Source organism: Gastrolobium bilobum, unplaced genomic scaffold, assembly GCF_033153095.1.
Source record: "Gastrolobium bilobum isolate Gb01-03AN ecotype WA unplaced genomic scaffold, APGP_CSIRO_Gbil_v1 utg1863, whole genome shotgun sequence".
NCBI lineage: Eukaryota > Viridiplantae > Streptophyta > Magnoliopsida > Fabales > Fabaceae > Gastrolobium > Gastrolobium bilobum.
Genome location: NW_026898976.1, coordinates 11,200 through 83,288, shown reverse-complemented (window position 1 = coordinate 83,288; position 72,089 = coordinate 11,200). Strand labels below are relative to the sequence as shown.

Genomic DNA, 72,089 nt, shown 5'->3' with positions numbered 1-72,089 from the left:
GAAGAATCCATTCAAAATTTCCATCAACATTCAAACTAGTAAAGAAAATGTTAAAGTTGACGAGTCTAAAATTCAATTGAGAAATATGATACTGCTTGGTGACCTAATTCACTGTAACGCAGAGATGCAAACTTCAGGCCTAGAAAGCTAGTCGACTTCCTATCTAGGAATTATAGAGCTTCTGTGAACTAGTTTTCCACGCTGAATTGTATTAACCCCCATATAATTCCCTCTTTATCAAATTGAGCTGAACCACATGACAAAAAATTAATATAATGAAAGAGACCAAAAAAAAAAAAAGATGAATTATCATTGGAGACCACCAAACAATTCGTAAAACCGTTTTATTTTGTATATTCCCCACTACAATATTAGAGGGAGAGAAAACACAGTTAGGCCCAGTTGTTAATATCTATGACTCTATAACTACAGAGAGTACTCCCAGTTCATCCACAATAGTATACGGACTCCAATCCTGAACCAGGAACAAAAAAAAGTTACCATATCTAGAGGAAAGGCATACATTTCATGACAAGAATTATAAACAAAGACTAACATATTCAAGATTCACCTTAATTCTTTAAATATGTAAATAAAAAAGTTTAATAAATAATGCTTCCGCTACCTCCGTATAACTCCGAAAACATGGAATTCATCTTCAAGATCTCTCTCAGAAACTCGAGAATCCAGGTTACCAACATAAACGCGAGACATCGTTTCAGCCTTTCACAAGAAGTCAAGAACCTACACGGTCACAAACAACACAAATTAAATAACTCGAATTTAAATTCGTACAAAATGGCATGTGCTAAAAAAACGATGCAATTGATTCGTATATCCGTGAAAATCTTGCAGGAGAGGGGGGGGGGGGGGGGGGGGGGGTTGATCAGAAACGCAAGGGGGAAAAAACCCAAACCCGAGAATTTCAATGAAGAAAACAAATTGCAGGTGAAAAAAAAAAAAACAAATCTTCGAATAAATTAAAAAAAAAACATATTAATAGTTTGAATGACTTACGGTTAGGGAAAAGAATACTAAATTAGAATAGAAGAGAAATCTGAACCTGAAGCGATGTGGTAAAGAAAAAACGATAAACCCTAGCAGCCTCGACCACTTTACAGAATGCTACGAACTCTTAACGAACAAACCAAATGTAATATAGCGAGTCTATAGACTATAATAAAGGTCTCTCTGTCATTTAAGATTTTGTAATGCCCAAAATAACCTCTACGCTTTTTTTTTTATCTTTCGTTACAAACTCCGTTACATTTTAAACTCATGTTCCGAAATGTAAAGAGAAGCTTTACACTTAGAGGGGGGCAAACGCCACGCCTTCACATCAACTCACTAAAAAATAAATTAGTCCGTCCTACCTCAAGAGTGAGCTAAAAATTTCAGATTATCTTGTTAGTCCAAACTTATTTTATACTGACATGTCTCGATTCATTTCTTCTTGTCAAAAAAGAATTCACCTCTCACAAGACGTGATCATGTTAATTAACACATGAAATGACGTTCCACTCCCCCAACCAAGGTCATTGATTGCAGCAAAAAAAAAATGGAGAAAAAGAAAAAGGTGGGAAGTTAACTTCATAGAAAAATCTTGTCCCCAAATTCATTCTTCTGAGTTCTGACCATGAAAAGTGAGAAATTGGCTATATACATGGCACTGGATCCAATGTGAAGAGCTATCTCTGTTGTGGGTTGAAGAAGCATACAATTCATACACAAGCAGAGACAGGTTTAGGTTGGAGAAAGGAGACAAGTGCCCACCCTTAAAATATGATGCAAAAATACTCTTTTCTTAAAATTCAAGTTTTTTCAATTTAATTTTGGGATAAGATATTGTAACAACTAATTAGGGTTACTACCAATATTACTACCAATCAATTTCATCGTTAGATCGATTATATTGATCCAACGGTTATATTTATTTTTATCTTTGTATGGTTATAATTCCTCATATTTAATACTTTATATTTATTTTCACCTTTTTATGGTTATGATTTTTCATATATGGGGATCATAATCATACAAATATAGAAATAAATATAATCGTTGGATCAACATAATCGATCTAACGGTGAAATTGATTTGTAGTAACCCTAGTTGGTTGTTACGATATCTTACCCCCTTTAATTTCCCTCCTTCTATTTTATTTTCCTGTGAGTTTTTTTTTTCTCCTCCATCTTCATTATCCAAACCTTACAGCAAAGAGCTATATTCCAGACTCATCGTTTGCATCTACATACTCAGTTATTGGAAGTTGGAACATTTGCTTCTTCGTCCATCATGGGTCTAGTTGAGTTGCAATTCGTCCAGATCTAGATCTCAACCAGACTCAGCCAGCCAACCGCTGCTCGCAAGTCGCATTTCAGACCAGACCCAAATCTATATATACTTAACTTATTGAATGCTCACTCTTCATTAATTTCCTGGATCCGCCACGGTAGACAAGTGATTGGCCATGTCTACAATATTGGCACTAAGAAGGAAATGGGCGTGTTAGATTTGACACAGAACATCTGCAGGGTCTTTAATTTGAATTCTAAAAGAAGTTATTGGGTTTGTTCAAGACATACCTTCAAACGCCTAGAGATATTTCTTAGATGATTGAAAGCTCTGGCTGCTTGTTTGGGAGGAAGGACTTAAAATGACAATGTACTAATAGACCCTGATTGGTGGGATGATGTGTCTTCTCCATTGGACAAGGCTACTCTTAGTAACCTAACGAAATTTAAGAGTGCACATAACTTGCTCACTTTTAAGACAAATTCACCTTACGGCAAGATTAATCTGTCCTTCCACTTATATCGTTATCACTTAATACATTTCTAATTAATGTAGAACTTCATTCCTCACACTTGGAGAGCCACAATGAGATATTGGAATTGGACAATAATTACATTGATCCACAATTTGAATGGGAGAATTTTTTTTTTTTTTTTTTTTTTGATAACAATGGGAGAATTTTAATTACGAAGGTCATAGTTGCTCCCAGGTTTAACAGTGAAATAGACGCATCCAAACTCAAAATGGAGTTCCCGGACTTGTGGTCCATCGAAGATTCCATAAATCAAGTGTGTCTTTGAGCCCAACAAGAAAACTTGAAGATCTTTACACCTTTTGAACTTTTCATTTGACCTTTGTATCTAAATTTTTATTTCTATTGAAAGACTATAACTCAGATATTAATATTTTCACTGTTATTTTTGCAATTTGCGTAGTCATTCTTTTGTAATTTTGTGAACTTGTAAACATTCTGTAATTTAATTTAAAGGTAAGAAAAATCTTTGAAATTTTAATACCTTTTACTGATGATAAACAGTTCATTGAAGAAAGCCTCTTTAAATATAATTGTTGAGAGATACCATCATACTCAGACAGAATCACGGAACGGATCTGGGTGTACTTATGATGAAGGTTGAAGTAACTACTCTAGAGTAGGTATATATTTTTTTTTATTTTTTTTTGTATAAGTAGAGGAGGTATATATTGTAACGCAGAGAAAGCTTCATATTCTATTCTATTGTTAAAATAAGACATATTTCTTTATATATTATCCATCAATTAATGGATTACTCAATTAGTTTGATTTGAACTGAATAGAACCACATAGACAACAAAAATTCTCTCTATCAAATTTTAATACAGCTGCTTGCGTTCTCAGGGATTCGAACACAAGATCACTAGTTAAATTGAAACAATCACTCACTAGTTGATCCACGTACTTGGTGATATATATATCTCCGATGAATTGTCAATGTTCGCTAATCTTACCTGAGTGCATTAGTTTTCAAGTTTAGATAACAATAATGTTATCCATACACTTCTGTTTTTTTTTAGTTAAAGGAAAATGTGTTAAAAAATGTACATGAGTAAGAATATTGTTTAAATAATTAGTCTACAGGGAAGTACATATTGTAACAGAGAAAAGAATCACCGTACTCGTATTCCTTTGTACTAGTGGGGTAGACATTAAAAGTTAAATCAGTAGCCACATGTTTGAATTCCTTTGGGGAAACTACCACCTCATGTCTGAAACCAACCAGCAAAGTGTTTTGGCCATTAAGATGAGGCTGAAAGTGACGATGCATGCTATAGATAGAAGCTGTCACAACTGTGGTCCTTTCGCTTCTTTCTACATTTTCAAGGACGTTGGCTGAATCTGAATGTCGTGAAAATCCTTCCATGCATGCACTTCTCCATCTTGACATCTCATTGTTCTGCTGTCCTATGCAGCCAAGACCTCTATTTGTTTTTTTCTAGTGACAGATAACACAGAGCAATGCGAATGAATAAAATACAACAATAAGCTATTGATTTTGTGGTAGTATTAGCCAATTAGGAATGAGGATAAAGATAACTGCTACTGTCTTAGTTGTTTATCTACTAATATTCGTCTATATATAATATAGACGTTATTCCATTAATGAAAATAACTTTAATTTTATAAAATTTCTAATATGGTATCAGATTGATTTCATTCTCCGTGACATTTTCGTCGCTTTTCTAATGCGAAATTCTCTAAAGTTGGTGAGTTATATATTTTCGCAACTTCTAATGTCACATTTGTTTTCCAGCAAACCTCAATTTATTTTTTTAGGCAACTTTTATTTCTTTGAGGTCTCTTAACATCCCTAAGTTGCCTTTTTAACAATATTTTGTGGACATTTTTAGTAAAACATTGGGGTAATAAGAATTAAACTTACGAGCACCTCAACCTAAAAGCTTAAATCATAAATATACATTAATAATTATATATTTTATAGCATATTAATTTCTCTTATAAGTGACTATTGATAAACACCTTTCCGATAATAAAAATACCTTTCATTTCATAAAAATTTCAATATATGATAACTAAGTATGTACAAAAATAAAAACTACCCAACAAGTGTATCTCAGCTAGCAACACAGACTGAGTAGGTAAAAAGATAATTTTAGTTTGATTTCCACAAATATGTTTTTGTAAAGTGGTGAAGAACTTCAATTAACATGGACTAAATCTCTACTCGAGATTAATTTTATGGCCGAATAAAAAAATTGAAGGTTGTGAAAATGTCCAAAAGCTAACTTGTCTCAAAAAAGAAATTAAGGTCTATGTAAAAAAAAAACTAATTAACATCTAGAAACTTAACATTAAGACGATTCAGTTTCAGCCAAGGTGACAACCTGTTAAATATCAAACTGGTGATAACTGAAAAGTGTAATGTAACATATAGGCAAAACGACCGTACTACGGTCAATTTTTAAAAGTATCTCTAGTTGATAATACATTTGAAAAGTATGACTATTGTAGAGCAGTCAACCGCGTCAGGTTGACTGACGGATTCAGTCCCGCCATGAACACTGGCGGCACACCATGCCACCTAAGCCGCGTGCTTGGAACTGGTGAAGAAATCAGACGACAACAGACCCGTCAATCCTAATGATGTGAATGAACGCGTTAAGCAACCCAACGTGACCAAAACTACTGACTATTCAATTATTTAATTTATAACTAAAAATTAATAATTTAACTTATAATATCAAATTGTTAGGGTTTGAATTACTAAACTTACATATGTAACTACATAATACTTAAAACAATTGTTATGAGTTTAATCATTACTAATTAATGTTATTATAAATATAATAAATCAAAATTACGATTAAAGATTAATGTTTACAATTTTCAATATTTATTACTTATTTTTCTTACAGTTAAGTTTTATGACATTGTAAATTACAATACGATTACTATTAATTAAAACACTATTTTAAATTACTACATCATAATTACATTGTATATTGTTTACCAAAAGACAAATTAAATTGATTATTAATTAATTGAGGCAAAATTATTCTATGCGTAGGCTTGTCCAAAAATATTTTCATTATTGGGTTCGCTTTTTCTGCTATTACTGCAGATAACTTATCTGCATTAAGCTCAATACGACGTCGTTTTGGGGTGGAAATCATGGTATTTTTGTATTTTAATTTATTTCAAGGTTATTATAGTCTTTATAATTATAAGTTTTTAATATTTTAATCCCAAAACGACGTCGTTTTGGGAGTAAATGCAGATAACTTATATGCAGTAACTGCAAAAAAAAAATCTGTTCATTATTTAATTAAATTTGAAAAGTTATTCAATAACATGATTAATGATGAATTATGACACTATTGATTACTATATAAATCTTACTAGGTGTTTTCTTACTGTGTTATTTATTATGATTAAATCACTAATTGCAACATAATTAAATTAGTTATTACCATTTTAATTGTTACCACTCATGAAAACGTAAATTACTAACTTAGTAAATATTTACATATAAGCCTAATATTTATTACTATTTAATTTTTTAATTAACAATTAATGATTATTTATTTAGCTCAATAGGTTTTTCTTAGGTTGTTATGTATTATTATCAGCAGTCATTAATTACAGAATAATTAAAACAGTGTTTAGCATATTAAAATTTGCCACTTGATTCGTAAATATATCAAAACAAGGGAGAATGAGCAACGAACACAACGGAGGACAAGGGGCGAAGATGCAACGCGTAGCACAAATGGACAAAACTCAAAAATGGAGAACGAAGAAAGGAAAGAACGAAGACGCGAAGGAGATAGAGAGATAACTCAGAAGTGAAGAAAGAAGAAAGGAAGAAGGAGTCGTTCTGACACAAGACAGTCCCGTCAATATAGACGACGGGAGTATGGTGACTGGCCTGACCCAGCAGAGTCACACGTCTGGAACGCGTTAGCTTGACTGACGGGTTTGCAATGCGTCAGATTTCATGGCGAGAGCAGGAGCGTTCGAAGCGCGTAGCTTGAGTGGCATAGTGTGCCGCCAGTGTTCATGGCGGGACTGAATCCGTCAGTCAACTTACACGGTTGACTGCTCTACAATGGTCATATTTTTCAAATGTATTATCAACTGGAGATACTTTTGAAAATTGACCGTAGTACGGTCGTTTTGCCGTAACATATACCTTAAATCTAACGCATCCCGCGGGGCCAATTAAGTAAAAACAAACACAGGCTACAACACGTCACCAGAGAATACTCTATAACCTCTGACACTAATGTTAATTGAGGATGGCAAAATAGCTTATCAACCGCAAGTTGACAGGTGACCCAACATATCAAAATATGTGTCGTGACGATAAATGGATTCAAACAGATTGTGTATGGATTTGAGTTTTTGACATTAATTAATAGTGTGTGTAACCACGAGTTGATCTATATGACCCGCATGTTAACTTATATTGGAGATATTTTTTATAATTCACATTATAAAATTCTATTTATGTTTTGTTATGTTGTATCAACGTGTGTCATGTCATGTTAATTCGTAGATAGACATATCAAATTCAGTTTTTTTTGGTATTTTATTTCAAAAGTATAAATTCTTAATTTTTTTGTCATGTCATGTCATGTCGCGTAGACCCAACACCCGTGGCGGGTTGTGTCCGGTTCGAGTTTTGATCATCAATGAAAATATGTCATGTACGGGTTGAGCGATTTCGTGTTCGTGTCGTGTCGAGTCGACTTATTTTGCCACCTATGTAATAACTAATACAAACCTCCACCTAACAAATAAAAGGAATTTAAATTATGGGAAAAGTATTTCTCCAGTCACTGGACATAAAGTTATCTCCAGAAAGCTCAAAACGTAGTTGTTTTGTGATTACAAGATTAAAAAATTATAATGATAAAGACTAATATAACCCTGTAATATATTATAATTACAAAAATACATTGATTTTCGCCTCAAAACAACGTCGATTTAAGTTCACCGGAGATAATTTATCTGCATTTATTGAAGAAATCCTTTACCCTTAAATTATATATATATATATATGTGTGTGTGTGTGTGTGTGTGTTTAATGTATTTTCAGTCAATGTAAATAACTTATTTCCAGTAAACCCAAAACAACATCATTTTGAGGTTGAAAGATTGAAAAAATATAATAATAAAGACTAATTATATAAAAATAAATTAAAATTATAAAAATACTTTTTTTTTCAACTACAAAAGAACGTCATTTTGGGCTCATTGAAGATAAATTTATCTCCAATCACCGTGGAAACATTAAACCTTATTTCTCATATTATAGGAGATAAATTTACCTCCTATACACATATAAAAAGTGTATGGAGCCCATGTGGCCCATATAAGGAGAGGAATGAGAAAAAGAAAATATAAGTCTCATATACTTTTATATTTGTGTAGAAGATAAAGTTATCTCCTACAACATAAAACAATAAATGTGTGTGTGTGTATATATATATATACATATATATATATATATTGAGTCAAGTTATATTTGCAAATTTTTTGTTTACAAACTCAACTATATACCCGGGGAGTACACACTTAAATCTAGTATTTTTTATTTAAATTTAAATTAAAAAATATCATTCACTTTCTTTCCCATAATTTTTATTACTTGTATTTTTTTCTCACTTAAAATTATATAATTCTATACACTTTAAAATCACAAACACTATATACATATCCTAAACTACGTATCTAATTTCAGTTCGAGCACTTTCTAATCCATTATAACTTACAAGGGTGGGTTCTCCATTTATTTATTTACTTAAAGTTATTTGATTCCAACCTAATTCAAAAAGTTGAGCACTTGAAACGTTTATTATTTGATCGTAAGAGAGACCATCAACGCTCGAAATAGAGACAATATTAAGAGCTCCCAGTCTTTGTGGGCCGTGCAGAAAGAGGAGAGAGGAGAGAAGAAGAAAAATGGGAGAGGGACCGAGGAATAAATTTCCCTCAAAATAAACTTGACATGTCTACGTGGATCCAACGTAGTGTCTTATGAAAGAAATATTTTCCATACACATCCCTACACGCCATATTCTCTCTCTTTTTTTATTGGTAAATTTGTAAAGAATTTTGGGATATACTACCCAAAAGTCACTTCAAGGTCTTATAAAGGTCACATTAGTTACTTATAGTTAGGGGTGTAAATGGGCCAGGCTGGCCCAGCCCAGCCTACGACCCGGCCTACATTGAGTCCAGCCCAGGCCCGACCTTTCAGAAAAGTAGAGTAGGCTTAGGCTTATAAAAAAGTTTTTTTAATAAATAGGCCATATGCCAATTTTGTCAAGCCCGGCCTACAGCCTTGTAGGCTGGCCTATTTAATTTATTAAAATAAAATAATAAAATAATATTTATTTTATGTGGCAAAGACACAAAGTACCAAATATCAATATCTATTACTTTTTGTGCTATTTTATTTTATGAAAGAAAAACTTGTCTAATGTCTCCAAATTTTACATGTTGTTGCAGGTTAATACCATGGAGCAATGGGTACCTATGATGTTACTGATGAAGATTTTTCAATAATACTCTTCTTTCCCTTGTATTGATGGTGGTTTAAAGATTTTTAGATGAATGACATTCTATTGTAGACTTTATTTCAGCATCCAGTAATTGTATTTTTCTTATTTTTCTCATTTGTTTGACTCTTTCTTGTTTGTCATTTTTTTCTTATGGGAAGTATTAGTGCATGCATGAATGGAACTTTCTTTGCTCTATACAATTATTTTTTTTGCTTAGTATATATAGTAGGAGGCCTACAAGGCCTGTAAGCCATGTCAGGCTTTCTTATTTTTGAAAATGGGTCGGGCTTGGCCTACAAATAAAGTCTTTAATAGGTCAGTAAGCCAAATAGGCTGAAGTTTTTTTGACGTAGGCTTGGGCCAGGATGGCCAAAGCCCAGCCTATTTACACCCCTACGTATAGTCACTCAAGCACTGATACCGTGTAAAGAATACATCACCCCAAAAGCTAGCTCAAAGGATGGGAGTGCTCAAAACCTTATAAACTCCACATTAGTTATACATACAACCAATGTGAAACTATATATCTCAAGATGTCATATTCTCTTAACAGCTAATTTTATGCTCTCAGTCGCAATATATTTTTTTTATTCATATTTTTACCTTCACACACTACCCAAAATTTGGTGGTCCGGTATATTAAAAATGCGCTCGGAAGCGAAAAAGGCATTAGGAGTACGAAACTGCTTGGTCTCAAATGTTTGTATCATTATTGAAGATGACCCAGAAGAAAAATATTGGTACCATTAAACATGGATTATGAAAAATAATATTGTTTCTCACTTTAATTAATTATATTTTAATAAAATAGTTAAAATAAACACATTCAGGAATACAAAGTAAAAAAAAAATAAACACATAATTTCTAATTACTCGAAACCTATAAAATTTTCTTAAAAATACTGTGTGTAAGTGGCATAAAAATATAATTTTCTAAAAAATTATAATAATTTAACCTTTATGTCAAAGATTATTTTGTTTTATTTCTTTGTCTATTTTTTCTTCATATTCTACTATAAATCTCAAAAATATATTTAATAAAGAGAAAAATAATTAAATTATATAAATGAGTTAGACAATTTAAGTTGAAATTTTATTTTTTTAAACAAATTAAGTCCAAACTTTAAATTTGGCTCATTTAATTAAATAAATTAGTCAAGTTTCAACATCATTTTTTTTTTCGCAAGCTAAGAATGAGTTTTAAGTGTAATGCCACTAGTGATGGATTTCTCTACCACTTAGCATTGACATGATTTTCATTTTTATTTTTTAATATATAAGGAGTTTGGAACAAATAAAAGTTATTATATTTTAAAGTAAAGCTATAAGTTTCGATCAATAAAAATAGCTAAAAATGACTTGTGATCAATAAAATATTATAAAAGAGTCAAATATTTTATGATAGCTATTCAATCCTTTTAATTCAGATCTAGACCCACACAATTTGTTAAGGCATATTCTCTTATCTCGATCGTTGCCAACACTTGAATAAGAACTTAAATTACTTTAACATCAGCCATCAGCCATCAGCCATCAGTTTCGACAAACATACCTAATGATGACGTATTAATAAAATATTATAGAAAAAATCATACATTTGCTATGATATGTTCTCTCATATTAATGCCACCACGTGAATATTGTTGAATTCTTCCATATTCTCCCCCAGTTAGATGGAATTCTTGATCATTATTAATAAACGGAGTAATCATTTCTAGCTTTATTTAAAATATATATATAACTTGGGGTTATATTTATCTCATTTTACATGAGAGAAAAAATATTTCTAAACACACAAAAGAAGGGTGGATCTCACCACTCTTTTTTCTCTCTCTCCTCTTATTTGTGAATCCCACTTATAATTTTATTTCTATAATATAAGATAACTATTTTCCTATAAAAAGTATTTCCGTATAATTTATACATCTTCTTTAACTAATATTAGATATACAAGTAAGATTGGACTGTATAAAATTCTGTTTTGAGTCATAACCTTTTTTTGGGGCAACCTTCTATCTATATAATTCTACGGAGTTGTATTTATCATGCAATATGACACAAAAAAGTTTTCTACACACACAATATTTTATGGGGTCAGCACTTTTTGAAACAAAAAAAAATTAGGGCACGCAAAACGAATCTTTATAATATTACACAATTACTTTTCCTACAACATAACTCTTATAAAATGCTAATTCTATACTATCAAACAATGTTATTAAATATAGATTGTTCATCGATTTGGTCGGAATATTAGATTAATAAGTTATTGGTTTATTAATCAATCACCGATTGAATCGGTCAAATTGAATTTAGGTAAAGATTCATAATAAATATAAATAATTTAACAATCAAAAAGGTATACTTAATGGTTAATGTTTCACTTATTTGTTAGTTCGTAATTTGATAACAACGTATAATAAATTTCTGATGTGGTTTTTTGAAAACAAATAATTACACCATAACTGTAATGACTAAAAAATGGAGAAAGGAGTATAATTTTATCAAACTGACTTATATAATACATTATTTAAATATGAGATAGGATATTCATACTACCAAATTTTTTTACTAACACTTTACTACCACTCTAATCACCATTGGATTAGAGGAAAAGTTGAATTAAGAGAGATAAAAGAAAAATAACTTTTAAATCCAATGGTGATTAGAGTGGTCGTAGAAAAATTTGGTAGTATGAATATCCTACCTCTTTAAATATTATATTTATCAATATTTGTGTTTTTCTATCTGAGATTTTTTATATTTTTTAAGTCACTTTAGAATAATGTTATTAAATTTGGATTGACGATTAAACTGATTGGTGCTATTCAACGGATGATTGATTTAGTTGGTGGATCGATCATTCAACCACATAAATTAAATTTATATAAAAGTATAAATAAATATAATAAGGGGAAGGATATTGTAACAACCAAGTTGTGTTACTACCATATTACTACCAATCAATCTCACCGTTAGATCGCTTATGTTGATCCAACGGTTATATTTATTTTCATCTTTGTATAGTTATGATTTCCCATATTTAAAGTGAAAGCATTGAATATGGGAAATCATAACCATACAAAGGTGAAAATAAATATTAAGTATTAAATTTAGGAAATCATGACCATACAAAAATGAAAATAAATATAACCGTTGGATCAACATAATTGATTGAACGGTGAGATTGATTGGTAGTAACATGGTAGTAACACAACTTAGTTGTTACAATATCTTTCCCCATATAATAATAGCAAAATGACAACATACACACATGGCTTATAAGTTGTTGTCATGTACATTTAATAATAGGGTGCTAAACGAACCAGAGATTTTTGGCTCGACTCGTGAAAATCTGAGCTTACATGTCTAAATTTGATTGTTATAATTAGACTTGAACTTGTATAAAAATTCGTTTATTAGGAAGGTTCCAGGCTCCAATTCAAAAGTTTGGCCTTAGAGCTTCTCAAGCTGGCCTATAGAACAAATTTTTTATTTTTTATTTTATTTTTTATACTATTCATAATAGTCCTCTCTCTCTCCTCAACTCATTTCATCTCATTTTATTGGTTAAATAGATTTTTTTGAATGTTTTTGTTTTATATTATGCTTTTTGGATATAGATTGAATTTATGAATCTTTGTGAAATTATTAGTGTTGTGGATCATATATTTTGTTTGAATCAATTTTTGTTGTCTTTTTTTTAAAACAGGCCAACCAGACTTATTAATTTTTATAAATAAGACAGGCCACAGACCGATAATTATATTCATAAAAAGTAACAGGCTAGGTCAGGCTGACATATTTAAATACAAACTTAACCTTTTAAGACCAAAGCTTGAATACGAGACCTTAACGAAGAAAAAATACACTTTTTCTGTAAATGGATAATATAATATAAAACAATATACATGTTTTTACCTAATTTTTTAAGTTTTAAGATGAATTAATTTTTTATATGGTATTTGTTTTGAACCCATTTTATGGGCTTATAACAAGCGGTGATAGACTAAAGAGTTAAAGATAATCTTATCATCCTATCTCCAACATCCAGACTCCTATGAAGACTTTACACCTACAGGTAATTTCTTCTCTAAATAAAAGGTTAAGCCTTTCAGATACACACTAATCACTATGAATTCCCTGTCTATTACTGTGCACACATCCTACGCCTTTGGTTATATGCCAATATTATTATTGTACACAGTGATCCGTTATTCCTTACAATGTCTCTTTCATGGACTCGTGTGAACGTACTGATTCAAGATACAAATATCAACCTTATATTGGATATATAGATCCTCTGGGGTCAAACAATATTAGATTTTTTATGAATCAATAAAGGATTTATAGTTTAATTCTTGCCACCATAATTTTTTTTATTAAAAAATATGTTTCAAATCATAAATAGAGCTCTTTGTGCGATGGGCTTGTATAAATTATTTATGTTTCAAACCTTAAAAAAAAAAAAAAGAGAGAGTTCTTGATATAAGTGGTGGTCAATGAACATGTATAAATTGTTAAATTTTCAAATCCTATTTTTTTTTTTTTTTTTTAAAAACTCTTGATGTAGTAAGTTTATAAATTATCGTTTGAGTAACTTTTTAAATTTATTATCGAATTTGTGATTATACAAAACAACTACAGAACCCGGGCTTAAAAGGTTGGTATTTTTTTTTTTTTAAGCATATTCCCGTCGAAGAATGAAGAATTGAAGATCCGTTATCACAAAAATTAAAAGATACAACGTGATAAGCATGTTAATCATCATCCGACAGATTAACGATCATCATTCAACACCACCATTATAGTGGCGGCCTGGCGGGGACTGAACTTTTTTATTTTTAAAAAAACTAAATAGATTACATTATCCTTTACTCCTTGATGTTATAATTTTTATTACCTTTATATGACTGTATTCATATTAACGGGGGGAAATTAAGCGGTTTGAAAGACTAATTTAATTTACGAATAGACTCAATTCAAAATCAAATTAATCCGATTTGTTAGAGTTTTGGATACCAATTAATATCTAAAAAATATTAAGGATTATGATATGATCTTTTTAAAAAATAATAATATGTGCGACACATTGTTAGTCGAAACAGTAACCATTTTGCCACGCTTAAATAAAAAATTTACCAGACTGCCACGCCAACAGTAAAATTTTCCAGAATGTCACGCAGCATAATTCGCTATCATGTGTAGCGAATTATTCTTGCTGATATGGCAAGTCACAATTGGTTGGAATAATTCCCTACATAGAGTAGCGAATTACATGGTCAAGATTCAGCCTACACAGTCAGCAACATGACACATGTTAAGCAGGCAATAATTTGTTATACTGTGTAGCGAATTATGCAAGATGATGTGGCGAAGTTTTGTTAGATGAGTAATTCGCTGCATAGTATAACGAATTATTGCCTGCTTGACACGTGTCCTATTACTGACTGTGCACTCTGATATTTTGACCACGTATTTCGCTACAGAGTATAACAAATTATGCCGCGTGACATTTCGAGAAATTTTACTGTTGGCGTGATAGTGTAATAAATAATTTGATGAAGTGTGACAAAATAGTCACTGTTCTTTGTTATTCAAGGATAAATGTGAGGGTATATTGAAAATAATTTTTAAATACATTTATATAATGTTTTTTAGCGAGTATTATTTCTACACTTGAAATGAGAGAGAAATAATCCTTAATATTTAGATGACAGAAACTTTCTGTTAGAGACACAATAAGAGATGAAAGAAAATACTATGATGGAATGAAAAAAATTATTTTGATGAAAGAGAATGTCTTTTTGTGTCTGTATCACTATCAGAAATATTAATTACAAATGTTTCTTTTAAATTATGAGCTGGCTCGGCAGGAAAGTTGTTTGTTTTTTCCTGTGTCGTAATGATACAATAGCGCGGGCGAAAAGACAGCACAAAGCCAGTTGGTGGCATACTTCCAAACTAAAAAATAAAATATAGTGAAATCATGACTCATAGAACCGGTAAATGGATCTGCGCCGAATCAATGTGTAAATAACGAGGGAAATGTGTTCTTTCTGTTACACAATTTATTTCATGTAACACAAAAAATAATGTGATTTATTTTTTTTCTCTTCTTTTTTCAAAGTGAATTTTATCTATTTTTTATGTGTTGTATGAGACAAATTATCTCATGCATCATGAAAAAAATCAAACCCCAATAATAAAGACATTTACATATTTATATATAGAATAATATTGAAAATTTCTAAGCAATCATTTTAATACTTTAATTATCAATAAAAAGTATAAATGTATTTAAAGTATTAAAATACTAAATATATTTTTTAACAAAAATTTATTAAACACCGTAAGCTATTATTAGAATGTTGTTCAAAAAATATTGTACAACTCGCATTCATATGTTTACCGATTCTCAATCATATTTAATATTATATCTATTTTTTTCATATATATTCTACTCATTTTTTTCAGTATTATTATATCAGGATTTCTAATTGCTCTTTATCTTTCTTTTTCTTTTTTTGAAATTATGATCTTACGATGTTGAAGAGGAATATGTGATAGGTATAGAAAATAGGGAGAGATTATTGTTAGAATTTCTTTTCTTTTTTAGTAAAGTATATTTTGAGTCCTCAACAAAAATTACGGGGCTCAATTTAATCTCTTAGAAAAAAAAATCGATTTATGATTCCACTGAAATTCAATATAGACCCATGTTAATCGTTTTGAGGTATTAATGTGAGTCTTCTTTGAGGTTGAATTTTTTTCTAAGGAATTATATTGGGTCATGTGACTGTGAGGATCCAAAAAAAACTTTACTCTTTCTTTTATAATCTCTTACAATGCTATTATGATTATTAGATTAAAATTAAATTAATAATTATAAAATAATATTAAATAATAGTGGTTAATAAGAATGATGAGATTGTAAGTTTAACTTTCGTTTATAATATATAAGAGAAATGAGTTTCTTATGTTGCATGAGATAATTTGTCTCATGCAACACACAAAACAATGGGTGAGATCCATCTTTTTTCTTTTTCTCTCTTCTTCAAAGTGGGTTTTATTCATTTTTTTTGTGTTGCATGAGAAAAATTATCTCATGCAACATGAGAAAAAACAAACTCAATATATAATAATGAGGAACAATGACAATTTTGCCACGCTTCAACAAAAAATTTATCAGACTACCACGCCAACAGTAAAATTTCTCATAATGCCACGTGGCATAATTCGTTATCTTGTGTAGCGAATTATTCTTGCTGATGTGGTAAATCATAATTAGTTTGAATAATTCGCTACAAGAGTAGCGAATTACGTGATCAAGATTCAGCCTGCACAGTCAGCATCATGACACGTGTCAAGCAGGCAGTAATTCGCTACACTGTATAGCGAATTATGCAAGATGATGTGGCAAAGTTCAGATGGATGAGTAATTCGCTACACAGTGTAGCGAATTACTGCCTGCTTGACACGTGTCATGTTGCTGATTGTGCACTCTGACATTTTGACCGCGTATTTCGCTACATAGTATAGCGAATTATGCCGCGTGGCATTCTGAGAATTTTTACTGTTAGCGTGGCAGTTAGGGGTGGCAATTCGTGTCAACATGACCCCACCCGAATTTCACACGACACGAAAAACCTCAACCCGAACACGACCCGCTTATTTTAAGGGTTGACATGACACGACACGAATAACCTTATAATGTAACCATGACCCATTATTACACATGTTAACTCGACTCGACTCGACCCGACCCGACCCGACCCGACATGAGTTTTAGAATGCTCACATTCAAAACCTGTATTTAGGCACTGATTGTACATCCAATAAAAGCCACTGCTAAGTGTATGTTATTTCTTTTAAACCACTCATTAAAATGACTATAATAACCTTATACAAAAACTATTTGTGAGTCAGAGCGGGTTAACGGGTTGACCCGAACCCGACACGAAATTTTTCGTGTCATTTTTCTTCAACCTGAACATTTAACAGGTTGACCCAAACACGAAAATTTCATATCGGGTCCGAGTCGGGTTAGCGAGTAGTGTCAGAAATTTTCACCCCCAGTGGCAGTGTGGTAAATAATAATAATTTGATAAAGTGTAGCAAAATAGTCACTATTCCTAATAATGATTATAAGCACGGTTCTCAAACCCGGAACCCGGTGAACCGGTCATCAGACCGGTTCGGGTTAAGCATTGAACCGGTCATGCATCGACCCGGTCAAACCCAGTCAAAACCCAGACAAACCCGGCCAAACCCGGTGACCCGTCGACCCGGTCGGGTTATGCATTTAAAAAAAAAATCAAAATTGTTTCATCTTATGAAAAAAATGTAAAACTCATTTTTATAATTTTATTTGCTAGTATACTCTTCTACAATGACCTCTTAGTTTCCAATACTAAAGTAATTTGTGGAATAATAAATTAGAGAATGTAACATATGTCATTTTAATGTAGTTGAATTTGAAAAATATGAGTTCAATGTCATTGAGAGGTATGTTTATGGAGATTCTGAGTTGCCATTTAAATTGACATAGTAATAGCATGCACTTTTATTTATTTATGCTTCATTTTTTAAACTTATTTAGTGAACTTTGTTTAATTTATTTTAGATATGGAAGATATAATTGAATTTATATGTTTATATTTATATATATTTTTATATATCTATATATATCCGGGTCAACCGATCCGACCAGTGACCCAGTATCCCGACCGGGTCAATGCGCGGGTCAGGTTTAACAACACTGATTATAAGCATGAAAAACTGCGAGTGTAATGTCGCATCACGAGCAAGAATGGTAAGATTCCCGGAAGTACATGTACAAAAGATTCTATGCCTATATATTAAGATATTAAACAATGCCAATCCACCTCATTGTCACGTTTTTCGGTTGTTGTGTTTGTGAGTGTGAGGAAGAGAGAGTGAGAGATGGAGAATTCCCAGTTCGACGTGATAATAGTGGGAGGTGGCGTCATGGGTAGCTCCACAGCTTACCACGCCGCCAAAAGGGGTCTTCGTATCCTTTTGCTCGAACAGTTCGATTTCCTTCACCACCGTGGCTCCTCTCATGGTGAGTCACGCACCATTCGAGTAACCTATCTCCAAGACTACTACACCCCTTTAGTAATCGAGTCCTATAAGCTCTGGCAAGAAGCTCAGGCCCAAGTTGGCTACAAGGTCTACTTCAAGGCCCATCATTTTGATATGGGCCGTTCCGACGAGCCCACTTTACGCACCATCATCGACAACTGCCGGAAACTCTCCATCCCCCACCAAATCCTCCGCCGCGACCAGGTCGCCGATAAATTCTCCGGCTGCATCGACATACCGGATAATTGGGTAGGGCTGTCCAACGAGTACGGCGGCGTGATAAAGCCCACAAAGGCAGTGGCTATGTTCCAAACACTAGCGTACAACCATGGTGCTGTCTTAAAGGACAACGCCGAGGTAACAGACATCAAGAAAGACACAGAGGGTGTCGTGGTTTTCACCGCGAACGGTGAAATGTTTCGCGGTAAAAAATGTGTGGTAACTGTGGGAGCTTGGGTGAACAAGTTAGTTAAAACGGTTAGTGGGGTTGAACTGCCAATACAACCTTTGGAGACAACGATTTTATACTGGAGGATAAAGGAAGGGTATGAAGGGAAATTCACCATCGGTGGCGATTTCCCGACATTTGCCAGCTATGGGAAGTTTTATGTATACGGAACACCAATGTTGGAGTACCCGGGTTTGATTAAGGTTGCGGTGCATGGAGGTAACCCTTGTGACCCGGATAAGAGGGTGTGGGGCCCCGGAATTATGATGGGTGTGTTGAAACAGTGGGTGGAAGAGAGGTTCATGGGGATGGTTGATTCCTGTGAGCCTGTGATGAAACAATCTTGCATGTACTCCATGACACCCGATGAGGATTTTGTGATTGATTTCTTGGGTGGGGAGTTTGGGAAAGATGTGGTTGTCGGTGGCGGGTTTTCGGGTCATGGATTCAAGATGGCTCCAGTGATTGGGAGAATATTGACTGAACTTGTGGTTGATGGGGAAGCAAATGGAGTTGACATGAAACACTTCAGGATTGGAAGGTTCAAGATAGCCCCTAAGCTTTAATAAGTATCTTCCATGTCTATCCCTTGCTCATCTCGCTTTGTCCTCTTGTGTTAATTAGTTTCTACTTTCTAGTGTCGTGTGAGTTTGTGTAGTAGTCATGATCGTTCCCAGGAAATTCTAAATAACTTCTTTGGTTTACATGATAAACCCCCACCTTCTTGTAATAAAATAAATTCATGTCAAGGTCGATTGAATCACCATGTAATAATGCAATTTTAGTCTTGCTATTGTTTTTGGCATTGATAATATATATGCTTGATGACGTGCAAAAAATTCATAATAATTCTATGACTGATGTTAGGATAAAAAAAAAAAGAATTGCAACTGTGAAATGGGTTGTGACTAAGCAGATAACATAAACTTAATTAAATATAACTAATTACATTTATTTTTCTAAACCAATACGGTCATTTTTCCTGATCTTGAGAATATGTACCAAGTTTTTGAGGTACAAGGAATATGTTCGCATCCTATGCACATCAGACAAGAAAACTCCCTTAAAATAACCATTCACTAAACATCAAATAGAAAAGCTAAGAATACAACTCTGCCGCGCGACCTACGTACCCCATAACATGGATAAGCACAAAGACACTCTTGAAAATACATGCATGGATACAACGGTAAACGACAATAATCATCATTGAAAAATATTCCAAATCATGTGTTGTTACCTTTCATACAAGACCACGATCACCCTCGGATTTTGAAAATACTGAAAAAAGCACTAGCCAACAATTTCTCAACCTCAAAGATGCCTTTGCATACACCTTAATTTCACAAAGTGACGATGCATGCTATAGAGGCGGGTTATACAGCAGCTGTCATGACAGCGGTCCTTCCACTTCTTTCTACTTTCAACATCTTGACATCTCATTGTTCTGCTGTCCTATGCAGCCAAGACCTCTATTTGTTTTTTTCTAGTGACAGATAACACAGAGCAAAGCGAATGAACACAAAAACAGCAATAAGTGATTTTGTGATACTAAGTAGGGGAAAAAAAAACTAATTAATGCAATATTAAAGGATTATTTAAAAAAAAAAATTAAACTATTATATATTATAAGGTTTTATACTTGTTACATGAGAAGTAAATTTTTTTTACACATCATTCGATTTCTAATTTTTACATGATAAATATAAAACTCTATATTATATATATGTCTAACTAACCGAAAGAAAGATCATCAAGCCTCGAAATAAAAACTTGACATGTCTACATGGATTCAACGCGGGTCTTATCTCAAAAATATTGTTCATACAGATCCGAACCCGCCATTGGAAGAAAATAATTAAGAGTCTCTCAAATATTTGTATCATCATTAAAGTTGATACAGAAGAGAAATATTGCAACAATATTTGTATCATCATTAAAGTTGATACAGAAGAGAAACATTGCAACCATTAAATGTGGATTATATTTTTAAAAATAGTTGTAGCATTAAACTTGGATTATAAAAAGCATATTGTTTCTCACTTTAATTAATTATATTTTTAATATAATAATTAAAATAATACACATTCAGTAATACAAAGTAAAAAAACAATTAATTGCTAATTACTCGGAAATACCTAGAAAGTTTTCTTAAAAATACTGTGTGTAAGTGGCAAAAAAATATAAGGGAAAAAAGTATCTAATGTTACTTTAGATAACTTTGTCTAATGTTCATCAAAACGACGTCGTTTTGTGGTTGAAAAATTAAAAAATTAAAATGATAAAGACTATTATAACCTTGAAATAAATTAAAATTATGAAAACACCATGATTTCCGTCCCAAAACGACGTCGTTTCAATGAACATTAGATAAAGTTATCTAAAGTAACTTTAGAAAACACAAGCCCAAAATATAATTATCTAAAACATTATTATAATTATTTAACTTTTATATTCAAAGATTATTTTGTGTTATTTCTTTGTTTATTTTTACTTCATATTATAGTATAAAAGTATACGCTAAATACTAAAATAATAAACTAAAAAAGATATTTAATAAAGATAAAAATAATTAAATTATAAATGAGTCAAGTTTTAGCATTTTTTTTTCGCTAGCTAAGCATGAATTTTAAGTGTAATGCCACTAGTGATGGATTGCTCTCCCACGTAGTATTATCATAATTTTCATTTCTATATTTTAATAACTAAGAAATTTAGAAAAATAAAAGTTATTCTTTTTTAAAATTGGGTTTGTGGAGTAACAAGAAACGAAAGGAACATTGAATGAATACGTATATTGAATTGATACAGGAGAGTACAATATATAGAAACATTAATGGGCTTAACTAGACTTAACCTAAATCCTAATGAAATAAGAAAATTGATATTTATAAATAATACAGTTATTCTTTCCAACACTCCCCCTTAAGCTGGAGCATATAAATCATAAGCACCAAGCTTGTTACATATATACTCTATTCAAGGACCCCTGAAAGACCTGGTAAGTACATATGCTAATTGATCATTGGAGGGTGCAAAACTGGTCATAATTTCACCAACGAGGACCTTCTCTCAAACAACATGACATTATATCTCAATATGCTTGGTTCTTTCATGAAACACTAGATTGGAAGAAATTTGCAGTGCTCCTTGGTTATCACAAATGAGAGTTGCTGGTCCAGTGTCTTAAAACTTGAGCTCCCCAAGAAGTTGCTTAAGTCAAATGAGCTTGCAAGTAGTAGTAGTCATGGAGTAATATTCTGCTTCAGCACTTGATCTGGCAACTAACTTTGCTTCTTCCTTTTCAGGAAACCAAGTTGCCTTCAACGAAAACATAGTATCTAGTAATATATCTCCTATCAGTAGGACAACTGGCCCAATCAGCATCAGAGTATCCAACAACTTTAACATAACCTTTATCTTCATATTCAAGGCCTTTTCCTGAAGATACCTTGATATACTTGATAATACGAACGATGGCATTCCAGTGTTCTTCACATGGAGAATTAAGAAATTGACTTACCACAGTGACTACAAATGAAATGTCAGGTTGAGTGACTATGAGGTAATTCAGTTTTTCATCCAATCTTCTATACCTTTCAAAATCTGAAAATGGCTCCTCTTTATTTGGTAGAAGCTTGACACTTGGATCTATAAAGGTATCAACAGACTTGGAATTTAACAAAGCAGTCACTTCAAGAATATCTAGAGCCTATTTTCTCTGAGATATTGCAACACCATCTTTAGATTGAGCCACCTCAATTCCCAAAAAATATCAAAGTTTCCTTAAATCTTTAGTCTGAAACTTATGACAAAAATGTTGTTTCAACTGAGTAATCTCATGATTATCACTACCTGTGATGACAATATCATCCACATACACCAACAAGTAGATAGACCCGAAAGTTAAATGATGATAAAAGAAAGAATGATCAACCTCACTCCGAGTCATACCAAATTATTGAATAACACTGCTAAATTTGCTAAACCAAGCTCGTGGAGATTGCTTGAGGCTATATAGAAACTTGCGGAGATGACAAATAAGATATGACTCCCCCTGAGTAACAAATCTAGGAGGTTGTTCCATATAAACTTCCTCCACAATATCACCACGAAGAAAAGCATTCTTAATATCAAGTTGATAAAGAGGCTAGTGGCGGATAGCAGCCATGGTAATAAACAGACGGACATAAGACATCTTCGCCACTGAGAAAAAAGTGTCACCATAATCCAGTCCAAATACCTGAGTGAAACCCTTTACCATCAAGCAAGATTTAAGGCAATCCATTTAACCATCGGGATCAACCTTAAAAGCATAAATCCAATGGCAGCCAACAACAAATTTCACAGACAAAAGATGAACCAGATCTCAGGTGCCATTGTGATGAAGAGCAGTCATTTCATAATCATAGCCTATCTCCATCAGGAATGTAAAAGTGCTTCACATGTAGTCTTAAGAATAGACACAGAAGAGAAAGAGGAAAGACATGTATAATATGATGGAGAAAGACGATGGTAACTAATATTAACTGTTCTATGTCAAAGGTAATAGCTCTAAGGTTTGCAAGAATAGGGTTTTTTTACCATTGTGCCCCTAATTAAATAAAAAATAACCATTATGCCTCGAAATCAAAACATATCACCTGTCTGTCCCTGTTTGACCGTTGACCGAGTTATGTACTTAAGTACAGTGGTTGACACTCGAGTATTTTTCACAAAACAGTTTATACTCAGGTACACTGGTTGAGTACTCGACTATTGTTTTCCATATGCTTTTTCCAACATTATGTATTAGAGTACATGCGGGTGGGGTACTCGAGTATTCTTCATAAGCTGGGTTTTTTTTTATTAAATCCTTGTATCACACATTCCTGATCGTTGACTAGACCAAATAAATTATTATAATATCCACGTAATCGATTACACCAGCATACTTTAATCAATTACTTCAATGAAATGAGCCATATAAATTTTTTCCACGATATTTTTTGGATCAAACAAGTTTCAATGGTCATATACTCATAATATTGAACTTGACTCGGGTGATCTGTGGAGCGGCTTTGTGGTACACAAGACCTATTTGCATTATTACAAAATTTTGGTTATTTTACTGTAAAACTTCAGAAGGTCGTAACTTTTAACTCAGATGTACAAATTAGGTATTTTTTTAATCCAGGTAACTTTTTGAGAGTTAACAAATAATTTGTGTGGCGTATTTTATTTTTGTGAATGATGTTATTTAAATATTTACTTTCCAATACTTGCAAATAATCCTCCGAGAATTTTTACTATATAGATCTAAAAATGTTATGTGAAATAAAAAAAAAATCACTTGATTCGTACCATTTAGCTAAAAATTATTGTTTTCTGAAATTTTATAATAAAAACTCCTTATATTTGATTACATGACCCTCATACTAAGTACGAGAATCCTATACTCGAATATAAACTCATAACACGTGATTTACTCAAATATGTTGGTTACGTACTTGAATACAAGGATCAGTCAACAGTCAAATAAAAACAAATTGATATTATGTTTAGAAAAAATATAATATTTTTTAAATAATTTAAAAACAAAGACATAATAATTATTTTTTATTTAATTAGGTGTACAATAGTCAAAAAGTAATCGGCACTCTCCTTTCAGTCTCCTCCATATCAACATTTAGCGATCCATATTTTTAATCTTCGGCTGCAAAGAATCTATATGATGATTAGCCTTCAACTTCCTTCCCACTCAATCCTATCCTCTGTTTCCGTGGACTGCAATTTGTGAAAGCACATCAATCATATCCACAAGCTATTCCCATATATGAATAAGGTAAGCCGAATCAATCTAATCAACCAATTTATACAAATTCTTAATTTATCCCCTATTTTAAATAGAACATAAGATACTTTTATTCCATTTTTTTAAAAGAAAAATACCATATGCCTTATTGATTATCTTCATAATCTTAATAATTCACCTTAAATATTTATATTTTCGCATTATTATATTAAATATTTGTCTTCTTACTTACGTAAATAAAGAAATTATGAGCATTTAGTATTTTTAAAATTAAGAAAACATTAAATACAAGATTATGATAAAATAAAAACAAAAAATGGGCGAGTGTCAATGTGTCATGCCATAACATTGGCGAGCCCTACGTGGAAGAAGATTCTATATCTACATATTAACATATTCAACAATATTCACTACACCTCCCTGTCAGATTCTTCTAGAGTGAGAGAGAGAGAGAGAGAGAGAGAGAGAGATGCAGAGTTCTCAATTCGACGTTATAATCGTGGGAGGTGGCGTTATGGGCAGCTCCACAGCCTACCAAGCTGCCAAAAGGGGTCTAAGGACCCTTTTGCTCGAACAGTTCGATTTCCTTCACCAACGCGGTTCCTCTCACGGTGAGTCTCGCACTATTCGAGCGACCTATCCACAAGATTATTACTACCCTTTGGTCATCGAGTCCTACAAGTTATGGCAAGAGGCTGAGGCCCAAGTTGGCTACAAGGTCTACTTCAAGGCCCATAACTTTGATATGGGCTCACCCGATGATCCCACCTTCTGCGCCATCATCGACAACTGCCGCAAACTAGCATTCCCCCACCAAATCCTCCGCCGCGACCAGGTCGCCGAGAAATTCTCCGGCCGCATCGACATTCCGGTGAATTGGGTTGGGCTGTCCAACGAGTACGGTGGCGTGATAAAGCCCACAAAGGCGGTGGCCATGTTCCAGAAACTAGCCTCCGACCACGGTGCTGTGTTAAAGGACAACGCCGAGGTAACAGACATCAAGAGAGACACAGAGGGTGTCGTGGTTTTCACCGCGAGCGGTGAAATGTTTCGCGGTAAAAAATGCGTGGTGACTGTGGGGGCTTGGGTGAGCAAGTTAGTTAAAACGGTTAGTGGGGTTGAACTGCCGATACAACCTTTGGAGACTACCCTTTGTTACTGGAGGGTGAAAGAGGGGCATGAAGGGAAATTCACCATCGGCAGCGATTTTCCAACATTTGCGAGCTGGGGGAAGGTAATTATGTACGGAACACCAACGTTTGAGTACCCGGGTTTGATTAAGGTGGCGGTGAATGGGGGTGGCCCGTGTGACCCGGATAAGAGGATGTGGGGCCCCGCGGTGATGATAGACGTGTTGAAAGAATGGGTGGAAGAGAGGTTCATGGGGATGGTTGATTCCAGTGAGCCTGTGATGAAACAATCTTGCATGTACTCCATGACGCCCGATGAGGATTTTGTGATTGATTTCTTGGGTGGGGAGTTTGGGAAAGATGTGGTTGTTGGTGGCGGGTTTTCGGGTCACGGGTTCAAGATGGCTCCAGTGATTGGGAGGATATTGACTGAACTTGCGGTTGACGGGGAGGCAGACGGAGTTGACTTGAAGCCCTTTAGGATTGGAAGGTTCAAGACAACACGCCTCTAAGCTTTAAGGACCTTTGTCACCTTGTGTTTGTTTCTGCTTTCTTTTTTAGTACATGTTTGTTTCTACTTTCTAGTGTCGTGTCAGTGCAGTCTTGGTTCTTCCTAGGGAATCTAAATCAAGAGAACACTTCTTTGGTTTAGAATGAACCCCCTCCACCCAACTTGTACTCAAATAATTTTCATGTTAAGGTCGATTTGGATCATCATGTAATGCCATGTCAACCAAAAAAATAAACTCTTTCATTTGTTCACATCACCACTCGTAGACATGGGTTACTGATTTGTTTTTTTACAAAGCAAATATTAAAAATCATTTGAGGAACAAAACTATTTGTTGAGGTGGGTGCCAAAATTTTATCCTCGAGTACAATGTGCAATCTTTTAATTAAGCCCCTCAAATAGATGAAACCTACACCCTTTTCTAAAGTTTTAGTGCATGTGAGTGAGTGTATATTTAGCAGTTTACAACCTCACCTAGAATTTTCTGGTTCCACCCCTCATTATCATAATCAATCATTGGGAAAAGATGAGGTGTCCGAGGTGAAAGGTACACATCTTATCCTAGAGAACTACACCGTAAAACCTAAATTTTCAAACTGCTAACATATATTTGCGTGAATTCAAATATAATGAGAAAGTTGGTGGTCATGACTAGTTCCAATCATGCCTAGAAAGAATTTTAATTCAGTTACCAGATTCACTCATTATATAAGTGTTGAACCTAGACAGTTACACATCAACACACGTTTCTTACAATAAGTATAAATTTCATGTTTCATTATATTGAAAATCTAGTTGACAGAAGATTTATTTGAACTGGATTTAATACAAATTCCAGTACTAGTATGATTTACTCTGTATTGCAGAGTCTAGGATGATGGACTCAATGTAGATATTGGCCTATGCCAATCAGCACTCCCATTCATATACCCTCTTCTATCTCTATATTCTATAATTAAAGAAAAAACAATTTATTCATGTGTGTTGGGACTGTAGACAAGTAAACACGCAGTGTACCTAAATCAATAATAGTTCTTAATATCCAAACTCCAAAGTCCTTTTTCTCAAGCAAAACTATAAATAAAAAGACCACTGGTTCTACCTCCGAAATTTCCGAGCTTGTGCTAGCTCCCGTTCTAGTCTCTTCCACTTCAAGCAAATTCAGTTGTGATTCCTTCTCATGCAATGTCATATCAAGAATTTCTCCTCTGCGGGTCAACTCATCAACCTTACTTCTTTCTACTTGCAACATCGCATCTCAATAACATAATGTAAGCACTTTTTGACTAAAGAACTCAAAATTTGATGCATAGTTCTTCTAGACATTGTCCATGAAATGCTATATAAACAAAAGCATGTTTCCCCATTCTTCATGTCTAACGAATCATCATCATATTTTTCTTTTTCTTTTTCTATTTTTACCAACACTCCCCTATGTGAAGAATGTGAATAGATATTATCCTTATACAAGTTTCCTAATTGTAGTTTGCGCTCTGCACGTACGACATGTAAAATGTCAGCAAGTAATTAGGAATTTGTGCCATGAAATCGCGTTCTCTAACCCCTTCTCCATACTTCCTACACCATAGAGTACTCTCCTTTTTTTTTTTTGATACAATATGAATAGAGTACTCTCCTTTACCAAAGGATAATCAAACTCCTTGTCACTCGAACTAATCATATATTAGTATTGAAATATTGCATTTTCAATATTTTTTAATTTGAATATTATATTCTATAAAAACTATAATCTTGTTTATATTTTATCTAACTTTTATATTAAATAATCTATGGTATTTTCAAGTTTTAAAATATTCCTAAGAATTCTAAGCACGTTTAACGAGCCAAGGCAAAAAAGGTGAAAAAGCACAAGAGAATAAATGTTTACATCTCTTTATTCTACCCAGACGCACAATGTAACAAATCAGTTTTAGCCCAAGATCATATAACGAGCTTTAAAAAGCAACCTAAAGTTGTGTTTTTTTAATTGTTTTGGGCCTTATTGTGTAGAATTGATGGGCTTTGGATTTGAGCGAGTCGTAAATGGGTTGGGCCGCTACCGATCCACAAAAAACAAAGTAGGGCGAGTTGGCCAGCCTCTTGAATACTCTTTGACCCACCCTTATGCTATACGGTTTGAAATGGATTAACGAGTTGAAAATCTCATCTCAACCCGTCCTGTTTTGACGGGTTGATAGGTTAACCCATTGGTTCAATCCGTTTTACCACATCTAAAACTATGTTATCGTCAACGATCCACAAGCCTTACCATGTCGTTTGGACATTAACAGAGTCAGATGTCAGGAAGGTATAACATCTAGGCCCAACACCCAAGTCATATAATAGTATAAAATAATTTCACACTAACAGTATATTAAAATTGAGTTCTTAAATAATTTCGCACTAACAGAAATTGAGTTCAGTAGTGTAAATCATCCGGTATTCGATTATTAATGGCGCTGACTATTCTAAATTTCAACTGAAGACGACCATGCAAAGATAACAAATTCTCTCTGTACCAAAATTTCAACTCATATTTACGTGCTTTTACTCATATCAAGATTATAATTATGCTCAGTCAGACGTAATGAATTTGAGTTATTTTTTATCTATTAATTTATTAATTATGGGATCAATCCGGCTCGAACTGATCTCTTATCAAGTTATTAATATAACTACTCACAACCTGAATTTAAAATTACTAATTAAATTGAAAAATTCAGTTTATCAGTGATCACTTTGAATTTTTTTTAATGTATTATATATTAAGATTTACGATGTAGCCGCCAGTAGAAATGACCAAGTTGAACAATCTCCGTCATTTTCTGTTAGAAATTCTCTAGTATGTTTTTTAATCATTTAGTGCACGATGACGAAAATTCATTATATGACTCCAAAACTGTTATCGCACAAATTCTTGCTCAAACACTGATAAAAAAATTGCCATCGCCAATTCAGCTGATTCCTACCAGCCAAACATTAACACCGCAAAAAGAGGATTACAACCCCCCAAGCTTAAAACAAAGGAACACTCAACGCATCTAGTGAGAAATGACCTACCACAATCAATTGGGTATTCATAATTAAAATTGTTAAAAGGACAAAACATTACTAAACAAATTAATTTATTAATTTTATTGGCCAAATTGACAGCTGACTTACACAGGCCCCTTGAGTGGCGATTCAAGTCATTAGCAATCATAAACATAAATAATAAATTACTATTAAACAACTTCCATTTTTTAACCTTAAAGCTCTATATTCATACAATAGTTCACCAATTTGATTATATATATTATAGAGTTCTATTAATTTTCTGTTGCTGCATAAAAGTTATCTGCAACTAACACATGCTTTTTAGGATATAGTTTCATATCCTAAAAAACACGTATCTCCTGCAGATAATTTCTCTTTCCTGCCGTCTGAGAGACATATTTTCCTATATTATAAACAGTTAATGTGAGAATCTTCATTATATATAATTGCAACTTTGCGGAAGGTCCAATAATTTTTTCCTTAGTGCACTACAGACAGTGTTCCCCTCTTATTTAAGAATCATTTAGGTCAAGGTCTTAGAATAATCTCAAATATATTCATTAGATATGCTTTTATGTTGACGGTGGACAAACGACTTTTACACAATGGGATGCCATATTGATTAATATAATAAATGAATAAATCGCAACTATATGAGTTAGACTTTGTGCTTGAGATTCTGATGAGTTTTTTAATATTATTGAAAACGTCATAGGATAGCCAAGAAATGGAATTAAAATATAAGGGGTCCTCTCAAACAGTACTAGAGAAAATGTGATAATTGTTTTTATTGGCGACATTATATGTAACTAGGAATCAAATCCTCAACCATATCCTTTTAGAATGTTTTTTAATGTCGTGCAATAACCGAATAACTTATAAACGTTATAGTCAGTCATTTTCATTATTTACAACAGAGGTTGAGCGATTGGTATTTTTTTATTCTTTCAATATGTATTGTAAAAAAAAAATTGAACTGTTTTGATGTGAAAGATGAAAATCTTCCATAGGTTATAGTTTAGTCATAATTATCATATTAGATTTTCAGTTTCTCTTAAATTGTAAATTTTCAGATCAAGGATTTCACTGTACCAAAAAATAATCAAAGTTTTCAGAATATTTTATATGATATTGGGGCTTTTTTTGGAAGAATAAAAAAACACGAAGAATAAGTATGTGGGGGAAGAAGGTTGATTCATTGCAGGGAACCACGTAATCACTAGCAGACAAACTATTGTTGACATTTATTGTTTTTCAAACCACTTGATTCATTTTAACATGCATCTGATCAAAATAAAATGGGATTTTAAGGCTCTGTTTGTTTATTGTTTTCAAAAACAATTTTTTAGTTTTCAGAACAAAAAAAATTCGTTTGGTAAGGCTTGTTTTGTAAAAACTGTTTTGAAAACTATAACTGTTTTTTTGTTTTTAGAATCAAATTTAGAGAACATGTCTGAGTTGTTTTTGTTTTCTGTTTTGGTTTTTAACTTTCAAAGAAAAATAAATATAGAAAACAACTGTTTTCATAACTATTTTACAGAACAGTTTTAAGAATAAAAAAACCAAAACACAATCAAACAGGCCTTAAGTTTCTCCTGATACTCGGAAACACTCCAATTTTTTTGTACAGAGAAAAATTGTGGGATCTATGTGCATTATTTTTTTTATTAAAAAAAATAAAAATCATATTTTCGTGTGACTGTGAGTGGACAGTAATTACTTCCAGCAACATAAGAAAACATTCTCCCAAATAAAATATGAAAAAAATATTTTTTCAGTCATTCGAAATAAAATTATCTCAAGTGAATTCAAAACGACATCATTTTGAGTTTATAAGATTAAAAAATTATAATGATAAAAAGTAATATAATCCTGCAATATATTAAAATTGTAATACGTTGATTTTCGTCCCAAAACGATATCATTTTGGACTCATCGAAAATAATTTATCTCCATTAACTAAAGAAATCCTTTACCCATAAATTATACATAAATAAAGCATAAACCTTACTATAAGGTTAGTTTATTTTATTTTATTTGGCGAAAACGCATGGCGGATTTGAAACCAATTAAAATGGTAGAGTTCAACATAGAGATAAATCATGTCGACTAATAAATTTAGATTTGAAATAAGTGGCATAAATAAAAAGGGGTTTGATTTTCTCATGTTAAATGATAATTCAATTTTCATGTTGTAGAGATAAAAAGTATGTGGGACCCATGTGTTAGAAAAAATTATATGTAAGATCTATGTCAGTACAAAAATCGAAGGGTGTATAGGAAAATTTGAATTCTCATATTAAATGAGAATTATAAAACCCAAATAAAAATATATATCATATAGAGATCATAAAGGTTTGTTGTAGAGATTTGCAAGATCTTTTCTCCTGCCTAGATAGTTCGCAGGCTTAAAGTCAAATTGTATGGGGCTAATATAATATATCACTTCCTGTATGTCTGCTCCCACTTTGAACCCACAAAGGTAGAGTTGAAATGCCTCAAACTCTAAAATATTATAATCATTAATTTTTATAATCTCAAGGTTATTTAAGCAAACTTTAGGAAAGTATTTTTGATAGAGTAGAGTACTCAGTACTATTTTTATTAAATATAGTAAAAAATAACATTTTTATACTCTCTTTTTCTTTATATTTATTTTCACTTATATCACAATATTTTTTATTTTTGTACAAAATGTATGTGCTTCTTGAGTAGAGATATAAATAGGCTAGACTAGATTAGGTTTTAGTTTAATTAGGTCAGACTTGTGCAAAAAATATTTTATCGGACCTTACTTGTTAGCCTGTCCATGCCCCAAATTACAAGAGTGACATGACTTATATTTAAAAAATAAAAGCCTTGTTATCAAAAAAAAAAAAAAAAAAAAAAAGCCTTGATCTAGGCGTGTTAGCCTGTTTGAGCCTATTAAACATTCAACAATTAAAAGAATACTAAAATACCATTATTTTAGTATTCAAAATTATTAAAATCATAATTTTATTTTTTTATTTAAAATAAATAATATGATATAGGCCGGCATGTAAGTTTATAGGCCTTATTTTCTAAATAGATTCTTTTAAAAGTCTACGCCTATTCTATTTTATTATTTATAATAGATTAAGCTTGGCCTAATATAAGTTAGGCCGTAAGCCCCTATACATCTCTATACTCAAGGGTGTTCGCGGTCTGGATTGGATCGATTTTGGAAGCAAAAATCATCTGATCCAATCCTTTCGGTTTGATCATATAATCATTCATTCGGTTTTGATTTTTTTTCAAATCCGATCCGATTCAATCCAATTTTTTTTCGGTTTGGATTGGATCGGTTTTCAGTTTTTGGAAAATCTTAAAATTTATTTCATGATTATTGTGCAAATAATATCTTTTGTATATATTGGCTTCGTAAATGTATTTTTTTTTGAAATACAAAACATTAATAAACTATAATATAGTTTTTTTTTTTGGGCAATGAGATAAGAAGCTCTATAAAGATAAAATTTTGTTGATAAGATGTGACTAGATTTTTTCTTGGGTTTAGTTGATGGGTTAATAGGTCTTGGGTTTAGAAATTTTTAGGCTATGATTAGGGAAAGACCCAAGTAGGTAGAGGAAAATCATTATATTGGATCGATTTGGATTGGATCGGTTATCATCAACTCATACAAAAACCGATCCAATCCAATTAAAATTTATGGATTTTAATCGGCTTTCGGTTTTTGGTTTTCGGTTTATTCGGTTATCAGTTTTTTGGTTCGGTCACCGCGATTTGAATCGGTTTGGATCGGTTGACGAATACCCCTACCTATACTAGAGCATAGAAAATAAACTCCAAACTCAAGAGTATGGGAAGAGTAAAAAAATATTTTTCTAGAAATCTTGACCGACTTATTATTCAAATATTATCAATTGCTATTCAAAACTAGCAAATTCCTCCCCACCCCCTACCCCTAATACAATTTCAACTTTTTTTTTTAATAAATCGGTATTAAGGATAGGGTATTATAATATATCGGCAAATATTCATAAATTGTTCTTCAAGTAAAATATTAAAATAAAAATGTAAAAAAAATTACTTAAAAAAATAAATTGAAAAAAAAATCACTTAAAATTATTTTAAAAAATATATGCATAATTACTTTTATGCAATTTTTATAGCACAAATATATATATTATATATATATAGGAGGCTTATATTTACAAACTTTTTGTTTACAAACTATTACAAATTACACTATGTTCTTCCGAGAGAACACTAGCTTTACTATGTTCTCCCGGGAGTACATAGTGTAATTTGCAAAAATTTATAAAAAAAGTTTGTAAACGGATCCTTCCATATATATATATAAGAGTTTGCATTTGTCATTTAACATGACACAACAAAGTTTTCTACACGCACAATATTTTGTGAGACCCACACTTTTTGAAGAAAAAAAAACTACGGCACGCAAAACGAATCTCTATAACATTACACAATCACTTTTCCTTCAACATAACTCTTATAAAATCTATATATATATATAGGGGTTTGATTTTCTCATGTTAAATGAGAATTCAATTCTCATGTTGTAGAGATAAAAAGCATGTGGGACCCATGTGTTAGAAAAAATTATATGTGGGACCCATGTGTTAGAAAAAATTATATGTAGGACCCATGTCAGCACGGAAATCGAAGGGTGTGTAGGAAAATTTGAATTCTCATGTTAAATGAGAATTATAAAACCCATATATATATATATATATATATATATGAGTTTGGTGTTTGTCATTTTTAATAACATAAGTTATGTCATTTTAGGAGAGAGATAGACACAGAAAAACGAAAATCATGAGAGAGAGAAAGTAGTGGGTTTTTTTAATTTAAAATTCAAATTTTCTGTGTCTGTATCTCTTTTAAAATGATATAATTTTCTGTCATTTAAAATGACAAACACTTTTCTATATATATATATATATATATATATATATATATATATATATATATATATATATATATGAGAGAATTATATTTACAACATCTTACAACCACTTAATTATTATAAGAAGACTCGTAATTTTCTCATATGTCATTTTAGTCTTTAATTTCACTCCCTCTCTCTTTTCATTCTTCTCTTCCATCTGCTAACTAGTGGCGTAGCCACATTGACACTATCTTTGTTTCAAAAAAATATAATTATATAGCTAATTATAATTTGATTATGGCTAAAATTACAATTTGTCACTACCTAAATAAATATAATAAAATTGTAATAATTTTATCTTCAATTTTTAATTTTTATTTTCTTTTCTCTCATTTTTTTTAACCACTCACTTGTCATTTTTTTTTTAAAAACATTTTTTTTTTAATCCACATCTTCTTTTACACAATTCTCTTCCCCCCTTTTCTCTTTTTTTCCTCTTCTCAAATCAATATCCCAAAATACCCTCACTCCCTGTTGCCCGAAGTCTTGTTGTTCTTCTCAAAACCAACACCAGCCCGTGTGGGCATCTGTTGTTGATTCTTGTTCCTTGTCAGGTTATTTAATTATTTGACATGTTTGGTTATGTTTTGCTGGGTATTATGATTTTAGTGGACTAGTGTAATAATCTCAAAGAATGCATTTAAGAATACATTTAAAAAAAATAAAAAAATCACCAATATACATTTATTAACTCTTTTATGATTAATATTACATGAGTTCTACTCATTCTTATTTTTCGTAAAAGAGTGCCCAAAATGCTAAATAAATAGATTAAATCCGGATGTAGCATGGAATGTGTTTTCAAATAAAACATGAAATTTAAGTTGTTACCAAAAAAAAAACTGAAATTTAAGTTGAATGAATATGTAATACTTATTGCCTCAACTGATAAGATTGAATTACATTGATTTTAATTAAAAATTATAGATTTTTTTTCCTGGGTGTTCTTCATTCGCGTCTCATTTGTAAATATTATCATAAGCATTCATTAAGAAAACTTTATTTTGCTAAAGAATATTCTGATTTTGTAGGATGGCGTTGTTATATTAACGAATGTGTTAATTATTCAATGATTTACGGACAATTTGTACACCTTTTTAATGCCGTTTTGAAATTGATCAACAATATCCTTCATCCATAATTTTATATTATTATCACTACTAGAAATGTCTTTATTATCGACGGAATTTTTCGACGGAAAAAATTCTGTTGAAATTATTGACGGAAATTTCCACGGAATCTATTTTCCGTCCAAAATTTCGACGGAAAATAGATTTTGTCGAAAATTTTCGACGAAAAAAAGATTCTGTCTAACAGAATTCCTCCATTGAAGGAAAATGTGAGAAACTGAGAGAGATCGAGAAAGAGGCATGAGAGAGAGAGAGAGAGTTAATGTGTAAAATGTATTTTCAGAGTAAAAATGAATCGTATATTATGTGAAAGAGTACAAGCTCTATATATAGAGCACAAAGCTGACTCAGAGATGAGTCAGCAAACCTAACAAACTAGTAACAACCTAACTGATAGCAAGAGCAGCAGTAACAACCTAACTGATAGCAAGAGCAGCAGTAATCAGCTGCTATAGGTACAAACTAAGCTATATACATCTAATACTCCCCCGCAAGGTCAATAGTGGTGGAATGAGGAGGCGAGTTCAACACTTTGAGCTTGCTTCTAAAGGCAGCAAACGTGGAGAGGGATAGTGGTTTGGTAAAGGAATCGGCCAATTGATCTGCAGCAGGAATGTGCTTAACTGTAATATCCTTGGCAACAACCTTTTCTCGAAGAAAATGCAAGTCCAATTCAAGATGTTTGGTACGAGCATGAAGAATAGGATTGTCGGCAATGGCCACAGCACTCAAGTTGTCACACAAGATAAGAGGGACAGATAGTGACAGTTGCAATTCATGAAAAAGAGATTTAATCCACAAAATCTCAGCACAAACCAGTGCCATACTCCTGTACTCTGCCTCAGCAGTAGACCGTGCTACAAGTGGCTATTTTTTGGACCACCAAGAGAGCAAATTCGAACCAAGAAAGATGCAGGCTCCAGAAGTGGATCTACGATCATCAACATCACTTCCCCAATCAGCATCACAATAAGCAGTAAGGGGAAAAGATCCATGAGGAGACTTAACAGGATGAAAATGAAGACCAAAGGTGGTAGTGCCTTGTAGATATCGTAGGATGCGTTTTACAACCTTCCAGTGCTCTACCAATGGCTGACTCATAATTGGCAAACTTTGTTGACAGAAAAGGAGATTTCTGGTCGTGTAATGGTTGCATATTGTAAAGCACCAACCACAGAACGATACAAATGAGGATCATCAAAGGTAGCTGAGCCAATTTTGGAGAGTTTACAACTAGAAGCCGTAGGAGTAGAGATGGCCTTTGCTTCCTGCATATTGACCCGAGCAAGGAGATCTCTGATGTACTTGGATTGATGGAGAGACAAAGAACCAGTAGGCAGCCTCTTAACCTCAATACCAAGGAAAAAGTCCAAGTCCCCTAGATCCTTTAGAGTAAAAGAGGTATGAAGTTGTGAGATAAATTTCTGAATAAATGGAGCATTGTTACCCGTAAGGATAATGTCATCTACATAAACTAACATATAGATTCTCAAACTTCCAGCCTTATAAATGAATAAGGATGGATCACACCTGCTTGCTTGGAAACCGAATGACAATATTGCATTCTTCAACTTGTCAAACCAAGCTCTTGGAGCTTGCTTGAGGCCATAAAGAGACTTGTGTAGTCTGCAAACTAGGGACTTGTTCTTAGCCTCAAAGCCTGGAGGTTGTACCATGTACACCTCCTCCTCTAGGTCTCCATTTAGAAAGGCATTGTTGATATCTAGTTGTCTCAAAGGCCAATCATAGGTAAGAGCAATGGCTAAAATAGCCCGAACAGTGACAGGTTTGATAACAGGAGCAAAGGTCTCATTGTAATCAAACCCTGGCCTTTGGTGAAACCCCTTAGCCACTAGACGAGCCTTGTATTTGTTGATACTTCCATCTGAATTTTCCTTCACTTTGAACACCCATTTACACCCAATAGCCTTCCTTCCATGAGGTAAGGGAACAAGAGACCAGGTTCTGTTGCTGTGTAAGGTTGCATATTCTGTTTGCATTGCCTTAAGCCATTGTGGACTGTTGAGTGCTTGCTTAACAGAAGAAGGTTCTGTGTGGGTGAGCAATACAAGATTCCTGCCCAGAGATTTGGACCGTGTAATAATTGAACAAGTAGGAGAGGAAGAACTCAGAGAAGTGGATGGAGCATATTTTGAATCTGATGATGCAGGACTGGTTGGTGAGGACAGTGAAGGAAAAGGAGAACATGCAGTTCCTGGTGATCCATCACAAAGGGCAGAATCATTTGCAATAGCTGGACAATCAAGACTGCTACCAGAGGATGATACATTAGCATGAGGTGTAATAGGAGACACAGCATTAGACGTATCAGCATTGCTGTCAGTGTGAGTCACTGGAGAGACATGTGCAGGAGCTGTTGTTTGGATGCTGGAAGTGACATCTGTGCTTGGAATCCCAGTGTTGGAACCACTTGAGGGCTGAACATATAAGGGAATAAAGCATGTGGGAGCAGTCTGAGGAGTGGTACTGATCCTCTTGGTAGTCCATTCCTTGAAAGGAAACCTGTACTCATTAAATAACACATCTTTTGAGATAAAATTTTTGCTATCAGGACTCAAATAGATATAGCCTTTGTGATGTGATGAGTAACCAAGGAAGACACATTCTTTTGATCGGAATTCCATTTTATGCTTATTATATGGCCTTAAGAAGGGAAAAGAGGCACAACCAAAAGACTTAAGAAAAACGTAATCAGGTTGTTGTTTGAAGAGTTTAGTATGAGGAACTTTAAAAGCAATGGCAGAAGAGGGAAGTTTGTTTATAAGGTACACAATAGTAGAGAAAGCATAGTCCCAATACTGCATTGGAAGAGAGGAGTGTGAAAGGAGAGCTAGACCAGTCTCCACAACATGACGATGCTTTCTTTCCACAACACCATTTTGATGATGAGTGTGTGGACATGTAACTCGATGGATAATACCATGCTGGTTAAGGTATTGAGTGAACACCCGAAATTCACCCCCCCAATCTGTTTGTAAGGCTTTTAGGGGCAGCTGAAATTGATTGGTTATCATAGTATGAAATTGTTTAAAAATAACAATAGCATCAGATTTCTGTTTGATGGGATAAAGCCAAGTGTATCGAGTACAAGCATCAACAAAAGAGATATAATATGTATTACCAAGAGAAGATTTGACAGGAGATGGTCCCCAAAGATCACTAAAGACTAGAGTAAAAGGTACAGTATATTCAGTTTTGGATGATGGGGAATATTGTCTATGAGACTTTGCACAACAACAAGGTGAACAAAATTCTGCTATTTTATTATTGATGTGTATATTACAAGATTTAAGTACACTTTTCAGAGACTCAAGATGTGGATGCCCCAAACGGCAGTGCCACAGTGAATACAAGGAATCAGTTGAAGTACATGTTGTATTATTGATGCTAATACCAGTACTGGTACAAGGTACATTGGTATTACTACTAGTACTAACTAGATTGACAAACTAGTTGATAGAATGAGGGCTGGTACAAGAGATATTTTTGACTGGGACAAAATCTGTGGTGAGCTGCAAATTTGGAAAGTAGTATAAGCCATCAATTCCAACAGCACCTTGAAGAAGTATCTGATGAGAATCCTGACATTTCACAAAACAAACATCAGAATGGAATTCAAAGAATACTGAATTATCTTTAGCAAACTGACTGACACTGATCAGATTTTTGGTAATAGATGGGACTAAGAGCAAATTCTCAAGATGCAATAAGGAATTAGAATGGAAAGGAGATATAATTGAAGAGGAACCAGTGGCTGTTATGGATAAACCTTGTCCATTTCCAATCAGAATGTGATGAGTACCACTGAGATGTTAACCTTGAATGATATTTTGAGGTGTACCAGTGACATGGTTCGATGCTCCAGAATCAGGAACCCACTGAACTAGTGGAGTTGAGTGAGGAACTGAAGAGCCAGCAGGATGTGTTGAGATGAATGCCTGTGGTTGGTTCTGTGATCTGTTGTACTGAAAGGATCTTGTTCATTGAGGTTGCTGATGAGGAAAGAACTGAGGATATGATATATTTTGTGGTGGTGGTAAACTTGGAGTGAAGTTCTCTTCAAATCGATGCCAACACTCCCTTACATCATGACCAAACTTATAACATAGCTGACAATGGACATTTGATCTAGTTCCACGTCCTCTACCTCGATTAAATCTCATTGGAGATCTACCTTTTCCTCTGTATTGACCACTTGAGCTGTTGAAATGACCTTCTGCAGGTTGTTCTGTTCGACTTTGTTTTCTGGTTTCAGAAACAGATTCATCTTCTTCATCAGATTCAAGTTTCTTCTGCACCTGAACACGTTGAGTGAGGTTCAGGGATGCTCCTTCATTCAGTAGTTGTTCATTCTGCTTGATCAAAAGCTGTTCATGAGCCATAAGCTCTACTCCTAAGTCTGCAACGGAGTATGCTCTGTCACGTCCATGTATCATCATCACAAACGAATTGTAATCAGAAGGCAATCCTTCAAGTATCGTCTCAATATGCTCTTCAACTGAGACTGGATTTCCAATTGATTTAAGAGAATCACAGATCGTTTTGAGTCGAGTTATGTACTCTCTTGCAGTCTTCGTACCTTTCTTCATTGTCTTCAACTCAGATCTGAGTTGTCTGGATCTGGATTTCATCACGCCATGGAACAACTTGTGTATATTCTCCCAAGCTTCGAAAGAGTGTTTCACAGGGAGAATGTCGTTCACCACTTGCTCAGAGATAGTGGATAACAGCCAAGTCAAGAGCATCTGATCTTGTGTTAACCACTCAGAGTATGCAGAACTAAAATCATCGTTTTCTTGATCGTCTTCTGTCTCAAACTTTCGAGGAATTTTTGGATTCACTAAGAAACGTTGTAGTTGATGTGAAGTAATGATTGGTTCTATGATCTGGTTCCAGAAGAGATAATTATCTTATGTTAACCTTGCAGAGATCTGAAAATTGAAGAGAGACGATGGATTTTTAGGTTCCATCGTGGTTTTGGAGGTGGATTTGCTTTGACCACCTGCGCTGGCTTCTGTATTGATTGCGGAAGACATGATTAACTACTGTGTATGGATCATAAGGCTCTGGATACCATAACAGAATTCCTCCATTGAAGGAAAATGTGAGAAACTGAGAGAGATCGAGAGAGAGGCATGAGAGAGAGAGTTAATGTGTAAAATGTATTTTCAGAGTCAAAATGAATCGTATATTATGTGAAAGAGTACAAGCTCTATATATAGAGCACAAAGCTGACTCAGAGATGAGTCAGCAAACCTAACAAACTTGTAACAACCTAACTGATAGCAAGAGCAGCAGTAATCAGCTGCTATAGGTACAAACTAAGCTATATACATCTAATACTGTCGAAAGTCTTCAACGGAAAAAGAAATTCTGTCGAAGATTTTCGACAGAAAAGGAATTCCGTCGAAAATTTTTAAAAAAAATAAAGGAGAAAGAAATTAAATTTTGTGGATTTTTCGACGGAATTTCGATTCCGTCGAAGATTTTAGTCGAAAAAAGAATTCGGTCGAAAACTTTTGAAAAAAGAAAAAGAAAAAGAAAATAAATTTTGTGGACTTTTCGACGGAATTTCGATTCCGTCGATGATTTTCGACGGAAAAGGAATTCCGTCGAAAATTTTTGAAAAAAAGAAAAAGAAAAAGAAAATAAATTTTGTGGATTTTTCGACGGAATTTCAATTCCGTCGAAAATTTTCGACGGAAAAGAAATTCCGTCGAAAACTTTTGAAAAAATAAAGAATTTTTTTTTATATTTTATGAACTTTTCGACGGAATTTCTTTAACTAAATGGTTAATTGAAATATGAAACAATCTTATGCTGCCATCTAACAATTTTTTATATGGTACTTGTTTTTTTGAATCACGTAAAAGCACGTGGAAGGAGAGAATAAAATGGTCCGATGTTTTCTTTCCTTTTTTATTAATGGAAAAATATTTTTCCTATCATAAGAGATAAAATTATTTTCAATAATATCAAAATAAATTATTTTGGGAATTAATAGAATTAATGATGGATATTTTAAAAATTTTATTTATTTATTATAATTTTTTTACTAAAACACATTTCATTAATTTTTCCAACCCTCACATCGACATAATCTTAAGTTACTGAATATAAATTTATCTCCTAACCCTTTTTCAATATACTAAATCAATCATAAGATGGTTGTGCACTAATATTATTGAACTTTCATCTCCATATATTTACAGATTAGGCGTAGGACAAGTGAGAAGAATATTTTTAATTATTTTAAAATGTACATTTAAGAAATATTTACGTTGTTATTACTATTTAATTATTTTAAGTGACGGTGATATTCCTACTGATTAAATCTAACATTTATTACATACAAAATGTCAAAGACGAAAGTTATCGGAAAGCTATTTCACATTGAACTCAATATCAGACGTTTAGCAACGAATACACCAACTAACGGGGGGAAGGGGGAATTGGTATATTATTATTTTAAAATTACAAAAAATTAGTTATTTAATCCCATTTAGACGAAATTAGTCTCGCTCAATTTGAACGAAACACCTAGAGGAATCTAGCCTAATTCATGAGAAACTCAGCAAGTATATATACCCCATTTTTATTAATAAAAGCAATGACTGTATAACACCCTAGATTATTCGTCTTTGGTAAAATAGGATGGACCGACTCATAACAAAGGTCAAATGAGTTGTTTTAAAAAAGGAAAAAATTAAATATGAAAAAACATACGTTATACTAATCCGCAATGTAATATTTGTTAGCAATAATGAACTTTATTTATAACCCAAGTATTTAAAAACTAATGAAAACAACATGTAAAATGAAAAATGTTTTCACGCTTAAAAGTTAGTGATATCTCAAGATTTTTGTAGTTTTTATTTTAAAAGTATTAAAAAAAATGGGTAAGAAACTAAGAATTGATAAAGTATTATTATTGAAATTCTAGGAATCAAGTTTACTGTTTGATATTTTATAAGGAAACCCAATGTCATGTATTTTTAAGGTTGTGAAAAAAAAAACAGGCAAGTTATTACCTATTATATGACTAGAATCAAAATAGATAAAAGAGAAAACTTCATTTACCCCATTGTGATTTTGTAATTTATCATTTGACCTTCTGTTATTTTAAACTTATCAGTTAGACCCACTGTGCTGGAATATTTTGTCATTTAATTTCCTATAGTTTCAAATTTTCACTTAGACCCCTTGCGATTACAAAAATTTCACTTAGACACCTTGTGATTTAAAAAATAAATATTTTTAAAAATAAAGTTTCTCCTTTTTTATTTTATATCCTCATGTAATGTATTTATGGTTTAAAAAATATTTCAAGTTATTTAGTCTAAAATTAATTCATAAATTATCTTATACTTTTAAATATATTTGAAATTAAAAAATATTATTTAAGATAAATTAAATATGTATTATCAAAATAAGATATTTACTTTCTTTAGATAATTTTATAACGATATAGGGTAAAAAATAGATAAAATAAAATAATATTTGATTTGAATTGAATTTATTTTCTTGATAAAAATAAGTGAATTTTTTAAAAATTCATTTGAATTTTTTAAACCCTAAATGCATTAGGTGATGATATAAAATAAAAAAGAGAGAACATTTGTTTTAAATATTTTTTTAAAAAAATTTATTTTTGTAACCACAAATGGTCTAAGTAAAAATTTTTCTAACCACAAGGTGTCTAAGTAAAAGTTTGAATCCACGAGGGGTTAATGATATATAATTTAAGCACAATGGATCTAAATGATAAATTTAAAATCACAGGAGGTCAAATGATAAATTACAAAACCACAATGGGTGAAAATGAAATTTTTTCTAGATAAAAAAATAAAGAAAGGAAACAAAGATGATCAAATCCTGAAATTAATAGGTTATAATAGGAGCTCCACCACAATGTTGTTTGCGTAATTAATTCAGGTTGGTCAAATATGTCGTAAATGGTTTCTTAATTTGTCCAGTATGACGTTGGCTATATATAAAGTTGTGGTCTTAATTTCCTTACGCTATTTCCACCCAAATTAATAATTAGGATGATATATATCTTTCTTAAAATATTCTTTTGATAGAGTGTTTAATATTTAATCAAAAATATTAAATAAAAATATATTTTAAATGTAAAGGATATTTAATTAATGGCCGGGTTGCTTCATTTTTGTCACTAGCATTATTCTATATTGAAAAAATTGTTAGTCATATTTGCATTTTGCTGTTTGAAAATTATTCAAGTTCTCTGATATTGTTTTTAAAGAAAAATAATTCTATTTATTTTGTGCTTATAAAGAATTTTTGGGAAAAAAAATATTTATTATTTTTATCTTAAAAATATAAAAATATAACATATTTTATGATATATATATATATATATATATATATATATATGTATAATAAATAATATGCTCGAAAATAAAACTCAATATAACACATTTCTTGCTTAAATTTATATCTATAGAGCCATGATTTTTGTTGAACATGAATGAGACCTTTTTCTTTATAATTTATTTTTTTTTTTCTCTATTGCTTTTCTCTTAAGGAGAATGGTGAGTATAACTTATTATTAAAATGTAAGTTGCCGAAAAAAGGTATAAGTTTCCTCTTTTTATTATTCATCAACTCTGTCATTTTTGTGCTTTTTTTAGAGTAGGTTCAAATTGCAACCCATTTCAAGAGCATTGTAAGAATGTAGAAGAATGATTAAAGTTTACTATTGCTAAGAAATATTATATTGCGGATTAATATAACGTATGTTTTTTCGTATTTAGTTTTTTTTTTTTACAACGCATTCGACCTTTTATTAGATGTAGTTATTGCTTTGTTATGAGTAAGTCCATTTTATTCCAACAAAGATGAATAATCCAGGGTGTCATATAGTCATACAGTCATTGCTTTTAATAATAAAGATGGTATATAAATACTTGCTGAGTTTCGGTTAAATTAGGCAAGACTCCTTAGTGTTTCACCCAAATTGATCGAGATTAGTTTTGTCTAAATTAGGTGAAACTGAATGTAATAAATTCATAAATTGATTTAAAATGATAATATTTTCATAATTATTTATTAAAATAATTATATGTCAATTTTTTTTACCCCAACTCATGATTTTTTTTTTCGTCACAATTTTTTTTTCTAATTTTAAAAGGTAGGTGCGATATATGGATATTTTGGAAAACTTAATATTTTACGTACCAATTACAAAATAAGTAGAATTCAGACAAAATACATTAGCGGAAAAAGAAAGTTGAATTTCCATTCAACTCGCGTGCTGTTAAATGGTCAATATAAAGTTATAAACATAAAACAATAAACATAAAACACTGTTCATTCACCAAGTCCAAATGTCGGAATGCCCTTTTCAATCCGACAAGGCTCCAAAAACATATCCGAATATCCAATCACCCAAGTTCATAAAATGGCAAACCAGATACCGAACACACCCTTCAAATTCAATTTAAGAAACCACCATACTTAGTGGTGGAGCTAGTACATTTATTGAATTATGGTAAACAAAAATTTAAGTGAACCTAATATTAAATTTTATCAAAAAATTTAGCCACAATTATTTAGTTACGTTAAAAATGTGGTTATAAATAATTGTGTTAAAAATGTGGTTAATTTTATAATTTTATAATTTTAATCCGGACTAAGATTCACCCAGTCGCTAAGTGACTTTGTCACTGACATACTCCAACTTAAATTTTTTTTTTTGATAACATACTCCAACTTAAATTTTGGGGAGAAGAATTAAAATGACACTAATGTTCCAGGACATGTTTGTTTTGGCAAATTCAATTGGTCACATACCATTTGGATATGTTATTTCTAACAGTGAGTCATTGTTTAAACAACAAGTGATAAAATAATGATGGGTTTTATAATTTTCATTTAACATGAGAATTATAATTTTCCTACACACTCTTCGATTTCTGTGCTGACAAGGGTCCTACATATAATTTTTTCTAACACATGGGTCCCACATACTTTTTATCTTTACAACATGAGAATTATAAAATCCATAATGATTCAATTGCATAAAAACTCTTTTTCCTTTTGAATTATAAAAAAAGACATCTTTTGTACGTCACGTGTTGTATTACACATGGTCAGAACCAACAAGTCATATACTAGTTATTTTTTATAGTGGATTATTGTTGATATGACACATGACAAATTGGACCTGTTGAGACTGATAATAAACTATAAAATGTGATATTTTGACATATTTTTTCACAAACTTGGCATTTGGGTAATTTATTTTTCAAAATAAGTTATTTTGGTATTCCTGAATTTTCACTCAATTTTTTAAATGAAATAAATAGAATTGATCGTATCTCACCAAAATGTTTGTCCCAAATAATATAGTCTCTACTCTACATGAATGTTATTAAAAAAAAATATTATATAAGAAAATATAATCTCATGTTCGGTATGATTTTCTGATTTATTTTATTATTTTATTATTATTATTATTTTTTGTGATGATAGGCAAAGACTATTGAGGGTTCATAAATAAAAAGTCTGGTGGTGCACTTCTAAATATAGAAATTTAGTGCAGTTCTCTGTGGGCTGTGGTGATGGGATGTGCGCCAATTTTAAGCGGCCAAGGTGGCGGGCGTAAGGACGCGTTAATCGAGTGATGCCACATTTGTGAGTGTGCTGAGTGATAAGACGTTGAGAGGTTTTGAGCTTTGACAATTAGCTTCATTGGCATGGTTAATTAATTACTGTACCATGAATCATGCCACCGGTCCAAAACCTATGTTGCAATGGATACGAGACACGACATATTTTAATATATTAATTTTAATATGTTAGAATATATTTTAATATTAAATAATATTTTTAATTTATGTAATATATATTATATTTAATATTCAATAATTAAAAAAAATAAATTAAATTTATAATATTCATCAATTGTAAAGAAACTTACAATATCTCGAATATTTATATTAAATTCTATAAAATAATAATCTTAATTCAATAAATTTAATAGTTGAAATTTAAAATTAAAAAAATAACGCAACACAAATTTTTAAAATTTTTCCTTTTAAGTCTCTGCAACACATATTGCAATGTCAGACACGATACATTAAGTTTTTTAAAACATTGATGTATCATAGTCCAAAACTCCTATATTAAAAAAAAATAGAAAAGAAAACTGAAAAAGCAAATGGGAAATTGAATCTTTGAAGGCCTTCCACTTTTTCCACGAGTTCCATCCGCGTAACTCTTCATTCCAGAGATGTGTGTTGTTGTTTTTTTCTTAAAAAAAAGTAAAAAAGGAAAGAAAGAAAGAAATCCCATTAATTAGAAGTGTCGTTGGACTCAGTTTCTTCGCATTCCACGCTTAGAAGTTAGGACCGAGGGACCCACTTCAACGTTGAACAAACACTACTAATTCCTCACCTGTCTGTTACCGTTTACAAATCTTCAAACTCATCTCACCCCTCCGAAAAAAAAGAAAAGAAAAGAAAGGAAAAACCCATTTTGACTAAAATAAAAAAATATCTCTCTCTCTCTTACCCGGTCATCCAGTCACCCTCACCCCAATATATGTTACCCCTCTCCCTAATTTCCCTTTACTCTGTTTCCCCCCTTCCCAATACATCATCTTCTTCTTCTTCTTTCTTATGGCATTTTGACCCTGTGACCTACACCATTCATTCTCCATCATTCTAATCAAAAACCCTCCTCTCGGTGAAATGGCGGTGGAGCTTATGGGATTCCCAAAAATGGATGAACAGAAAGCAATACAAGAGGCTGCCTCTGAGGGATTAAAGGGCATGGAACACCTCATTCATCTCCTCTCCCACCAACCCTCTCACTCTCCTCTACAAGCTGACCTCACTGACGTCACCGTTTCCAAATTCAAAAAACTCATCTCCTTACTCAACCGCACCGGCCATGCCCGCTTCCGCCGCGCTCCGCTTCCCTCCTCTCCCTCTTCCCTCTCTCTCCCTCAATCCCACACTCTCACTCCATCTCCGGCCCACTTCACCTCTCCGCCGGCGGCTAATCCGGCCGTCGTTCATCACCCGCAGAGTTTGACTCTCGATTTCACAAAGCCTAATATCTTGAGCTCCAACGCCAAGTCTCTGGAGCTCGAGTTCTCTAAGGAAACATTCAGCGTTTCCTCCAACTCCTCCTTCATGTCCTCCGCCATCACCGGAGACGGCAGCGTTTCCAACGGCAAGATCTTCCTCACTCCCCCGGCGCCGGCAGTCTCCGGCGGAAAGCCTCCACTTTCATCGGCTCCGCTCAAGAAGAGGTGCCACGACCACCGCGACCATACAGACGACGTCTCCGGCCAGATCTCCGGCTCAAACAAGTGCCACTGCATCAAGAGAAGGTACACCCTGCGTCACACTCTATAATTCCCCTAAATCGAAAAATAAAATAAAAAAATGTTTTGGTTACGGTTAGAACTGAAGCCGAATAAACCAACCAATCACCAAGTGACTCGGTATTGGGTGAAAGTCAACGATTTCGGTAGTGGTGCGGTTAAAGGCATTAAGATGGAGTAACCACGCGTGACAGTGACAACATTGAGTTTTGTCCTGTGCCGCGTTTGTCAATTGGCTAATTTTTAGAAATGCTGTATCAGAAAAAAGACAAAGAAAACGGAACTTCCCAAACTAAACCCCGCCAGCAATTTGTCGTTTACACTCTTACATTACACTTTTTTTCCCTTCTTTATTTATTATTGTTTTTGACTGTTGACCAAAGCACGCACTTGGCAGTTGGCACATGTGAGCAACGACGGCATATCTTTTACTTTATATTTTAAAAATAATTAAATAAATAATTTTATTTTCTCAGGAAAAATCGGGTGAAGAAGACGATGAGAGTGCCGGCGATTAGTTCGAAGATCGCCGATATTCCGCCGGACGAGTACTCGTGGAGGAAGTACGGTCAGAAACCGATCAAGGGGTCTCCGTACCCGAGGTGAGTTTATGTGTGGTTTGTGGGTTTTGACTTTGGTCAAACTTCAAAAAGGCATGTTTTTTTGACGTTGTTTTTGTTTGTGTCAGGGGTTATTACAAGTGCAGCACGGTGAGAGGGTGTCCGGCGAGGAAACACGTGGAACGAGCTCCGGACGATCCAACGATGCTGATCGTGACGTACGAGGGGGAACACCGTCACGCGATTCAGGCCGCGATGCAGGAGAACATTTCTGGGAATGGGGGTTTGGTATTTGAGTCAACGCGAGTTTGCAATTAAAAATGGGTAGCTGTTGGGGTGGCTTTTTTTTTTTTTTTTGTAGTAGGAGCAAAAAACGTGAATCGGAATTAAAGCGGTAGCTGCAATGTAAATTTGTTCTGATTCTAAAGATTATAATATTATAGGGTGGTGGAAATTTCGAATCTTAATCTTCTCCCACTAAAGTCTTACCTGTTATTTTATTATTTATTGTTTATTTTATATAAGACAACTTTTTAAAGTGGTTTGAGGATGATCCTCGATCAACAATTTTTTCTTAATTGAATGAATAGTTGGATACTTGGATACAAGGGGAGGGGTCGCTCAATTGGCACTGGTGAAGGGTCCCAATCTAAGCAGATGATGCTTCGTGACGGGGAAATGGAGTGACATCTCAACCTTATTTTGTTCTTTCGGATCCAGATACAGCATAAGTAATTAAGTTTGTCAAGTTTGTATATTGCATATTAAATTTAAAAGTAATGGAATAAGTTATTAGCTTTTGAAAGTTCAAATTTATACCTAGTTTTTTTTTTTTTTTTTTTTTTGATTAGATTGTACGAAGGTTGCATGATTTGGAGAAATACTTTTAATAACTTCCGATTTTTCTTTACATAAAAAATCACTACTCCCATAAATTAAATTTTATTTTTCATCTTTTATGAGTTGGTTTTATTGATAAATTGAGCTTAATTTGGTTGTGGATTTTATTTACATTAGTTTTATGACAATCTTAAATGTTGGAACATGAGAAAAATTTGCCCTTAAAAATGCAGGAATTATCTCGTACTCTTGTATGTTCTAATTAACTATATGAGTTAAAACGGCAAAACAATTTTTTATTTTTTAATGAAACTTTGCTATTTGAAATAAGAGTTTTGTGATAGTGAGATGTTTAAGCAGAATGGAAAATTTGGTTGATATTCATCTTATTAATTTACACTCTTGCTTTTGGCTGCTCTTGTGTAATTGCGTTTCACTTCTATTCCATTTCGATTACTTCCGTCCAATTTTCTTCTATTGGTCCTTCATGAATTTTATTCTGCTCATTTGATCAACAGCAGATTTTTTTTTTCAAAAGAAATTAAGAATTTTCAAACTTTGAAATGGGGATAAATTTGTCAAGGAAGAATTTTCCTCCACATAAAGCTTGAAGAATTCAAAAAGTGTTTATGAGAGCAAATTAGAGAATTTGTGTCTTTACGCTTCCTATGGATGAAAGAACAATTCAAAGTTTTAATTTTAAGATAGATTATATGGAATTGGAATGCGTTGACTTATAGTAATAGTCTATGCAATTGACTTATTGGCTGAAATTATTCATCTCTTGAAGTTGTCAAAAATAAACAGTGAGCTTTCCTTCCGCCAACTTTTCCTTCCTTTTTTTTTAACGGATAATTCTTCTACTTTTAGTTAATATATACATATAAGGTAGAATCTTCTAATAAATTTTATATCCAATTTTAACCATTTAATTTTTATATAATTTTTTAGAAATTAATAATTATTTAATAATAATAATTCAATCAATTATAATCGTTTGATAGACAGAAATCAACGATTAAAATTGAATGTAATATTTATTTTTCTTATATAAATATAAATTAATCTTGTCTCATATATATAGTTTGTATAAGTTTGTTATGATGTGTTGAGTTTTGATGAAAATATAAATGAAAAAAAGGCTTTTAATATAACTTTATGAATAAAATACTTAGAGTAGTTAAATCAACATACTTATATACAAATTGAGCATATTTCGATCTCCTTTTGGTTCATGCAATTTAAGCTTCCGTGTCTTATGCATGTATAGTTTAAATTTTATTGCGTAGATTTCACTCTTTAATATGCTGCTGACTTCAATTCATTATCCTTATTTTCCTATTACACGCATAATACCTTAATATAAATGTGAATCTATCTCTTTGCGACTTTTTCTGTCCTTCAAGCAATTAACAAACAGGTTCAACAAAAACGCCAGCTATTACTCCAATTTCAAAAGTGGTTGACAAAGCTTCTTCTTCCCACATTCCACCTCAGGATATTCGACGAGCACTATTAAATAAAGATGACCTAAACGTGCGCCCAACGTATATAATTCGACTTGATATTCTTGATCACAATTTCAAAATGGAGATTTGTGTCAATCTATGCCTATTCTGTTTCCAGCATATCCATGAGAACCAACCATATCAAACAAACATTATTTGCTTAGTTCCCCAACACCTGCTTATTGAAATCCACATATTCCTTCGGTAGATTTATTATATCTTTGACTATTAATTCAATTATTGTCCTTGCACCATATTGTTTTCTTATTTAGAAATACTTTTATATATTCTTGACTTAGAAGTTACAAGACTTGACAAATTCAATGGTTCGTTGCATGTTCCCATTTTAAAAAACAAAAAGTTTGAAATTTGGTTGCTTGCTGAATAATTTTTTGTTGGAAAATTGTATAAATATATAGAAAGTGAAATCTCTTATCAATGATTCCTAATTTTCAAACTCCTAACATGTTTACATTACTGTTTACCATAGTTTGGACTAGGAGCGCATAAAAATAAATAAAATAAAATAAAATAAAAAACTTTTCTTATTATTCTAACAATTTTTCTTTTCCTTTTCACTTTCGCTATTTGATATTTAAATTATATTTAAACCATATCTGATCATAATTTTGAAAAACATATTATTTGTAAATTAAATTAAATTTACACACATTAAATTAGGGTTTGAAGTGTACAAACTAAACATGCTATTAGTTAACTTTCGTTAATTTCATTATAGGTTCGTTTCCTGGCTTTTTTACCCTTATAACCCTTTATTATTAATTAATTACCGATTTGACCTTGATTATAAACTATTTCAAAAATTTAACCCCCTCAAAAAACATAACACCAATCTGCCCCTGTTTGACCGTTGACCACCAAGCCTACCCGGGTACACCCCTCTGTACCCGGGTATTTTTTGAAAATTTTTGTCTACCTGGGTAAGGAGGCGTGTACCCGGGTATTGTTCTTCGCACCTGAGAAATTGCTTGAATTATTTACCCGGGTAGAGAGGGGTGTACCCGGGTAAATCTTCAACCACCCGGTATGATTACTCTTTGGATCTCCCATGCACTCTTCTTCTCCAAGCTTTGAATATGGAGGCACCGACTATCACGTGCTCTGCCTCTGCAACTTTTTTGGGTCTGTAAAGCACACAAATATTTTTCAATGATTATTTCAGAAAGAGAATTCTCAGTTAACAGTATAAATCCACAACCACAAACCTTGTCTCATGCATGTCTTCCCTGAACGTGATAATTCATCATTTACCAGTAAAATGAAAAGCTGCATGCTCACACTAAATTTCTGTACCATGAACCCTGTCTTTATTTTCTTTCCGTCTCACTCTCCCCAATAGACCCGGTACCACATTTATATATAGGAGCGCGATTTTGACGTACATAAAAGTAGACCCCATCATAATCGATACGAACAGGGACCGCTTTGATGAGCAGTAAAGTGTTGATGTATGGAAATTCCAAATCCATTCTCAAAGCTAAAAGCTCTTCAAATTGGTTAGGCATGCTTAACTTGATAATACTGATCTATCTCATTAGCTGTAAAAAAGAGAGAAAAAATACCAAATGGGTGGTCGAAGATTTACCCGGGTACACCCCTCTCTACCCGGGTAAATAATTCAAGCAATTTTTCAGGTACGAAGAACAATACCCGGGTACACGCCTCCCTACCCGGGTAGACAAAAATTTTCAAAAAATACCCGGGTACAGAGGGGTGTACCCGGGTAGGCTTGGTGGTCAACGGTCAAACAGGGGCAGATTGGTGTTATGTTTTCTGAGGGGGTTAAATTTTTGAAATAGTTTATAATCAAGGTCAAATCGGTAATTAATTAATAATAAAGGGTTATAAGGGTCAAAAAGCCTCGTTTCCTCATATCTAAACATGCTATTAGTTAACTTTCGTTAATTTCATTATAGGTTCGTTTCCTCATATTTATAGGTTAATTATTATAACCAAATAAGTGTATGTTAGGATTAGTTTGTTTTGAAGAAATAATTATTATTTAACACGAACCGAACTGAACCGGAGGCGGGGCGCGTGTGTGGTGGACCCAAGTTCACCTAGCTCTTCTCCCTCCACAAATGTGAGAAACTCCTTTTTTTTCTTATAACCTTTTACAATCATTTTCATTATTATTATTCTTTTTTAGATTTTCCCCCTAGGTAATTCCATAAGTTCGGGGCGGATTTAAAATCAAGATTTTAAATTCCTTCCAAAATTACCACAGTTTATTTCATTTTCATTAATGTTGGATCAAAATTTAATTGATCTGCAGGGATATAAAAGGTTATCATATAACCTACCTCAATAATTATTTATTAAAGTTTCCTAAAAGTGTTTTTAGACCAAAAAAATGATTTTTTTTAAATAAACCAAAACAAACATGTGTTAAGTTTTCTGGTTTTTTCTGTGCCCACACGTTTTCTGCTAATCAAAAGCGCAATTTTTTTTGACTATTTGTACAGTAAATTAAAGCTCTAAGTCTGAGGCATTTGTTAAGTAAAGTATATGGATAAAATATTTTTTCAGATTATCTCCGGTGAGTCCAAAAAAATATTGTTTTGGAACGGAAATCAAGGTATTTTTGTAATTCTAATATATTGTAGGGTTATATTAGTCTTTATCATTATAATTTTTTAATCTTATAACTCAAAATGACGTCGTTTTGAGTTCACTGGAGATAACTTTATCTCCAGTGACGAGAGAAATACTTTTTTCCAAAGTATATATACTATATTGACAAAATCGAAAATTAGGAAAGTAATATCACTAAAATGTATGGATCTGTTCAAATACTCCAAATGGGGCATGTCCTAAATTTAAGATGTAGACACCTGAAGTTTGTAATGGGCCTTACATATAATTCAAATTCCATGGGCCTTACAAGGAATTCAAATGTCATGGGCCTTACATTTAATAAACCTAATAATAATTTATTCTAGTTAAAGAACTTAAATTTTCAATTCAAAAACTAAATTAATACATTTAATAAAAATTTTATTGAAAATGTAAATACAACGACAGGATCCTTACTGAATAATTTATGTTTTGTTGCCCAATCTCAATATTACCTTACTATGATTATGCATGTGGCACTCAGAAGCCATTCGTAATGGTCAATTGAAATGATATCTTATCATACACAGGGTAAACTGAGCCGTGGATTGGTGAGAAAAAAGAGAGAGAAGGAATGAAAAAAAGAATTAATAAATGAAATAATAGTAAGTGAAATTTTGCACATGCAAAAGGGTTTGTTACCATATATTGCAAATTTAATTTTTTTTATTAATTTAGTGCAACTTTAAACACAATCTTTTTATCAATTTTTATTTTTTTTAGTTTGTTTTTCAATATTATTTGTAGTAATTTTTCAAAATAAAAATCAATATTCATCATTTCATTGTTCATTTTAAATATTATAAAAATATCACTTATTTTAATATATTAAAGTATTAAAAAAATTTATTTTCTTTTTAACACATAAAGTATGTTTAAAAAAAATAATAAAATATTATTCAAAACTTAAAAAGTTAAGGTTAAAATATATTCGCTATTTTTATATAGTTTAATATTTATAGTTTTGATTTTAGGTTAAAATATATTTGCTAATTTTAGTTTTATTTATTACCATACAACTGTTAGTTAAATTATAATACATTAAAAATAATAATATGTATTAAAATCAATATATTCATTTTAAATTTTCTTATATTTTTTAATAATCCTATGCAATTGTCATAATATGATAACAACAGCATTTTATAACAACAAAGTTAAAATCTTAATAAAAACTGAATTAAAAGTACATATAAGTATAAGATGAAAATATATTTTAACCAAAACCCAAAAAAGCAGAAAAGAAAAGAAAAGGACAACATTGGTGAGGTGAATATGGCAGTTTGTTTCGTACTGCTTCACAGTTGCATAGTTCTCTGGGGTTTCTCTATCTTTGAATTGGAATCCAGATTTAGAATCGTAACTCTTCCCTTTCGTTCTGGTGCCAAATGAGTTCATTGTATTTACCAGTAAGTTTTGCCTTCACTCTCATGGAAATTCTTGTTTTTTATGTTTTTGGTGGATTGTAGTGGATTCGGTAAGAGTTTCGAGTCTTTCTAGTGTTTGCTTTGGTGAAGTTATATATGCAACGTTTTCATTGTTCGAATCATGGTTGATTTTGATGCAAATTGATGAAAAATAATTATTCATGCCAAATTTTTAATCTTGATTTTTTTTTATAATTATTATGCTCTCTTTCATTTGACTGGGCTTAAGAAGTTTGAATTCCACAAACTTGATTTCTGGGTGTTTTGAATTGGAATGGCGGATTCTGTAAATGTTATTGGGGATAGTAGAATTGAGAATTTGATTGCTGCTTCCAAGTTATTGAAACTTAGCCTATAGAAATGAAAGTCCCTAGGGTTAGCTTTACATCAAGCAATGCCAAGAGGGAGTAGATTCTCTCATGTTAAAATTTCATATAACCTGTTTATGTAAAAAATTTGTGTTTATTTTTTTCCCATTAATTGTAATTGGCTATCACCTATTTAATACATGTGAAGAGAGAGAGATACATATAAAAATCTCGTGAATCTCGTAAAATTTTAACACTAGAGAATCCATTCTGAGGCGAAGATTGGATGAGATTAACCAAAGATTTTCTTCACTTCAATCCGCAGTTATCCCCATTTGTGCAGACAAGGATGCCCTTGTTGCCCCAGGTGGTCACATTAACCGAGCCGTAGGTCCTGCTGCTGCTGTGCTTAAGGTTTTTGATGCTGTTCATGGCCTGGAAAAGTCACTCTTATCTGATCCGCGAAATGCTCTCCCTGGCTACTTGTCTGTTTTAAAGCGCCTGGAAGAGCCACTGAGGATCTTGGGTAACAACGGTGGATTGGCAATTCAATGGTTGCAGGATATAGTGGAGTGCTTGGAGGATAATACTGTTGCCAACGAAACTTATCTCTCAAATTTGAATAAGTCATTTAAAATTCTTCGTGAATTGCAAAATGATAAGGAAAGGGCGCAGCTGCATGGTGGGATTTTAGAAGCAGCATTAAATAAGTTAGAAAATGAATTCCGGTGGCTCTTGACTGAAAACAGTGTGCCACTTCAAATGTTGTCTTCGCCTTCATTTGGTGATCAAGCATGCATTGCCTATTCACCTTTACCTGTCTGTGTTATACACAAGTTGCAAGCCATTCTTGGTAGATTAATTGCTACTAATAAACTTGGCAAGTGCATATCAATTTATGTTGAAGTCCGTAGTTCTGATGTGAGAGCAAGTGTACAGGCTCTCTATTTGGCTCAATTTGGATTACCTTGAGCTCTCAGTATCTGAAACCAATGATGTGCTGAGAATAGAGGGCTATATAGCCCAGTGGGGAAAGCAATTAGAGTTTGCAGTGAAACATTTGTTTGAAGCCGAGTACAAGCTTTGTAATGATGTATTTGAGAGGATTGGATTGGCCACGTGGATGGATTGCTTTTTAAAGATAGCTGCCACCAGGCTGATATACTTGCATTTCTTCAATTTGGGAAGACTGTTACAGAAAGTAAGAGAGACCCCCATTAAACTTTTAAAGTTGTTGGATATATTTGCATCTTTGAACAAATTAAGACTGAATTTCAACCGGCTTTTTGGTGGAGATGCATGTGTTGAAATCTAGAATTTGACGGGGTATCTTATCAAGAGAGTAATTGACGGGGAGCAGAGATTTTCTGGGAACTTCTGGTTCAGGTAGAGTTTCAGAGGCAGAACCCACCCCCTCTAGATGGAAATGTGCCAAAATTAGTTAGCTTTATTACTGATTACTGTAATAAACTCCTAGGAGAGGACTATAAGCCTAAATTGACTCATGTTCTGGTGATTCACCGAAGTTGGAAGCATGAGAGTTTCCAGGAGGGACTCCTTATTAATGATGTTTTAAACATAATGACAGCTGTTCAATTAAATTTGGAGTCATGGATTAAGGCATATGAAGATCCTATGCTGTCCAACTTTTTTGCTATGAATAATCACTGGCATTTGTACAAGCATTTGAAAGGAGTAAAGATTGGGGATGTCTTGGGGGATTCTTGGTTAAGAGAACATGAACAGTATGCGGACTATTGCTTTGTGGCAGCAGGATCATTGTAAGATGCTAGATTTTATGTACAGTTTTTTATTGTACATGGAGACCTGCTTTTGATTTAATTTAAAGTAAATTGAAAATTTATACACGCACTCAGATGCACGCATAGACACACACGTGTGTATATATATATATATATATATATATATATATATACTTTAACAAAAAAAATTTATAATATCTATTGGTTGAGTCTTGTGACCAATAGGTTCCTTTACCGAGGACAAGGCCAAGGTGAACCTTCAAAAGATGGTGATGTTAATGAGGATCTGATGTACCGGCTAAAGGTGGAGAGGAAGGAAGAGATACTTGAAAATGCTCTGAACAGAAACAAGGTCATAGATGGTGAATTCCCAATTGATGATCTTAGTTCAGAGGAGCTTCAAATACTGATGGCTTCATTGAAAAAGGTCAGAGATGAATTGATTCAGCTCAGAGATACTTTGAAATTGCCCATGAATGAGACTGATGCAGCATCGACTTTGCTTTGCCTCGCAGAGAAATGGGAATAAAAGACAGATCATTGGGTTGGTCAAATAAATTAAAATCTTTGCAGCATGCAAATCTATTGTTTGCTTACTGTTTATGACAGATCTCTCATTACAGGAGATCCAAAAAATTTGAATTGTTTAGATCATCTGTCATGGTGTTTTAGCCCTTTGTTTTTTTTTTTTTTTTTTTGGTACATTGCCAGGAGGTATCCCCATTCAACCTTCTCCGGGCACCATGCCCTCGGGGTACGGCCCGTTTGGGCTAGCCCCTCATTGTAACAGTGGGTGCACTAAGCTTCGCAACCAGAGAAAGGACGAGACTAATCCCCCAACCGAAGATTTTTTGGCTTATCCTCTGGCCCCCAAAGATTTTCCAAGAAACTGCTTGAAGCAGGGTTTGATCCCTGCACCAAGCAATCCCTTGGGAGCTGCCAACTGAGCTACCCTTGAATATAGATTTAATGAGGATCTGATGTACCGGCTAAAGGTGGAGAGGAAGGAAGAGATACTTGAAAATGCTCTGAACAGAAACAAGGTCATAGATGGTGAATTCCCAATTGATGATCTTAGTTCAGAGGAGCTTCAAATACTGATGGCTTCATTGAAAAAGGTCAGAGTGAGCAATCCCTGAATATAGATTTATTCTTCAAGCAATCCCTGAATATAGATTTAGTTTTGGTAAATATTCAGGGAATAAAATTTTCTTCCATTGCTATATATATATATATATATATATATATATAGGGGCAGTATATTCTTACATCGGTGTAAGAGTCAGAAGTCTTACACTCAATCTTGACCATTGGATACAAGTGGATCAATGGTCAAGATTGAGTGTAAGACTTTTCACTCTTACACCGATGTAAGAATATCCTGCTACTATATATATGTGTATGTTTATGATTCGATTCTAAGGCGATTCACTTGGTATCAACAATTTTCTTTTTCTTTTTCTTTGAAGAAAACAAAATACCCAAACAGAATAGACTAATTAATGGACGTTTTTACCTTTAATAATACTTGATTTGAATAATTATGCCAAGCTTCAGTTTGCTTGGAAAAATAGGTTATTGTCATTTGTCAATAAATTTTCTGCATTGAATGTATATTTGACTTCATTCGGTTCTCTTCCTCTTTTTGGATGAAAACACAAATTTTATTGTTTTTTAATCATACCAATTAGGGGTATAAATGCTTCAGAGCTTACGGTAGTCAGTAATCAGTATATTTAGTAAAATATAATAGGCTTAGGTCTTAAAAGAAATTGTTTAAAAGATAGACTTTAGTCCTACTTTTATAAAGCTTAGCCTATAAATCTATAAGTCGGTTTATATCATATTATTTATTTTAATTGAAACAAAATAAAATAATTATTTATATAATTTTAATTAAAAAAATTATTTTTTATATATTTTTTCTAATTTTAATAGTTTCTTGAGGCCTTTTGGATTTTAATTACAGGCCAAACCAAACCTATAATATAGCCTATACCAAGTTAATAGGTCAGGTCAAACACAAAATAGTTTGCATATGCCTGGCCTATTTAGACATCCGACTCAGCCCAACTTATTTATATTCTTAATACCAATGCATTTGGCCAAATTAAATGTTCTATTTTAATTATGGGGTTTGCATTTATCATTTAACATGATCATAAAAAGTTTTCTACACACATAACATTTTGTGGCGCTCGCATGTTTTGAAGAAAAAAAAAACTAAGGCACGCAAAACGAATCTCTATAACATAACACAACTACTTTTCCTACAACATAACTTTTATAAAACCTTTTATTTATTTTAAAAAAGACATTTCAGATTAATATGGTCAATCATGTAGTCGATCATGTAGTTGATCGAGACAATGCAAACGTATGAGACTCCCATGTACTTGTAATGCGGATTGGGATTTCAAAAGATTTAAATGGATTGTTTTTGGTTAAAAAAATCTGTTGGTATTCAATTAGGATTTTAATGGATTGAAAAAAGTCATGTGGTATTCGATTAGGATTTTAAAGGATTATTTTAGAATTCGTCCAAATCCGTTGGTATTTAATCAGGATTTTAAATAATGGAATCACAATCTCGTGGTATTCAAAAATTCGACGATTTTAACAGATTTTCTATTGGTGTGAATTTCGTGAGACTCTTTAGTGAAAAATATAAATAGGATGTCTCTCTCACAATATCACCCTAACCCCTAGGATTTCTTGAAATTCTTCTATTGCAGTGTTTTCTTCTTCCTTTGGCAGGTTGACTGCTCGAAATTAGATTCTGCCATGGAAGCTTCATCAAAACTAAAAAAGAGAATATATTTTTGAGTTGTTTTCATCACAAAACAACCAGAAACAACAAACCAACGAGATTTTAATATAATCCATCTCAAAAATAACATATTTTTGAGCCATTTTTGAGAAATTTTGAAAGTTTAAAAACTGATTTTCAAGCTATGGGTCGCGGTTTTTCTTGGCACAAAAACGTGTGATTTTTGTATTAAAAACAACATAAAACAGTGAAAAAATAACCGGCGAACTAAAATCCTTAAATCAATTTTCGTTTTACATCAATGAAACAATATCAATTTAAAGAAAGATTGAAACTTTCATAATATGAACCCTATATTTCGTAACAATACATTCATGAACGAAATTCCTTCGCTATAGGAAACGATTTCAAACAATTTTTGTGTCAATAGATAACTAAAAACTTATTTCTCAAAAGCTCAAAGCAATTTAAAGTTTTAATGTATCGACTGAAAAAAAATTGAGAAATTTTCTAAACTTTCATATAATTAAACCCAAAATTTCAGATTCAAAATTTTCTTAGAATATTCAATGAAAATATGCATATCCCCAAGGTTTTCAAGATCAATTGCAAAAAATTTCAAACGAAATTTTCTCATGAACTTTAGGTTTTATATGCAAATTTAGAATTATTTTTATAATAAGAAAAATTGGGTCTTACAATCGTATATGCATAACTTTGATACCAAATGAAGAAGATAATTTTCAACCATTAGATATGTGAAAAACTGTTGTTTAGTAATTTTGAATGTTTGTTAAAAATTATATTATTTTTTACTGATTGAGAAAATTATATTAGGTTTTATTTTTTTTATTAATTTCATTGTATTTATTTGTTATTTTTTATGAGAAATATTATATTTACATCCATATCTTAACAGTTGATTTTCGTCAATCAATGGTTATTATTTTTGTAAATCAAACTCATTAATTAATATTTAATTTGGAAGTTAACCGTTGATATATGATTATTATTTTCGCAAATCAAACTTAAACTCATTGAGAAAATTATATTAGATTTTATTGATATGTGGAAAGTAGTTTCTTAGTAATTTTTGAGATAATTTTCAACCCGTTGTTATGCTTACTTTTTTTTTATATTAATATCATTGTATTTTTTTGTTATTTGTTTTTATTGACTCTTGTAATTTTGAATATTTGTTAAAAATTCATATAGTTTTTTAAAATCTTATAAATTCATATTGTCCTTTCAAATCTTATGAATTCTATTAAAATCCAATCCTATAAAATCTTGATTGTAAAAAAAGTCTTTTAAAAAAGTCTATAAAGTCTCTTCAATTCTAAAATGTCTTTTAAAATCTGTAAGATTTTTTATCTCAAAAAAGTATTTTAAAATCCTAATCTAATACACCCCCTTAGCCTATAAATCTATAAGTCGGTTTATATCATATTATTTATTTTAATTGAAACAAAATAAAATAATGATTTATATAATTTTAATTAAAAAAATTATTTTATATATAGTTTTTCTAATTTTAATAGTTTCTTGAGGCCTTTTGGATTTTAATTACAGGCCAAACCAAACCTATAATATAGCCTATACCAAGTTAATAGGTTAGGTTAAACACAAAATAGTTTGCATATATATGCCTGGCCTATTTAGACATCCGACTCAGCCCAACTTATTTATATTCTTAATACCAATGCATTTGAGCAAAATAAATGTTCTATTTTAATTATGGGGTTTGCATTTATCATTTAACATGATCACAAAAAGTTTTCTACACACACAACATTTTATGGCGCCCGCATGTTTTGAAGAAAAAAAAAATTACGACACGCAAAACGAATCTCTTTAACATAACACAATCACTTTTCCTACAACATAACTTTTATAAAACCCTTTATTTATTTTAAAATAGGCATTTGTAGTGGATCATGTAGTTGATCGAGACAATGGAAACATACGAGACTCCCATGTATTTGTAATGCGGGACTTAAAATGTCCTATAAAATTCGATACATTTGTTTCACGAGACTTTCATATTAGCACTAGGTCTCCCATGGTTGACACGTGAAACATGTCCCATATGATTGACCGTATTAATGACCATATTAGTATGAAATATCTTTTGAAAAATGAATTAAATCAATATCTTCAGAAAAACCCTACTCCCATCTATTTGGTGTGTGGTGGCAATTCTATTTTCTCCTTTTTGCTATGCTTTCCTACTGTTATGACAGCGATAATGGCATGCTTTTGGGAGTTGGCGTCCACCGTCATCTGAAGCTGGTGCCATGATATAAGGCGTTGTAACTTCAAACTAAATGCGTCCCCGCAATTCTTTGAATCTAGACATAGCTATCTTAAGTCATTGAGAAGGACCATGTTTAACTTTTTAACCCAACTATAAGTGTAAATCTTTGTATCTCAACTGAAATATTTCAAAGCAATAGCATCATCATGTGCGAAAGCAGGACAGATAAAGGCTGAAATACACATCAACCCAAAACATTCTATTATGGGCATTTTTGTCCTGATGACAAAAGTGTGTTTTGGCCCACAACAATATCAAATACTAACACTGTCTCAAGTTCATGTTTGTGCTACTTCAACACAATGCTTTATTTATGGGGCAGTGTAGGTCCTACCACTGGGGAAGCTTAGGGGCTAAGGGATCTCACTAGGGAGCTATGGAGGGAGAGTGCATCTCATTACCCTGATGGTGATGCTACTACTTTCTCATGATGCTATTGCTTTGAGGATAAATTTTATTAAACAGAGTTTATCATATGTACAGATATTTTTTAGAAATAGATGCATTTTTAATATAGCTTACACAATTTACACAAATCAATTACTGATTTGGGTGCCTATAAGACCAGAACACGGCAAGCTTGCGACTAATTAGTCTCACATGAGTCACATGCCAAATATAGATATGAAGTTCTCCTTATACATATATATATTTTTCTGTGCTACTTCAACTCATTGTTTTATTCTGACACACTAAGATGGAATCTCAGGATGGCAATTGTTTTTTTTTTTTTTTTTTTTCATTCATGGCCATTATACATTTAGGGGGACGTTGAAACTTAGTATGGTGTGATGCAACAAGTTTCCCTAAAAGCCTGATAACCTATTTTTCTATTGATTATATTTGTTCTTGTCAAAGTTAGGCATCGGCCTCCATCAGAATGATTGCTTTTTCTAGCCAAAACAAGTTTTCTTGTAGGACACTCACATCATTCATTTGGGGTGCTACGATGTTGCATCTCAAGGGTTGACGCGCTCTCTCTTAAACGTAGAAAGAGACAAAAACAGAGAATGCTGCAATTCCCAACTGTATACTTCGAATGATGTCACTTTTTTAGTTTTATGTTCGTAATTGTGCAATTTTTTTAGGGTTTTATATTTCTCATTCAACATGAGAATTCAATTCTCATGTTGTAGAGACAAAAAGTATGTGGAACCCGTATGTTAAAAAAAATTATGTGTATGACCCACGTTGACACGAAAATCGAAGTGTGCGTAGGAAAATTCAAATTCTCATGTTAAATGAGAATTATAAAATCCATTTTTTTATACAAAAAGATTAAGCAGGAAGTTTAATCTTTCAAGTAAATCATGCTTAAAAGTAGTCTTTTTCAAAATAAGAATTTTTATAAGATTCAAATACACATTTAAAATTGTGTGGTTTAACTTATATTCGTGTTCCCTCTTGCCTTGCCTATAAGGGGAAAATATTTTCAGTGCAGTACTGAATACTCGTGTATTTTTTGATCAAATATAAAAAATAATAATATATTTATACTATTTGCTCTAGCATTTAAAAATTATAATAAGTTCTATTGGGCTGTAAGCCTTCCATACTTTTTTTTTTTTTTTAAAAATTATTAAATAAGTTATGGGTAGAACGAGACGCTAATTACATGGCATTTGTAAGGAATCTTGGAATACACACTCTAAAAGCTAGCTCAAAGGGTGTGAGTGTCAAAGACCTTATAAAGGTCATATTAGTTGTCCATTCAATCAATGTGGGACTATATATCTCAACAGCATTTGCCTATAACTTTTATTTTGATGAAAATCTTCTCTTCACATTAACTGATTGTTGAGATATATACTTCCACATTAGTTGTATGTGCAACTAATATGGAGTTTATAAGGTCTTGGGCACTCCCACCTTTTGAGCTAGTTTTTTGGGTGGTGTATCCCAAGGTTCTTTACATGGTATCAGAGCCTCGCTGCCTCCCACTTTCTCTTGTGGCGTTTCTTAGCACAGGTAGGCTGGGCCTGTTGCATTGTCCACTCTTCAAGCCCAATGGGCTCTTGTGTGAGGGGGCATGTTGAGATATATAGTCCCACATTGGTTGTATGTGCAACTAATCTGGAGTTTATAAGGTCTTGGATACTCCCACCCTTCGAGCTAACTTTTAGAGTGATGTATCCCAAGGTTCTTTACACTGATGTATGCGTTCGATACACGGCACAGAATCTAGTAAAATTTAAAAATGTCGAGTAAAAGGTGCCAAGTTATGGTCAAGAGAATTTACTCGCCGGTTTTTCTTTCCTCGTGGCATGAAAAGTTTCGCTTATATGTAGACCACTGCACTGCAACTTTGGTGATCTAAGCCAAAGCTGAAGTTAGTCGTTTCCTCGTTTGTGTGTGCCTAACTAATCTGACTTAGTGAACACTGATATCAAGATCCCACAAATCATGTACCTTTTGCCCCAAAAGTTGAGTCCTTCGCTAGTTTTGCTACCGTTGTTGCAAAATTCAGAAAAGTTGGAGATGGTGAGCAAAACGATGGAAAATAATTATCTCATCATGAGATAATTATTTCATGCAATAGAGATAAAAGAGTGAAGTTTATTATTTTGTCTTTTTTTTTAAATGATGGATCCCATTATCTTATCTTTTGTTGTATGAGATAATTATCTAATGTAACATGAGATAAATAGATCTCTAAAATGATTTGAAGTATGCGGATAGATTTGTTATAGACTCTTATTTTGGACATATCATCCTTTGATCATCTGCTATACGAACTTTTTTTATCAGCTGATCATTTCTATTTGAATTAGGATAAGACTAAACTGCATGTACTGTTGGGATTAAAAAACATTTTGATTTTTTTAATTTGAATTTGAATCTTTTCTCTAAAACTATAATTAGTTTATCACTGTATTCAATTTTGGTTGTAGTTGATTGTGAATGTCTACTCAATTAACCTAACATAGTGACCAAGGACGGTTGAAGTCACAATCGTGCAGGCCTTGAAGTCCTTTCTATTGGATATGTTGTTGATTTGTAGATTGCTAGCAGAGTCTATAGTCAGCACGATAGTTTATGCTATTTCTAAAGAGACTGTTCTTGTCTTTAGACTAAGGTTTTGTTAATGTTATGTAACATGAAAATGAATATATCATGTTACAGACACATGTTTGTGTAAGATCCAACAAATATTAAGAAAAAAAATAAAGAAAAAAACTTTACGGAAAACAAAATAAGAGTAGGAGGAAACAAAATTTTCATGTAACATAACATTTGCTTTTCTCTTAAACTAATTTTTATAGGGGAGATTATACTTATTATTAATTTAAATTTATTATTCTTATTATTAGATTAATTTAAAATTAACAGTAATTAATTTTTTCTCTCATTTTTTAACCATTAATTTTAAATTGATTCAACCATTACTAAACATGTAGTAATCCTAAAATGGTGGAATGGTTAATTGTATTATTGTTTGAAAATAGTTAAAATAATTGGATGAATGGTTAATAAATTTGCAAAAATAAGCTCGTAAATTAATTAATTGTCTCATTAGGAGTCCATATTATTTGTGATGTACTTATAGTAGGTTTATTGCGCATAATCCAACCAATTATTACTCTGCAACATTTATTATTCTTTATTAAATGTATCTTTTTTAAAATTTTAATTTTAATGTCTTATGATTAATTTAAATTTTTGAAAAATAAGTTGTAATTGTAAAGCTTGTCGAATGATTAATTATTATAAATTAAATCTCATTCTATGGATTATTAGGTCACCAATCTCATCTTTATAGGAGGGATCGGAATTATGATTCTTAGTTATGTAAAATGAGGCACGGAATTAAATCTTTATTTCTCATAAAATTTCACTCTATTGAAGCACTAATTCGTACTGAAAAGTTCAAACAATTCATGTCCTATATTTTGATTTTAATGTAGTATCTTTTAATTTATTTTTAAATTTTTAGTTAAACTAAAAATTTACACGGGATATTCACTAATAATTTATAAAATTTGGAGCTTCTAATTGAAATTTCACACAGGAGGTATCTGTACCTCCAATACGATTTAAGGAACCGTTTGGTACGCGGTATTTTGTAGGATTCTCGGGAAATTAAATTTTTTTAAATTTTAAATTTTTGAATATCATTGTAAACTGAATATTTTCATTATATTTCTGAAAATCGAGATTGTCAGATAAAAAAAAATTTCTCCTCTACCAAACGCTCCCTAAGTTTCATACCGGTGGTGAACTCATTTTATGTTTTATTGCATTGAATGAGCATTCTCATGTTTGTCACAGGATGAGTTAATGAAATAATGATTTAAGTTCATACCTCATTTTATATAACTAAGAATCATAATTCCGATATCCCTCCTATAAAGGTGAGATTGATGACCTAATAATTCATGGAATGAGATTTAATTAATAATAATTAATCACTTGACATGCTTTACAATTAGAACTTGTTTTCAAAAATTTAAAATAATCATAAGACATGAATAGTAGGTTAAATACTAGGTTAAATAACAATAATTTTTTAAAGGGAAAAATATTTCTGCAGTTAATACAGATAAATTAGCTGTATTTATTCTTAAAACGACATCGTTTTGGTATTGAAATCTTAAAAAATTATAAATATAAAGACTATTATAACCATGAAATAAATTAAAATTACAAAAACACCATGATTTCCGTCCCAAAACGACGTCGTATTAGCTTACTGCAGATAACTTATATGAGTAACTGCAGAAAAAGCGAACATTTTTTAAATATATAAAAAGTTATTGACAGAATAATAATATAGTGGTACGTCCATGCACAATCATTATGTAAACTATAAAAAGAAAACATTATAAAAAGTTGTGTATTTGATCCAAATCATTGTATACATTATTGTTATAAAATAATTGAATTTGTAAATTACAAATGAGAAAACTTAACTTCTTTGTTTCTTTTCATAAGGATTGATTATATATGTCATTTAAATTAAATTTTATCTTTTATACTAATTTTATGTACTAAATAACTAAATGATATAAAAACCATTGATCGAATCTCAAAAACTATTGAACTGGAAATTAAGAATTGCTATTTCAATCTAGCTCATTAAATAATTTTATTCTATAGAATCATTTTATACACCAAATGTGACATGAATGATTTTGCATTTTTTTCTAATTAAATTAAAGATACATTAATTATTCAAGTAAATTCCTACGGTGAAATAGATGAGCACATGCTTCTACTTTGGATATACTGTGGCATCAAAAGTATGACTAAGGTACGATCATAACTATGGCATCGCATATAACCATGATTATCTTCCGTGGAATACTTATTTGGTTGATAGATAGAGCGAATGTACTATTAATTTGATTGACAGTCTGCTATTTGGTAAGATGCTTAATTAGGATAATTATAAGCTCTTTATTATCATGACACTAACAAAAAATCTTAATACAATTAAGCGCCCATCCATTATATTGTCCTTTATGTTTGCAAAGATGCGGATTCCACGTGCAATAACATTGGATTCTAATCTCATTTGACTAATAGTTTTATTTGCCCACTTAGATGAAGATAAACAAACTAATTTACTATAAATTTTCAACGAGGATAACATACTATATATTGGGTTCACAACCAAAAATAAAAGCTTAAAACTAAAAGATTGAAAGAAAACGAATATTAAACATTAATTAGTTTGAACCAGTTCTAACCTTATCATTTGGGTTTATCGCATAGTTCATTGGATTCCAAAATGCTTTAAGAGGACGTTTGGTATGCGGTATTTTTTCAGATTTCTGGGAAACCAAATTTTTAAAATTTTAAATTTTTGGATATTATCATAAACTGAATGTAAAAATCACATTTTTAAAAATCGAGATTCTCAGACAAAAAAAAATTTCTCTTGTACCAAACGCCTCCTAAAGATCCTTCCGAACCCTTATCAGATAAGATTTGCATAATGATTAATGAAATATGTTTAATTATAATATATATAATAGTTCACATAATTAAAAATTAAATTATTTTATATAATTTTTTTTGGTGAATATTTTATCAATAAATTAATGACCAAAATTTAGAATACAATAAACTTGTTTTATTTAATCAAAGATCTTAAATTCGAATTTTGAGAATAAAATAAATAATTTTGAAATAATTACTTTTATAATGAATTCGACAATAATCGAATCGAATTAATTGAATAATTAATGAATTAGCGGATATATGGCAAAAATAAAAAATAAAATTCACCATATGTATATATAATTTTATCTACAACATTACAATCGAGATGCTTTACAATTACAAGTTGTTTGCTTAAGCATACAGTGATTTTATTGGATGGGATGACCGGGCCACCAAATCTGGTGAATGATTGATTAAATTACTCTATCCAAAGAGATAAGGTAGGTCTTCAATCGCAAATAGCTTAGTTGAAGAGCATCCACTAGTCGCTTCTCACATTGACCCCATTTTCTCCAATCATATATATATATATTGATTTCATCGCAGTATTTTTAACCATTTGATTATAAAATTCCCTTATTTTGGAATATCTGTCTGCCAATAAGGCAAAGTCCACCAAAATCAAGCTTCGATATTTATAGGCATTCCCCCACTCTTGACGAGGCCTTGTACTACTCCATTTCTAGGTCTTCACTCTTCGTTGCTTAATTAAATCAATCACCTAATATGCTTATCTCTTTATCTTATTAACACATATACCCATAAAAAGAGAGTTCATTTAATAATGGGATAACTTGCCAACTAGCAGGGACATTGACAACTGCAAAATTAATATTAAAGGCATGTATCGTACATAGTTATTGGTGTGATCTATAATCTGTGGGCAATTGCTTTTCATTATTAGGCTTTAATTATGATTTGGATCAAGTTGAGACTTAGGGTGCTAACATGATATATAATATACACACACATGCCATGTCATTTATATAACGCTACAGACCATAATTTTAATCCACCAAGCAATTTGACTAATTCAAACATTATCGCATTATCTGTCTAACAACAAACTCAGTCCCTAAAGTCACATCATTTCACCCCAGTAATAAAATCTGAGTTATCTACAACCAAAAAAATATCTTTTGTTTCCGATTGAATTTATTTTAAGGTCATTTTTTTTACATTATTATTAAAGGGGAGATTATATTAATAAAAAAAATTTCTTACAAATTACATTAAGTTTGATCAATCATACATTCTTGATTAAAGTTTGATTAATGTAATTTGTAAGAAAAAAAGTTTATCAGTATTACCTCCTCCCTATTATTAATAGGTTTAAACATATAGATGATTGAACATATTAATATTCATATGCTGACAGTAAATTAAAATTAAAGTTTTTTACCACGCCAATTTCTGCTTTAAACAGCTAGTTCTTTATTTCATTTTTTAATGGTATCTCGCAAGTATTATTGCAAAACTGTCCTTTTAAATTGGAGTGATAATTTTTAACATGACTTACTGATATGATATGAGCATGACGTGAAAAATTCATATTTAGATTGATTCATTTTTAAATTTGTATTGGTAAAAGTTGATTCAAAAAAATTCGTGTCGTGTCACATGTTAATCCGTGAATCCAAAATTAACCCGCGTTAATATTCTAGTAGGCTATTCGTATCGTGTCATATAATAAATAAATTATTTATATCTTATCATGTCGTATCGTGTCAATTTGTATAAGAAATAACACAGTTTGAAATTGATACATTACTTTTATTGTGTTAACTTACATAACAAATTATATATTATGAATTTCTAGATTATTTATTCTGTGGTGTGTCAACTCAAAATAAGTAAGTTATATTTGATTCGAAAGCTTTAACTCAATTTTAAATTTGTATGTGTCATGTTTATCCGAATTGTCCCCCCTAATTTCAAACAGTGCGATAATTAACAAGGTTATTTAATACCTTAGAATAGGAAAAAAATAACTGATATTGGTGGGGCTATAAAGGAGGGGGGGGGGGGGGGGGGGGGGGTTGGAACTTGGAATACTTAAAACACATCTTACAATGCACGTGAGGCAAATATGGGTGGACAATCAAAGTGTGTGTGTAAAGAAAACAATAGGTAATTAACTTCAATCAGGTGGTAAATATAATAAACATACATATAGTCTTATAATCTCTTGAACTTTGTTTGGAACAGAAGATAAAAAAAGAATAAATAAATTTAAAAAAAAATGATAAAAATGAAGCTTTATTTATTTTATTTTTTCATGCTTTATAAAACGAAACAATAAGAAATATTCATTTCGTTTTCATTGCTCTCAATTTTTTTATCCCAAGCAGTAAAACGAATTTTTTTTTATTTGTTCATCTCTTTGTATTTTCTCTCCTCAATTCAAAGCGTTACTGTTGAATTAACCATGTTCAAAATTTTTAAATTACTACTGAGTATCCTCGAGCAATTTTATTTACATAAACCAGTCCTTTTTTAATTTTTTTTATTAAATACAAATCATTCATGTCATGATTGATCCACTCAATACTTCTTAGTTCTTATCCGCCCTTGAGATACATGCCATTATTAAATACAAATCATTCATGCCATGATTAAATACAAATACATATCCCAAATAGTTAAGAAAAAAAGAGTAGTTTTTATTTTAATATTCACTATCTAATTGTTAAAAGAATAATCTGTTAAATATATTAAATGTTAAAAATTGAAATTCTCTCAAATAAAATATTTTATACTTATTAGTTTTGAAATAAAGTATATTATTACATTTAAAAAAATACAAATATTTTCTACTAAAACCCAGGCATAATTATTGACATTTGTTGTAAAGTAACGTAATGAAAAAAACCTACATTGAAATATTGAACCTTTCTCTTAATTAAAATTTTTCAGGTTAATTAGGATGGGATACATCTTATCCATGCTGTTGAACTATGGGGGCGTTTGTTACAAAGTATTTTGTAGGATTTTCGGAAACAAAATTTTTCTAAATTTTTAATTTTTAAATATTATCATAAACTGAATATTTTCATTAATTTCTGAAAATCAAATTTTTTGAATAAAATAAAAATTTCTTCTCTATCAAACACCTCCTATGCTTAAAAAATGTAGTTTCACGTTTTTTATTAATATTATACTAATTTTAGAAGGAATTTTAAAAGTTGATGTTTTTAAAAATCAGGATTTAGAAACTAACGAGAACAAATTCATTGTTTTTTCTTTTGTCAAACGAATTCACATAAGTGTATAAAAAAAAAAACTAATGATTTTCCTCCGGAAATCATTCGTTCTATACATATTATTATTCCCCTTAGAATTAAAGAGAGAAAAATGATTGAAATATCCGAAATTGAAATTCCTAAATAAGGAAGCATGCGCTTCGTCTGATCTAATAAAAGGAAACATGAGGATAAGTATCAGACACCCCATCATGAACAACATTAAACACACATACATGGTAAACGCATCTTTTTTTTTTGGTCTCTGTCGTTGCCACGTCTTCTGGAACGTGTCAAACCCTTCCTTCTCTCTCTCTCCCCCCCCCCCCCCCCCTCTCTCTCTTCTCCGTTCCAATTTTATTTTTTTATATATATCCTTCTGCTTTCTTCAAATCACCTCATTTTTCGGTGTTTTCTCTGTAACTCTCTCTCACCCACCACTCTTTCTTCCTGTGAGAACATCATAAGTTTTAATAGTTACATACTGATTACATAGTCTTTCTTTTGGGAACAGTGAATGATTTACAATATCATGGAAACAGTTGATTCAGTTATTGTGCTTGTCTGAGTCTGCAAATTGATGACTAGCAACCCTATTAATTGGAAACCCAAGAGAAGGAGAAGACGAAGAGGACAAGGGTAATCAGTAATCTCATCACATTTTGTGGGGGGCTTCATTTTTCTTAAGAATTTTAAGAAGAAGAAAAAAAAATGGAGATTTTGATGGGTTCAACTTTTACCATCGATGTTCCGTCGTCTCCACCGCCGAGCGGCGAGACCGGCGAACGTCTCTTCTTGAACGGAGTAGACAGGTACCCGGAAGAGGACGAATCGAACTTCCGGATCTCCGGACCACTAAAGTTTTTCGCCGGAGGTTCGTCGGAGTCGGAGAATTCGTCGTCGATCGGAACTCCCGA

At 32.1% G+C, this 72,089-nt stretch overlaps 6 protein-coding genes and 1 pseudogene across 7 annotated transcripts in view; 5 read left to right on the top strand and 2 right to left on the bottom strand.

The window, feature by feature from the left end:
* LOC133285993 (serine/arginine-rich splicing factor RSZ22-like) overlaps nt 1–1,190 on the bottom strand; it is a 5,357-nt gene extending 4,167 nt beyond the window's left edge. For both annotated transcript variants that reach the window (XR_009748074.1, XM_061483323.1), the window contains exons 1-2: nt 1,064–1,190; nt 626–744 (exon numbers count right to left, since the gene is read on the bottom strand). Coding sequence is in view for 1 of the 2 variants with exons in the window: in XM_061483323.1 (XP_061339307.1) it covers nt 626–714 (89 nt within the window). In the remaining variant the exon portion in view is untranslated. The remainder of the gene's footprint in view (nt 1–625; nt 745–1,063) is intronic.
* A 17,076-nt stretch (nt 1,191–18,266) lies between these two features.
* On the top strand, nt 18,267–19,652 carry LOC133286032 (probable sarcosine oxidase). The gene has a single exon (XM_061483372.1). It carries the CDS (start codon nt 18,307–18,309, stop codon nt 19,480–19,482), a length of 1,176 nt encoding a protein of 391 aa, XP_061339356.1. The 5' UTR covers nt 18,267–18,306; the 3' UTR covers nt 19,483–19,652.
* Nucleotides 19,653–22,220: 2,568 nt separating this feature from the next.
* LOC133286012 (secreted RxLR effector protein 161-like) lies at nt 22,221–23,204 on the bottom strand. The gene is made up of 2 exons (XM_061483345.1): nt 23,160–23,204; nt 22,221–22,586 (listed from the first exon to the last, which is right to left on the bottom strand). The coding sequence occupies exons 1-2, from the start codon at nt 23,202–23,204 to the stop codon at nt 22,221–22,223; spliced, it is 411 nt and encodes a 136-aa protein (XP_061339329.1).
* A 1,934-nt stretch (nt 23,205–25,138) lies between these two features.
* LOC133286023 (probable sarcosine oxidase) lies at nt 25,139–26,619 on the top strand. The gene has a single exon (XM_061483356.1). The coding sequence runs from the start codon at nt 25,180–25,182 to the stop codon at nt 26,350–26,352; it is 1,173 nt and encodes a 390-aa protein (XP_061339340.1). The 5' UTR covers nt 25,139–25,179; the 3' UTR covers nt 26,353–26,619.
* A 20,492-nt stretch (nt 26,620–47,111) lies between these two features.
* LOC133285997 (probable WRKY transcription factor 11) lies at nt 47,112–49,135 on the top strand. Its single transcript, XM_061483329.1, has 3 exons — nt 47,112–47,860; nt 48,331–48,456; nt 48,543–49,135. The coding sequence occupies exons 1-3, from the start codon at nt 47,214–47,216 to the stop codon at nt 48,730–48,732; spliced, it is 963 nt and encodes a 320-aa protein (XP_061339313.1). The 5' UTR covers nt 47,112–47,213; the 3' UTR covers nt 48,733–49,135.
* Nucleotides 49,136–55,100: 5,965 nt separating this feature from the next.
* On the top strand, nt 55,101–58,378 carry LOC133286011 (exocyst complex component EXO70I-like; annotated as a pseudogene).
* A 13,182-nt stretch (nt 58,379–71,560) lies between these two features.
* LOC133286025 (protein OXIDATIVE STRESS 3 LIKE 4-like) overlaps nt 71,561–72,089 on the top strand; it is a 1,580-nt gene continuing 1,051 nt past the window's right edge. The window contains exon 1 of the mRNA XM_061483358.1: nt 71,561–72,089. This exon is cut by the window's right edge and continues 105 nt beyond it. Within this exon, the coding sequence (XP_061339342.1) occupies nt 71,884–72,089 (206 nt within the window). The 5' untranslated portion in view covers nt 71,561–71,883.

Excerpts from the sequence above, each read along its gene's own strand:
- LOC133286012 (XM_061483345.1), bottom strand. The coding sequence starts at position 23,204 with ATGGATTGCCTTAAATCTTGCTTGATGGTAAAGGGTTTCACTCAG. Across the intron at positions 22,587-23,159 it reads TGGTAAAGGGTTTCACTCAG|TCTGTTGATACCTTTATAGA; the intron begins GTATTTGGACTG and ends TTAAATTCCAAG.
- LOC133286032 (XM_061483372.1), top strand. The coding sequence starts at position 18,307 with ATGGAGAATTCCCAGTTCGACGTGATAATAGTGGGAGGTGGCGTCATG.
- LOC133285997 (XM_061483329.1), top strand. The coding sequence starts at position 47,214 with ATGGCGGTGGAGCTTATGGGATTCCCAAAAATGGATGAACAGAAAGCA. Across the intron at positions 47,861-48,330 it reads TGCCACTGCATCAAGAGAAG|GAAAAATCGGGTGAAGAAGA; the intron begins GTACACCCTGCG and ends TTATTTTCTCAG. Across the intron at positions 48,457-48,542 it reads AAGGGGTCTCCGTACCCGAG|GGGTTATTACAAGTGCAGCA; the intron begins GTGAGTTTATGT and ends TGTTTGTGTCAG.
- LOC133286023 (XM_061483356.1), top strand. The coding sequence starts at position 25,180 with ATGCAGAGTTCTCAATTCGACGTTATAATCGTGGGAGGTGGCGTTATG.